The 51,524-nt window shown below is 30.2% G+C and overlaps 2 protein-coding genes across 2 annotated transcripts in view; one reads left to right on the top strand and one right to left on the bottom strand.

Annotated features, from left to right (window-relative positions):
* LOC111639927 (rho guanine nucleotide exchange factor 10-like protein) overlaps positions 1 to 14,820 on the top strand; it is a 102,041-nt gene extending 87,221 nt beyond the window's left edge. Inside the window, 8 exon segments of the mRNA XM_023385885.1 lie at positions 4,391 to 4,482; positions 4,608 to 4,720; positions 4,855 to 5,206; positions 5,878 to 6,023; positions 6,115 to 6,289; positions 9,851 to 10,207; positions 10,287 to 10,539; positions 12,275 to 14,820. Of these exon segments, the coding sequence (XP_023241653.1) occupies positions 4,391 to 4,482; positions 4,608 to 4,720; positions 4,855 to 5,206; positions 5,878 to 6,023; positions 6,115 to 6,289; positions 9,851 to 10,207; positions 10,287 to 10,539; positions 12,275 to 12,698 (1,912 nt within the window). The 3' untranslated portion in view covers positions 12,699 to 14,820.
* An 8,424-nt stretch (positions 14,821 to 23,244) lies between these two features.
* LOC111639926 (phosphatidylinositol 4,5-bisphosphate 3-kinase catalytic subunit alpha isoform-like) lies at positions 23,245 to 51,417 on the bottom strand. Its single transcript, XM_023385884.1, has 19 exons — positions 51,267 to 51,417; positions 37,540 to 37,784; positions 36,040 to 36,252; positions 35,759 to 35,968; positions 35,442 to 35,689; positions 30,267 to 30,494; positions 30,006 to 30,194; positions 29,660 to 29,929; positions 29,390 to 29,578; positions 29,152 to 29,316; positions 28,977 to 29,080; positions 28,714 to 28,882; positions 28,535 to 28,641; positions 27,609 to 27,730; positions 27,455 to 27,533; positions 27,219 to 27,389; positions 27,036 to 27,153; positions 24,643 to 24,794; positions 23,245 to 24,577 (listed from the first exon to the last, which is right to left on the bottom strand). Exons 2-19 carry the CDS (start codon positions 37,670 to 37,672, stop codon positions 24,316 to 24,318), a joined length of 3,129 nt encoding a protein of 1,042 aa, XP_023241652.1. The 5' UTR covers positions 37,673 to 37,784; positions 51,267 to 51,417; the 3' UTR covers positions 23,245 to 24,315.
* Between the last annotated feature and the right edge of the window lie 107 nt (positions 51,418 to 51,524).

Genomic DNA, 51,524 nt, shown 5'->3' with positions numbered 1-51,524 from the left:
TTGTGTCAAAATTTCAAAGCAATCGGTTAAGAACTGTCGGAGATTTAAAATTTTGAACAAACGAACATTTACATTTTTATTTATATAGATTATTCTAATTTTTTAGATTAGAGTTATGTGAATTAAATAAATTGATGAAAATAGTAAAGTAAAATTGATAATGTACATCATTATCATAGTAAAAATGCTTTCTTAATGTGTAGTGCCAATCTTAAACAAAATATTTACTGCTGTTAAAAAATAGTTTATTTAAAAAATTAAAAATTATTCTGGTATCTTTTGGTGTCTTTCATATTTCTTGTCACAAAATGTATTGCAGTTGAAATTGTACTGCTGAATGACATTACAAAAGAAGCGTACCAGGACTGTTTCAACAAGTGGAAACACTGTTGGGATAAGTGTGTGCATTGGGAAGGAGAGTACTTTGAAGGAGACCCAGACTTGTAACTTCTACATAAAATACATTTTGTTTTATGACATCAGTTCGTGTATTTTTTGAACAGACCTTGTATATACAGTAGAACGTTGTTTATCTGAAAGCCAATCAACCGAAATGTCAGTTAACCAAAAGCATTCCAGTTGGACTGTGTTGTGCTGAATTGAACGTTTTTGATACTAGATCATCTTCTAAAGTATATATTTTTTGTTTTTTTTTTTATTTTTCAATATATTTATTTTGTTTGTAAGAAATAAAGAAATAATTTTTAATGATACAATAGCCACGATTATTATTTTAAAAAGTATATGTTAGGTTTAACATTGATGAAAATTCAATGTGAAGCAACACACAACTGAGAACAATTTCAACACGGGATAGGTTAATTAATATATTTTTTCGTACATAATCGGTTATCTGAAAAATAAGTTATCCGAACAACCTCAGTCCCCAATTGATTCAGATAAACGACGCTCTACTGTACTGTATTACAGTAATTTTATTGGGATTTGAACAAAGTTTTTGCATATTTTTATTAACAGCTGTTTTTACTTAACATAAATATCTGATGTAATTATAAGTTGTAAAATTTAACACATTATTCCTGATGTGAGATTGTATTCTTTGTCTTGAAGCTTATTTTAAACTTTTTTACATCACATTTCATTTGAATAAAATCAAGTTGAAATGTTTGCATTCAGGTAAAATAGCACATCAAGCATATTATGCATGCTTTTTAAGTTTCATAAAGATGTCATGCTATACAAACAATAAAAAATACTCGTACTGTGTATGGGGAAGATGCTTCTAAACTCCGAATGTGTCAAATGTGGTTTTGAAAGTTTCGTTCAAGAAATTTTAAATTAAAGGATACAAAATGTATGGGCCTCAAAAGCTGTTGAAGAGAAATTGCAGGAAGAAATTGTTAAAGATTGANTAAAACTGCTGTATTAATTATGCAGTATTATAAGTTTGAGAGAAAAATCTAATACTCTTAATAATCTAATGTTGATAAAAAATTTTTGAAATATTTTAACTTTCTATCTCTTGCAATTTACACTTTTAATTTGAGGGAAGATGTTAATGAACTGATGGGAAAAAATGATAACAAAGAACCAAAAATGATAAATAACTTAATATTAATTCAAATGGTATTATTTATCATTTTTCATTTTAATAATATCGATCACATAACAAAACAATTCCTGATTTCTGAAACTTTTTCCCAGTTTATTAATATTTTATAAAGTTTGGAAAATTTATTAAAGGACAAATTTAATAAATTTATACTTTTCTATGTGGATTATACTGAATTCTTTTAATAATAATTAACGGTTTTTTNGGCCACAATCTTTTTAATTTATTCAAGATAAAGTCAGCTGAAAGGAAAGTTGTTTTTGCTAAACAAATTCTTCTCATAATTTGAGGGATAAAAAGAATTTCATTTCCAGGTACATTGAAAGACAAAATTTTCAGAACAGAACTAAACAATGCATTAAATGACGATCAAAGTGGGTTTGTTTTCAGAACAAATAATAATTATTTAGTAAGATCATGGGAATGTATAAGTAATAAATAATTAAGCAAACCTATAACAGCCTGTTACTGGCTTACATCTAAAAGTATTTTTTATATTGTAACTGTTTTAACAGTTATTTTGATTGCCATCTTACAAATAAATTTATTGATTGTTACATAGTAGAATTGTGCTACTGAGACATTTTTATAAATAAATTCTGCTTACATGTGTTATGGAAAACCATTCGTTAGCATTGCATAACAATTTTGAATATTTCAGTCCATATTTGAAGAAATTGAAATTTCTAGATTCAATAAAACAGTTTGAGATCAAATTATTATTTATATTTATATGAAATGATATGATATTTGGTTGATAAAATATTTACTTTAGAAAGTGGAATTATTAGAAAGTGATAAGTGATGTCAAAAAAATCTTAATTGTGGAATTTTAATACTAATTTATGTTTTTCTTCTGTTTTAGTTGCTGTAAAATGGAAATATATTGTTTTATTTTACATTTCTATCTCTACAGAAAATAATCATGTTTTGATCATCACAGATGTGTAGATATGAACTATATTTCAACATTATTATGATATTTACCAGATATCCTGTTTCAAATTTTTAATATAGTCAGTAAAATAATTAGCACAGAATTCAGTTACACCACAAGAGTGAAAAAATTGATTATCTCTAATTTTAGGCTTCAACAAAAAACAGGAAGACCAAGGTCTTGGGATCTTTCTGCAATGGCTGTTTCTGAAGATTCCGATTCTTCGGCGGCATATGATTCTACATCTACGGCAACATCTACCGCTACGACAGCAGAAATTGGTGCTTCGTCTCCAGATTCTCGCAGGCTTTCCGAAGATAGTTCGTCCCCAAGCCATCCATCAACGGTCACATTAATTCCAGAGAAATCACAGGTTCATGCCCAGAAAGGTGGGAAGAAGTTGGATCTACAACAGTTACTGCAGCTGTTTTACAAATAAAGTACCATTGTGAACAAGTTTTTGTTGCTTTAGCAAATGGTTCTGTTGTGATATTTAGGAAAGATTCTGGTAAAAAAATTTATTATACATTATGCTGTAATACGGTATTTTATATCTAGAGTTATATTATGATGATTTTAATTTGAAATTTTTGATATTTTTTTAATATGCTCAATTCTCAGTTGACAAAATAGCATTAATATAAATATGGCATTCAATGAAAATGGAAGAATGGAATCCTGAAATATTTGTTTAAAAATAACTAATTTTTTAAAATGCTTTTTTATTTGTAATAATAAGAGAATTTTTTGTTGTTACTTCTTATGGGTATTGCCTACATGTGATATATTAACATTGTTCTCTCCAGAATTTTTTTTGCTGCATGGTCAAAAAATGCTGGACAATCTAATTCCCCTCATATAAATAACTATATTCTGCCTTGACAACAGCTTTGAAACCCATGGTTCTGTTAAATTTTTGTTATTTTGGCTACTTTCTTGTTTTTACAAATTAAGTAAATTACTCTGATTTGACTTTTATTTTATGTTGCTTATTTAGGTATTGTTATTAACTTTTAATAAAACAAAAAATTTTCACTTGACTGTGTGAATACATTTCCTTAAACCTATTTACCTACTGTAGATGTGTTAAAATACTTTTAGGTCAGTTAACNTGTGTTTTTCCACTTATGAATAAAACAAACTGAATTGAGTATAATTTTGTTGGATGAAGGCAGGCAGCTGTAAGGTTTTATTTTATTTTAAAATTAGTTACTCATTTACTAACAGAAACCCTTTAAGATGCAGTCTTTTTATTTAAAAGCATTCTAGAATATGTTTCATTATAAATCATAATATTCAATTTTTTATGAGTAAGGTCAATTAAGTGGACCGAAAATGTTAGAAATTTAAATAAAAAGAGGCCATCTTAAAGGGTTTCTATTGGTATTTGATTTAAGTGCAGGTAGAGAAGGGTTTCTCATTTTTATTTTAGAGAACATTTTTATGGATGAATGAAAAAATTAAAGTCAAAATAAAAATATTTGTTGTTAACAAAAAATTTGTTGTAGTGGGTGGTGATTGTTTGGTTGAGTACCAAGGTACCACTGTATTTTTTGATTAACACAATTTTGATATACATGGTTTACATTGAGCAATTTATTAATCACATTAATCGAGGGATCTATAGTAGGTAACCTGTATATAGTCAAAACCTGTCTACTGTGGAAGTGTTGTTCAGTTCCTTGGGGTTCCATTATAGATAGGTTTGACTATATTCTAAATATCTATTGATTTTACAAATTGAATAAAAAAATTTTAAGATATAAACTTTCAATAAAATATTTAACAACAGTTATTTCACATATTTAAAAATTTTTTTAAATAAATCAGCTTATTTGATATTAATAATTTTATTTTCTAAAACTTTGATTCTTAAATAGGTCACCTAAAGAGACACTTTATTTTCAAATGGCCACTCCAGCTATTAAAAGAGATTGGATTACTGATTTACGTTTAGCTAAACTTGCTCTTGGTAAATTAAAATTTTAAAAATCATTTTAATAAATTTTTTAAACGAGTAAAATGTAAAATATTAAATTATTTCTTAGAAATAAATATTATAATTACTTACATATTTATATTATGCTTTGTTTTTAGATCCAAATAATACTCCAGCTTGGCACGTTCCAGATCAAGAAAAAAGACCAAGTAGTAAAATGCCATTATTTGTCAAATCTTCATCCGTTTGTACTGCTAACTGTGCAACTGAAGTAAGATTTTAAATATTTTTTTTTAAATTGATGATAATATTTAATAAAATAAAACTTTGATTATTTTTTTTTATACTTTTCAGTCATAATAAGTACCTTTTTATTAATTCATTAATTTTAATAAAAAATTTTAGGTGAAATGTGGATGCTATAGCACAGTATGCACAGGTTCATTAACAGGTCAACAATACTTATGGTTGTGTAGTAGTGATGGTGTAAATAGTCATCTTGTGGTTATGGCTGTTCATCAAAAACTACTTAAACAAGTTGCTGCATATGATCTGAATGAAACTCGAATTCTTACAATGGAAGCTGTTCAAGGTTGCTCACCAGAGAGTGGAAATGATCAGCTTAATGTTGCCTGTGATTTTTCGGATACTGTTTGGTTAGGGACTGATAGTCGCAAGTGAGTATTTTTTGTATATTGGGAGCAACACATCTATAAATTATATATATTATTGTATGCAATACTCATTACATTAAGAAGTCCTTTGTAAAACTATGTTCTTTATGTCCATTTCCCATTCAAACAACAGAACTTACCACTGTAAGTGTATAGCAAACAGCTGCTTATCAAAAAAAGTGAGAACATGCTACATTAGATCCAAAGGTACAGGCATTTAGTTGAATGGCTTTGCATTGTATTGTTTCTTAAGTTTTTACATTATATTTATTTTTATTATATATACACTTAGGCTTAACATTGACGAAAATTCAACGCAAAGCGACACGCAACAGAGAGAAATTTCAACATGGGATAAATTAATATATTTTTTCATACATGATTCATTATCCGAAAAATAAGTTATCCGAACCACCCCAGTCCCCAATTGATTCGGATAAACGACGCTCTACTGTATAGGTTAAAAATTGGGATTAAAATGTGATATTTTTTACAACTTTTGTATTTGTGTACTTCTCTTCAATTTTATCCATCAGGCAGCCAGAAAAATCACTGGAATGACCTGCCCAGCAAAAAGGGCCTAGAGAGAGAGAGAGCACTATATTAAAAAATATATCTATGTTTACCTTAAATAAACAAAATATACTAAAAAATTTTTATAAAATAAATTTTTGTTAATTATTATCCCAAAACATTTGTTCAGTACATGGATATTTTTATTGTGTGATTTTTTTCCCCCTCTTTTTTACATTAGATGGTTGTTGGCAATTATTGAATCCTATAATAGTAACACTAGATGTTGAACAATCAGTCACTTGTATTCTTCCTCTTGGTCTAAACATGTATTGTGCCTGTGGAAATAAAGTTTGGATAGTTGATGCTCTTACTGCTGAAATACAGGTAGATAAATTTTCAATATTAAACTATTTTATAATGAATCTTCCTTAAAGTTTTCCAAATTATGATGATTAAATCAGTATTGTTTTTGCAGAAACATTACACAATTCAATCAGAAAATGAAGGCCATGTGCATATGTTAGCACATTCAGGTACTGGATTATGGATAACAATGAAAAATTCAGCCACTGTTAGACTTTATCATACTGAAACCTTTCATCATTTACAAGATATTAATGTTGCTTCAAATATTGAGCGGTTATTGTCAGGTAGTTATTAGTTATATCAAATAATATGTAAAATCTAGTAAAATTGATTTAATTTATTATTAATTTTATTTTATATAAAAACATTGAATTAACTTTACAAATTTATGTAATTATAAGTCTTTTAAAACTGTCTAATTTGTTCCAAGTTTTCATTTTGTTTTTAGTAAATCAGGAATTATTAAGCATTGTTATGAAATTATTTTTATAAATATAGTATTTATTTATTTAATGTATTGAAGTAATTTAATTCTTTATTAGAATTAATATTTTTAAAAGTACTTAAATTTTATATATATATAATTTAAATATGTTATTACATTTATTTATACTTTGTTACATTTTATTAAAATATATATATTTTTTAATAAATGTAATTTGGTTCTACAGTAGAGTGTTGTTTATCCAAATCAATTGGGGACTGAGGTTGTTTGGATAACTTATTTTTCTGATAACCGATTATGTACGAAAAAATATACTGTAAGGTCTCTTTTTATGCGGATTATTTTTATGCGATTTTGAAGTTGTGCGGTTTGTATTTCATCCCAAAATTTCTTGAACAAACACATATAGGCTTGTTTAGGAAGCCTGCGTATAGAGTCTCCAAAAATCGTGGAACGCTCAAAGCTCACTCCATTTGTTCCACTGACATATAACGTTTATGGATGTAAAGGACAGCTAGATCTACCTTAATCGCTTTAGTTCCTAGCAATTTTTGATATAAATGTAATTAAACATAAAAAATATTTAAAACTGAAAAAAAAACGAAAGAAATGCGTTAATTTTGAAGAAAAAGCTTCAAAGTTTANTGCCTCTAAGAAATTTCACTTTTATTTAAATTAGCCAAAGGTACCTGTAACTGGTTGTGTGTGCCAACTCTTCAAGTATAATCCGTTTCATGAAATTGGTTGTGGAACAAAATTCCATGTAATAATAGCAATGTTTCTATTAATTTTAATAAAAAGTTGATGGAACATATCAAATTCAAAACCATCCTTTTTAATCCAAATACTTGCTGACTTAACAAATGTGAGCAGAAATTTAAATTACAACTTTTCAATGTATATATGCTCTTTATAAGCAATTGTGCTATTGTATAAATAATCCAGTTGTTCAAAAAAATATAAATGAATAATGAGACTATTAATAAAAATTTCCAAACAATAAAATGCAAAATAATAATAAACATTACTGTTTTTAAAATAATGTTTTTTTATATAACTGAATAATTTTCTATCTATATTGTTTTCCTGTGTTAACCATTTCCAGAATTCTTCTATGCTTGTTTTATCTTACGGTCATTATTTGCAATATAGAGAAACTTATTCACAGTAATAAAAATTAATCTGTACAATGAAAAATGGACATAAATTTCAATTGCCTATCAAAGTACAGTACTTGTTCATTTAACTGGAGAATAGAATGTGTAGTCTATTGTGATTTGCCAAGCTGATGCATAATGCATGTCTTGTTACTACCAAAGTTTTGCTATGTAAATTTATTCTTTAAAATTACAGTATAGTGTTGTTTATCCAAATCAATTGGGGACTGAGGTTGTTTGGATAACTTATTTTTCGGATAACCGATTATGTACGAAAAAATATACTGTAAGGTCTCTTTTTATGCGGATTATTTTTATGCGATTTTGAAGTTGTGCGGTTTGTATTTCATCCCAAAATTTCTTTGACAAACATACATATAGGCTTGTTTAGGAAGCCCGCGTATAGACAGTCTCCAAAAATTGTGGAACGCTCAAAGCTCACTCCATTTGCTTCACTGACATATAACGTTTATGGATGTAAAGGACAGCTAGTTCCTAATCGCTTTAGTTCCTAGCAATTTTTGATATAAATGTAAACATAAAAAAATACTTAAAACTGAAAAAAACAAAAGAAATGCGTTAATTTTGAAGAAAAAGCTTCAAAGTTTAACTTCCTTTGTCTCTCCCTTCTGTGAAATTTTAACACTGATGAGTCATTGTTTACACATCTGGATGACCTTGAACACAGCTGGAGTTGGATTTCCCGGGCATTCTCATAGACGTCGTGGGAGGACAAGGGTTTAAAGTAGGGTGAACACTAGCTGGCTGTATATTTTTAAAAATTTTGGAGACTTAAAAAACATTCCAAAAATTCAAAAAAAAATTAAGGACTGTGTTTTATGTAACGCTATGTAACCTGCCCGAGTTAACTTGGTCGAGGAACTAAAAGGGATTTAATTATCTCTTCACATCCAGATGTCAGTGATTTCTTTTTAGAGTGAGCTTTTGCACTTCGGGGATTCCCCTTGTACATGATACCATCGACAAGTCGCTATTACATCATTCTGAGTTTCTCATTGAAAGGTATAAACTGTAATTGTTTTGAAATTAAATTTTATTTTAGCGGTATTTTGTTCATTTTTATTATAAGTAGCGAGTTTAAATTTTGCTGATTTCAAGTTGCAGTAATAAGCAGCACATTTTGATTTCTGGATTGAAACGTTTTTATGCGGTTTTAAGTTAATTTTAACTTGTTGTTTTGGTTTTATGCAATTTTAGAAAATTACGGAACGTATCCCTACTTTTTCAAGGCAAGTAAAGTCTTTTTTTATGCGAATTTTTTATATGTGCTTTTCTGTAGAATGTATCCACCGCATAAAACGAGACCTTACAGTATTAACCTAACCTGTGTTGAAATTTTTCTCCGTTGCATGTCGCTTCACGTTGAATTTTCGTCGATGTTAAGCCTAACGTAAACTTTTTAAAATAATAATCGTGGCTATTGTATCATTAAAAATTATNAACAGCCTGTTACTGGCTTACATCTAAAAGTATTTTTTATATTGTAACTGTTTTAACAGTTATTTTGATTGCCATCTTACAAATAAATTTATTGATTGTTACATAGTAGAATTGTGCTACTGAGACATTTTTATAAATAAATTCTGCTTACATGTGTTATGGAAAACCATTCGTTAGCATTGCATAACAATTTTGAATATTTCAGTCCATATTTGAAGAAATTGAAATTTCTAGATTCAATAAAACAGTTTGAGATCAAATTATTATTTATATTTATATGAAATGATATGATATTTGGTTGATAAAATATTTACTTTAGAAAGTGGAATTATTAGAAAGTGATAAGTGATGTCAAAAAAATCTTAATTGTGGAATTTTAATACTAATTTATGTTTTTCTTCTGTTTTAGTTGCTGTAAAATGGAAATATATTGTTTTATTTTACATTTCTATCTCTACAGAAAATAATCATGTTTTGATCATCACAGATGTGTAGATATGAACTATATTTCAACATTATTATGATATTTACCAGATATCCTGTTTCAAATTTTTAATATAGTCAGTAAAATAATTAGCACAGAATTCAGTTACACCACAAGAGTGAAAAAATTGATTATCTCTAATTTTAGGCTTCAACAAAAAACAGGAAGACCAAGGTCTTGGGATCTTTCTGCAATGGCTGTTTCTGAAGATTCCGATTCTTCGGCGGCATATGATTCTACATCTACGGCAACATCTACCGCTACGATATACTGAAATGTAAAATTGATTTTCTCCTAGGAAAACTACCAGATAAATCTGGTGCAATTCATGTTACATCTTTGTTTGCAAGTCGTGGATTACTTTGGGTAGGTACTAATGTTGGCGTAGTTTTGACAGTACCATTACCTCGTCTGGAAGGAGTTCCCATTATTAGTGGGAGAACCAATGTTGCTTTTCATGCTCATCAAGGACCAGTGACTTTATTATTGAGCTTGCAAGTGAGACCATCACTACCTGTAGTTTTGCCTTCTCCTCTCCCTATTTCTAGTAAAACAGTCCAAGTTCATGAAACAGCAGAAAATCCTAAAACACGTGTACAGAAACAAAAATCTGATTCAATGCTCCCATCACCAGCATTTGGAAAAAAATCACATGGTAAATTTAACTTTATTATTAGAAACAAATATAAAAATTTCATTAAAGATGTTAAATAATAACTTTTTTCTAACCTTAGGATTTCCACATCGTAACAGTTTTAGTGATGTGCATTTATCTGGAGCAAAAACATTACCTCGAAGCATGACATTTTGTCCTCATTCTCATCATTCACACAATGTCATTGATGATGGTAATGATGTCTATGATCTGTATGCAGATTTAATGAATATACAAGATTATGAAAAAGATAGTCAGGAGAAAGTGTACGAGCGATTAAATCATAGTGATCCAGAGCTTATGAATTTCCATTTGACAACGCTAGATAGAAGGTAGGATATTGTTGTGTGGTGATAAGAAAAATTGTTGATTTTGTATTTTTTTTTTTTTTTTTAATTGAAAATAATTTGAGATAAGTGTAAAATCATTCATGTATAATATATAAACAAATTATTATTTGATTAATATATAGTAGAGCATTGATTATCCGACTCAATTGGGGACTCAGGTTGGTCGGATAACCGAAAAGAATGAAAAAAAATACATTATTAGTATAGTATATTAGGATATCCCATGTAATTAGTATATTAGTATATTACTATTAACGAACTTCACATTGAATTTTCATCGATGTTTAGCCTAACAATTTTTTTTTTAATAATTGTCGCTATTGTATCGTTAAAAATTATTTTAAAATTATTTTATTGCTAACCACTCGTAATTAGAAAATTAAGTCTCGTTTAAATACTGGCCTCCCTTCAATGGTCGAGCCAGTGTTGCCAGCTAAAACACGCAAAAAATTTTTAAAAATAATATTAAAGTAGCTAAGACATAGCCAAATATTGTAGTGCCACATCACTAGTGGACATTTGAAATTTGCTGACTAGAACGGTCAGTTAACCGATGTGATGGTTAATCGGGGGTTGGATAATCAATGCTCTACTGTATATTCGACAATGTGCTATAAGAAAAGAAAGATTGAAAAGAGAAAAATAATACAGCTCATTGAAACATCCTGTATATCTAACTGTTTTGGACATAAATATACCATCAAATTGTTGTTAGTATAATTTCTAATGTTACTTATAACACTTACTGTATATAATATTTATTGGTGTGCAATCATTATTAGTAGTGTTGTAAGAAATTTGGTTCATTAGACATTTACTCTGTAAACACGAGATTGGCCACAATCTTTTTAATTTATTCAAGATAAAGTCAGCTGAAAGGAAAGTTGTTTTTGCTAAACAAATTCTTCTCATAATTTGAGGGATAAAAAGAATTTCATTTCCAGGTACATTGAAAGACAAAATTTTCAGAACAGAACTAAACAATGCATTAAATGACGATCAAAGTGGGTTTGTTTTCAGAACAAATAATAATTATTTAGTAAGATCATGGGAATGTATAAGTAATAAATAATTAAGCAAACCTATAACAGCCTGTTACTGGCTTACATCTAAAAGTATTTTTTATATTGTAACTGTTTTAACAGTTATTTTGATTGCCATCTTACAAATAAATTTATTGATTGTTACATAGTAGAATTGTGCTACTGAGACATTTTTATAAATAAATTCTGCTTACATGTGTTATGGAAAACCATTCGTTAGCATTGCATAACAATTTTGAATATTTCAGTCCATATTTGAAGAAATTGAAATTTCTAGATTCAATAAAACAGTTTGAGATCAAATTATTATTTATATTTATATGAAATGATATGATATTTGGTTGATAAAATATTTACTTTAGAAAGTGGAATTATTAGAAAGTGATAAGTGATGTCAAAAAAATCTTAATTGTGGAATTTTAATACTAATTTATGTTTTTCTTCTGTTTTAGTTGCTGTAAAATGGAAATATATTGTTTTATTTTACATTTCTATCTCTACAGAAAATAATCATGTTTTGATCATCACAGATGTGTAGATATGAACTATATTTCAACATTATTATGATATTTACCAGATATCCTGTTTCAAATTTTTAATATAGTCAGTAAAATAATTAGCACAGAATTCAGTTACACCACAAGAGTGAAAAAATTGATTATCTCTAATTTTAGGCTTCAACAAAAAACAGGAAGACCAAGGTCTTGGGATCTTTCTGCAATGGCTGTTTCTGAAGATTCCGATTCTTCGGCGGCATATGATTCTACATCTACGGCAACATCTACCGCTACGACAGCAGAAATTGGTGCTTCGTCTCCAGATTCTCGCAGGCTTTCCGAAGATAGTTCGTCCCCAAGCCATCCATCAACGGTCACATTAATTCCAGAGAAATCACAAACACAGACTGATATTCAAAAGACAAAGACTCTGAATAGAACTGTTCGTAAGTTATCTCACAAATCAGCACATGACACATCACAGAAAACTGTCCTCATGCTGACCGGAGGTTGTGGCTACACAAATTGGAGGAAATCGTTAGAAAGAGAGCCCAGATTAATGAGTGATGCTCATATAATTTTATGGGAAATGAAATTGTGAAGTAGTCTATAACATTGTAAATGTTAATTAGTTATAGGCAATTCAAATTTATTTTCACTGTATTTAGTTAAAAGAAATTTGTTATTGTTTTAAGTAATGTGACAGTTTAGAAAGTAAATATATATTATATATACATATATTAAAGTTATAATTTTGTGAACAGCTGCAAATATAAGAAGTTGCTCTTTTATAGTAAATGTTTGTATATTGTCCAGAATTTTTTACATTTCTGTAATTAGCTTGCAATGTAGTCTCAGAATACAAGTCATCATCTGCCACATAACCTCTGGTATTGTGAAAAATCTTACCGTCCTCTCTATAGATCTGATAATTAAATCAAATTTTGTTGAGAATAGAGTTTCAGGGTTTGTTATTCTCAGGGCCCGTAAATTATGGTATAGCAATCAATAGGGCGTTAGAAGTTGAGATGTGGGAGTAATCTCTTTAATGTGTGTCAGAAATGTTTAAAATTTAATACTCAGTTGGTGCACAAAATAATTTTCAAAATTAAAAACAGTGCAGTGGTTTTTTGTTTTTAATTCTCTTAAAAGATGTTTAGATGTTCTGTAATTTTTATAGGAAGGTAGGAGCAAATATTGTGCATACATTATACAATTTTTTTTTTTTTTGTAGAATCATCTAGGGGCCAGTTAATAGTGAATTGTCATAAAATGTAAATTTGATTCTTTTCTTTTTTTTTCTTCTATTTTTTAAAGGTACAAAACCTTCATTGATCACAAAATGTATTTCTTATTTCCAAATCCTATGCATTTAAATTATATTATATTGAATTTTTAATAAATTATTTTATTTTTGTTGAAACTTTATATCAAGTCTACATTTTTTTTTATATGTTTTATAGCTGATTTATATTGTGTTTATTCAGTTTTTATATTATTGTACCTGAAAATATCTGTTTCCCTAAGGAATTGTTGGTGCTCCTGTAAATTTTAACTAAGATAAAATCAGGATTACATGCAGAAGTTTAAATTTCTCATTAAAATTAATAATTTGCTACATTTAAACATTAGAGAGAGAGAGAGTTAGAAAGGATAGGATGGATTTAAAAATATACTTAAGTATAAAAATTCTAAATTAGTGACGAAATTAGTCACTTTAATCAAAACTTCTATATATATATATATAAAATAAATAAATTATATATATATTATATATTATAAAAAATAATAATAATGCTCAAGTTGTAATATTCATCATCTGTACTGTATTTTGTTAGAAATCTTCAAACATTTTGGCTTTCTAACCCATAATTTTAAAAAGTTTTTTGTAATTAAATTATTTTTTAATCAAAAACAAAGTGGCAAATTTCAATTGGCAGTGAAGATGGTGTGCACAGGTTTTGTACACAAAAAAAGAAATTTTTTCGAAGTTTAATATACTAAACATTAATCTAAACACTTTGCCAAGTGACAGTTTTTGACTGCCAATTTTTAGCACGATTTATTGACAATTTTTGACAATCATTTAAAAATAGAAAACAAAGCATCTTCAAATATACAGGAAAAGAAAAATGCCATTTTGTAAATAGAGATTTTTCTTCCTTGTGTGATATTTTAACCTGCCATCTTTATAAATATTTTCTATATTCTAGTTTCCAAACTCTCCTAAACTAGATTAATTGGTAATAAAAAAGAAAATCCAAAGATAGTTTTGTACACCTTGTGCGAGCTAATAATTAAATTTCCATATTGAGCGTGTGGCTTTCACCCATGTGTTTGGGGGTTTTAATTTATTGTAACCTACGTATTGCGGTGCCTTAGATACCGTCTACATGCCAATAAATTGTAATTAAGTGGGTCCGTCGAAAGCTACGGAGATTCTTTCCGATCTCATCTTTTATCTAGATTGTCTGTTCTTAGTGATAAATAGTTAAAAGTTCCTCCGTATAAAAATTCAAATACGCTCGAATTACAAATGGAAATAAACTCTATCTCTTGTTACACGCCTCTCAATCTTTATACAGTATTGTTGAAAATTAAATTGTCGATTTATTGATTTGCAGCTAATTGTATTTTCTGTACAGTGTGTTAATAAATTTTGCTCTGTAGAAATTTTGCCCAATTGTCTGTAATTAAAGTATCAATAAAATATTTGAGTAATAGTTAAGTTATAATAATTTTTATAATTAATAATATTTAAAATAGTTGGCTTAGATTAGATTTAAATATATTAAAAGGTTATTGTTGTTTTAACCGTATCCATAGTTTATAAGCTTGTTATAATAATTAACTAAACTATAATTTCCATTTACAGTGTTATCAAAGCATAAACAGTAATAATGTGATTATTACTTCCAAGGGAAATCTTTCAACCTGTATTTGTTTCTGAGAAAAATTAAAATGATCATTTTTGTGTCAGGTGCTTCCAAGTCCAAAAATGGACTTGAACACAATGACAAAGCAGCATACGTTTACACACACTTAACATCCCAGCTGTCAGGACTGTAATGCTCATGATTTCTCTTTCGTTTACATAGTTTAATTTTTTCTATATTTTGAAAAAATTTTTCTGTTTTCTAAGCTTTTGATGTATATTTTAATGATTTTTTTTAATGATAAAATCTGCTACTGGTTAAATCAGTAAGCCTACTATTAACTAACATTTATCTCAAAACTTTTACCAAAAATTGCCACAATCTGTTAAATATACCAAAACATACAAAAAAAATATATGTTAGATTTTTCTTATAGAATCTATGAATTATATTTGAACATTTTCTTATTACCACTCTGCCAATGAGGAAACTGGTTATCGGGATGATTTAATTGTATGTTTAAGTTTCTGTTGCAAATTCTGAGACCAATTTTTGGCACTTGGGGAGATCATAAAAACAAGCCTCATTTTTGTTCCACTCAAACAAATGCATCCAATAATTCTTGAAACATCACTTATTTTATGTATGGATTGGAAGGATTCCCTTGTTAGTCTTATTTTGTATATTATGAATGAACCATCAGCTTGTGATAAGATTCCATTTTGGTACCAAATTGCAAGTCAAAATGTAGATAACAATAATAAAGCAATATACTCTACATTGAGTGGCCAAATTATTACATATACCCCTCACTCTAAGTTGGATGGGTCCATTAGTAATGTATGACATAACAGCAATGAGTATCATATAAAAGGTATGTTTGGTATCAAGAGAACTATTTCAGTACGATTAGCCCAAACATGAGTATTTAAATGTCTTTGATTGAGGCACAATCATGAGGGCAAGAGCTGATTCCAGTATTTGGAAACGGCTAATGTCCTCAGCTTTCTCATGCAACAGACATTCGGAGAATGGCAGTCAAGCCAAAAAAATTTGGGCAATAAATGCAACTGTGAATAAAAGACATAATGGTCAATTGGCATGAATTGTCTGCAGCAAAAAGCATAATCAAATATACAATGTGCCAGACCTTGTCCCAGATTAGTTTTAACAGCAGGAGACCAATAAGGGTGTCTTTGCTATCACAGAAAAATAGAAAAGTATGTTTTATCTGGGCCCAGAAGCATCACAATTGGATACTTGATGAGTAGAAAAGGACTGCTTGATCTGATGAATCTGTTCTTTCTCCATAGTGCCAACGACAAGATCAGAAAATAACATTGGCAGCTCAAATCCACAGATCCATCTTGCCAAGTGACAACCCTACAATCCAGTGGCAATAGAAAAATTCCATGTGTATGTTGGCATCTATTTCATTTAATATCTCAGGATGAGGTAATGATTAAGAAACTAAATTTGGCATGGTAGCTTGTGTATAAGGGATATTAATGCTTATTAAATTTGGTGGTTAAAAGCTAAGGAGACAAGAGAGTAGGGGTTGGACTTAGTGAAGACAGTAAAATCTACATTGCTTATTAGCATTTGTAATTTCTAATAAAACTCATCACTATCCTCAAAATTAAGCTTCTTGCCATTTTATAACAACTAATAATATGAGATTTTGTTATAAAAAGCTTTTCAACAGATGGAACCACATGCAATTTATTATGATTAATAATACGAGATTTAATTTAAAAATTATTAACAGCTGGGAAAGTTACACAACTCTTTGCTGGATTTTTTTAAAGCAATGTTTATGAAACGTGCACAGATGATATGAAATGGCAGAAATTGAGGTATGTATATTATGTATAGCTTAATTTTTCTATGCAAACAATTTTTACCTTACAATCTCATCAATAAACAAATACAAAGTTGCACATAGATGTGTTTCTTGTTATGAAAAGAAATTCAGACCATTATAAACCACACATTGTTTATAGTGTAATAAAGCTTTTTTCTTGAATACTATAGCTGAATTCATCAGAGAATGTAGTGAAAACAATATTTTATAATTTCATATTGTGTCAGTAAGAAATAAGTTTCATTTTTTATTTATAATACATATTCCTTTTAGAATATTTTTAAAAATGTTTTTAAATTTAATAAAAACTCTATTTGGGCCTTTTCCTAATCTGGACTTATTACACTCATAGTACAAAAGGGAAACTACTCAGTTGTTTCAGTTTTTTCTTTTTATTACTCCCAAATGCATTTCTAACATTTTCCATTCTCTTCGTTGGGTATGAAGGTAAAATTTTTTGGCATGAAATTTAAAAGCTTAATATCTGTAAAACAATTTTTATAATACTAGAAAATACGATATTTATATAACAACAATCATATAAACATTCCAATAAATATATATTGTTAATATTTGTTATATAGTTTATATTGTACTTTTAAATTTAAAAAAATGGCTACTGTGCAGTTTTTCAGTTTATAAATGCCATTTCCACACACTTCGTATAAAGAGCATTCAAAAAAGATAGAATAACACGCCCAAGTTTTGCCCATCTTTTTTGAAGTGCCCTGTACTTTATTTCTTTTAAACAAAATGCCTTTGCTTTAAAAATACACTCAACCCAATGTTCTGGCATATAATGTATGATGCATAGACCGAGAGTTAAGGTGTAGGTAAAACAGTTCACTTGAAGAAAGGCAAGCGTAATGGTTGATCACATGAACGTAATAATGTATAAACACAATTTGTTTTGATTGGCAGTTCTCTTAATTGCATTTTATACTTGCATATGACCCACACCCCTTGACTTGCCCATTAAACATAAGTAACCTCTGCATAATTGAACACCTACCTAGAATAGAAAGGAAGTGAACAACTTTCCTGCATCATATAAACATTTTATTATGCACTCATTTATCTGGACATGGCTGATCCCGGTTGCAGACACACTAGGCAGTTACCTAAGGGCCAAAAGTTTCCCTTATGCTGTGGCCGTGGCATCCCTCGGTTAAATATTTATCAATTATTTTAATTAGATATATTTGTACAGCCAGAGCTGTCATGGGTTAAATTTCTTCACAAATTCAAAAAGACAAAGTTATAGAAGACACTTTTGTAAGTTTAATAGACAATACATAAAATTTAAGAAACTTCTTTGATAAAAAATGGCCATGACAAATAAATTGAGGTGTTCAATTAACAGTAGGAACTGTTTAAATGTATATCAAAACACCTTGAAATTTTCAAGGTGTTTTAGTATGCAAGGTGTTTCCAGGTCAAATTGAAATCATTTGCATAAAGCCCGAGCAGTCTTGAGAATGCAAAGTAATACTCACATTTTAACACTGATTGGCCACAATGCAGGTTTAGGAATGAAGACATATTTGTATTTGGTCTGTGATGGGGCAAAGTGGCCATTTTTCTTTGGCTTTTGTATTTTATTAAAAATTACAAGTTGCCATTTTCAAATAATGGATTTGGTAGAAGTAATTGATTTGTTAGACAGAATGGTAGCATACAGAGTTTATTCACCATCAAAATACTATAATTTTCAAACATCATCACTAAACCCAATGTATTAAAAAGCTACACACCAACCAGTGTCAAATATTATCAGGCTAGTGTGAGGAGGATGTGTTTATATCATTTCACATTGTAGCTATACTTTCGTTCAATAACTGTCAACTGTTACACCTGGGAGTTAAACATCTGTTAAGTTCTCAGGCCTAATAACGACGCTTTCTCATCACCTTTCGACCTAGTATCGCAATTTTAACAGTTCAACATTAGACAAGAACAACAAAGTGAGCAGTCGTCACTCGTATTTTGTCCTAAGTGTCTCCATATTCGGATATCTGTGAATATATCATTTTATTCTACGTGTTATATCCTACTACAATATCATTGAAACCCATTAACATCGTTGAACACCTTTGCGGATACTTTACGTTCTATTCTTCTTACGGATCCTTCCTCTACCGGATACAAGAACTGACATCCCAAACTTTCTTTCCTTCACCCAGAACGCTCGAGAATCTCAATCAAGACAGCAAAAACAAAAGGTATTTATCGATATGCACAACTTATGTAAACTCTCTCTCTCTCTTATCGGAAAACCCTAAATGGAATATCCTAATATCTAATCCCTATCGTAGAAATGTATCTAACAGCAGCCCAAATATATAGCTTATCGTTAACCATTAAACAGTTGTTACGTTTAAAGGTCTCTGAGTAAGTCACTTCTGGTGCACTGTCTCTCCTTCTATCGCGACTCTGATCGCTCTGTTACGCGACCGCCCGCGTGACCTAAATAACGTGGCTTCCGTGTCCGCCGAGACGCGGTGGTGTCATCCTGACAGGGCACCAAAGAGGTGCCGACCCTTCGGTCACACTAGAAATGGCTATAATAATAATAATTTATAAGATAATTAGCACCTAACTCCAGTGCCAATCTCTTGATAAATTTAATAATTATAATTTTAATTAAATAATTTAGAACTACTGGAAGAAAAGAATTGGCCCAGAATGGGACTCAAACCCACAACGTGCAGAAGCGTTGCCAATTACACTATCCAGACTTCCGGTCTGATCTCCTCCTCCAATATATACAAGGTGCAGCATAATGGAGTCCCACATTTACAAGGTGAATTTTTAAAAAATGGTACAAGAATATGGAAAAAACTTTTTGTTTATTCAAAGATTTACTTATTTATTTATTCATGACTAGCTGCAAGGACCTGCTTCGCTGGGTTTTTATTTGTTCGTACATTTGTATGTAATATAGTTTTTGTTTTTTATATATAAAAGACTGGTTTTCTAAGTAATTAGAATCTAGCTGCAAGGACCCGCTTCGCTGGGTTTTTATTTGTGGGCAAAAAGTAACGATAGTGAAGATTAAGATAATTACATTATAGCCAATCTTACCCGTTTTCACAAAATGCAAGAATTAGGTCCCCCGTTTCCAGACTAATTAGGGAATTTTTACGTCCAGTCAAATGAACTATTTTCAATTTGATCAATTTTCTGGAACGTTTACAATCGTTCTATAATCGAACCAATTGGAATTTAAATTCAAATTTGAAGTAGAAAATCTTCCACTTTCAAGCCCATATCTCCCACACCCTTATAGCTATCGAGACGCAACCACCATAGTGCACGAACGGAGACTTGGGGCTGCTACTACTACATACAAACATCATTCATGTGCAATGTGTAGTTTTGGCTGAAAAGTGAAATATAGGGACACACACGTCCATTTATATATATATATGTATACTGTATAGATATAAGGTTTTTTTGGGTTAGGTTTTAAAAATGTCATCATCCAATGGGAGGTGGTTAGTCCCACTAAGTAGTGTGAATGATAAGATTTTCAGTAGTCAACACGCCATGGTCGGGTGAACAACAGAGCTTAATTGTGGAAGCTTTTTTCAAAAACACAGAGTCTGTGACTGTGATGCAGAGGACATTTTCGCATGCCAATTTGATTTAAATCCAAACGAAAGTGTTCCTGATCAGAAAATGATTTTGAAATGGGTCCAAAATTTAAGGGAAACAGGATCTGCAAATCCTTAAAAACCAGTTGGGAGTCTCAAATCCGTGGACACCTGAAAACATCGCCACACTCGGCGTCAATAGAGCGGTCTCCAACACATTCTGCTTGGAAACATGCCTCTGCACTCCAGAAATCAGCTTGAATGGTAAGGCGAATTTTGCATTGTGACCTTTAGTTACACCCTTACAAGATTGTGATTTCTCAAGAATTGAGTCTGGTAGATTGTGGAAGACGTAGAGATTGTTGTAATGTGATCTTTACAGTTGTGCCTCCTAGCAGTATTGTGTGGAGTAGCGACGAAGTGTATTTTCATCTGTCTAGCACAGTGAACAAGCAGAATTTTCGTTATTGGGCTGCTGGAAACCCCAAGAACTCCACAATGACCTCTTCACAGCCCAAAAGTCACCATTTGGTGTTTTGTCCTGTGTAGGCATCGTGGAGCCTGCTTTTGAAGAGGATGGCATCATTGTTACTATGACTTCCAACTGATACTGCAACATGCTGGAGAATTTTTTGCATCCAAAAAGAAAGAATATGATACAAGTGACTTTTGGTTTCACACTATTTTGATAGAGATGTTCCCCGGTCAACTAATCTCTTTATGAGAAGCCATTGAATGGCTCTCTTGCTCCCAATTTGATCCCCTGTGATGTTTTCTTATGGGGTATCTCAAGGCAGAGGTTTTTAATGTTGCCCTTGAACCCTACAAGGAAGTCATTCATGAGGAAATTGCCAAAATTCCTCCAGATATGCTGGTGAGTGTTGAAGAAAACTTCAAGGAACAGCTCCAAATGTGCATTGCTCATGAAGGCCAACATTTGGACAACTTTTTTAAAACCTAACCAAAAAAACCTTATTACATATACTTTGAATAAATAAAGTTTTTTTCCATATTCTTGTACTTTCTTTTAAAAATTTACTTCGTAAATGTGGGACTCCATTATGCCTCACCCTGTATAAGGTTACGTTATAACCATCGACGATTATTACAGTGACATTTCTAGCCTGATAATATTCAGCATTGGTTGCTGTGTAACTGCAATTTTCCTTATCTTAGAAACTGTTTCAAATTTTCTAAGGAAGGATTTCAATACATTTTTGGGTTGTATTCTCCCTTGTATACAGGATACCGAAAGTTGAATAAATTGGCTAATTCTCTCGTAAGTGGTATGTGCTATGGTATTTTGGCTATTGAAGATCTGAGTGGCATTTGTACGTCAATAAATTATATTAACATTTAAGGTTTTTTTCCTTAAATGATTTGAGTTAAAAATCATTGTAACAAAATCATTAATTTGACAGGAAAATGATTAAATGAATTATTGGGAATACCCAGTTTTATGATTTTATTTGTCTTTGTTAAATTGATAAATGTTGTCTTTTTTTTTTTATTGAAGTGTTCAAGATGCATTCATGTTACTTGTATATATAATTTGTATTATTAAACGAAGTGTTTGTGCTCCAAACATGGTCCTTTATTTTTAAAAATATTCTAAAGATAAACTCCCAATATGAAAATACAGCCAAACTAAGTAACAACAAATTTTATGGTGGTGGTGGTGGTATTGACCATTACAACAGATACAAATGAGCCATCTGTGATATGTAGCATTATGAACACCTAAACCTTAGAGTAATCTGTTTGATGAAAATTTAATAATTCACTTGAATTGTGAGTAAAGAGGTGACGTAATCACATTTACTGGTCTTCCTTTATCCCGATATTGGAGAGGCACAACTACCAGCGGCATAACATTAAACGTTTACCTCGTAGTCTGTGCAAAGTAAACATGGTCTTTCATTTAGTCTCAGTTTCAATTATACCAGTTTAAAGAAACAAATACAGCTAGGTCTATCTTGCAACTCTTTATTCAGTTTTGCATGTCTGTGAAAACACTTGTGACTAAAAAACACGAGTTATCCACAGTTCAAATCAAGATTTTAGTTTGCCCTTGCTTCATGTATAAAAAATAAGAATATTTTAAGCATTTACACAGATAGTAAGGATGAATGGCAAATTTGTTGCAGTGCTTGCAATCCTCCCTGTCAGAGCATATTGCAGCATTTATCCAGGTAAGACAAGGTACTTAAGGTTCCTTTAAATTGTCCTTTTGATATAATATTGTAACTACTTATTATCTTTGAAATGAAACGTTATTACTATATGACAATGTCTCCTCCTTAGTCCTAACCATAAATTACATACTGAAAATTGAATATTCAATTCAAGATTTTCAAGAAATCCAGAAGATGACAGTAGTAGTCTTTGACACAAAAGATAGAAGGAATTAAAATCTAAAACAAAGAGTTAAAAATGCTATGCTATGCAGCTGATATTATTCTAGGCTAAATCAAAAAAGTAATGCCTGTTGGTGCATAAATCCAAAAATACAGTGTGATCTTTACGTGGCTTATGTAAGTCAAATGTTTCCAGGTGGTACCACTGTATCCATGGATAACAAATGGAAATAAAATTCATTTAAATTCTTGACATAAAAGGGATTGCATGGCCTTGGAATCCATGCCCTCGTCACTTCCGAGCAGTAGGTGCAGCTGGAAAATGGATAAGCCAATTTGAGAGGACAAGATTCCCGTACCATCGTGGTACAGGAACCTTGTTTTCCTGGAACTTTTTACTTTTACATCAGTTTACTTTTTACTTTTACTTTTGCATCCAACAGTTTACTTTTGCATCCAACAGCATACCAACAGTTTTCTTCTGCTTCTGTAATGTCTGGATGCAAAAGTAAAGTCCAAAGAAAGATATCGGCACCATATTGTTGCAGGACATGGACAAGACAGAATGGTCTGTCATGCTGCATCCCCTACAGTCTGGACCTAGTGCTAATGGAAGTCTAACACAAAGTCTAAGAAAGACTGACCAATTGCCTTTCATCTATGGATGCAGAGATGATTCTACCAAGCTGATTTTGTTGCATTTGTGCCACTGATAATTTCTATAGAAGACACATCAAACATGTGTGAATTGTTCTGTCAATAAAACTGCACAAACACATAATATCTTTGAATAGTTTGTTGAGTTGATATAGACTAAAGATTGAGATTTTTATGTTACTAAGGCATTTGATACTGCCATACATCTATAAAGTCGACATCGAGCTCAACCAGGAAGGGAAAATACAAGACAATTATCAACATTCTTATCTGCTTTACTTTGTGAAAAGAGATGAGGAAAAGGTACAGTGATACTCTCCTTGAGGACGTCAACAGACACAGCATGTCTCCCATTGTATTTTCATTGCATAGTTAATGTCAATAGATATTTTTTATATAAAAAGCAAAAATTACAATGCATTGTCTCCATTAGACAGAAATCTAACTCATAAGAAAATGTTTGATTTGGAATTTAGACTTTAATCAAAGATCACAAATTGCAATTTTGTGTATATGTATAGTTAAAGAAATTGTTCTTCAGTTGTGTGTGCCAGAGGGTAATTTTTTTATCCAATCTGTTCAACTAGTAAAAAAAACCCTAACAAAAAGTGGTTTTGAAGTAAAATGATTAACTTGTATATGTACTGTACAATAATAAAAAATCTAATGCCACAAATTATGGCAATTGTTGATAAATTTAATGATAAATGATCATTTCATGAAACAAACTAAAATTTTTAAATACACCTGCATTTGAAATGCACCTTTTTCTCTTCTCCGTTTCGATCATTACAACTTACTAAACCAGAAGCCGAACACATCCATCTGATGGGCGAGGAGTCTTGCAACTTTATGCCATCTGATCCTTTCAGAGGTGTTTCACACTGTGGAAGAACCAGTCCAGTTTTGTAGTCCAGGCTCCACCATAAGCCTCATAAAACTGGTTCTGGAAATATTGCAGGGCTTCCTTTTCACTCTTGTCGACCTGTAACGTCTTCCTCAGATAGCTTATGTCGTCTATCGACTGCAGTTCTGGAATTCCAGTGGACAACATCATGGTGAACAGCGTGATGAGAAGATTGGCATGACGTCGCAGGGCAAGATAAGCTTTACCGCACAGCTGCTGAAAGCTGAAAGTAAATTGTTTTGATTAATTTAATTAGTAATATACTTTTTTCTTTCTGCCTTTACTTACGAATGAAACTCTTTGCTCTTCTTTGGATTTTCTGCCCCTTTCGCAATCACGTACAGAAAATCTTCCGTCAAGACGAATGGTACCCGTTCCCTGTTAATACCAAACTTTTTCTTGAAATGGCCAAGGAAGTGACCAAAGTCAATATGAAATATCTGCAATACATTAAAACTGTTATTTTAAAACAGAAATTCTGATTCAAATTATTTAACATGAATTACAGTAATTAATTCTTTTCAGTTGCTCATATATGTAAGGATAAGAAGTTAAGATCATTTATTAGTAAAATGTCCAAGAAAGGGGTAGTACCATTACTTGCTTTAACTATTAAACAATAGCAAGAGATCTTTCCATTATGCATGCAGCCAAAAATCTGAAGGTGAATTTCATCATATTACTCTCACCACTGTGTTGTCTTCTTATTCAGCCCGTTAAGAGCATCTTAAGAAGACAACACTATTATTCTTTCTTGTTCTTTCTACCTTGTGGGTCCTTGTAAATGCTCTCATTAGTCACAACCTTTTTGAGATGAGAAAGAGCTCAATAGTTCCAATCAACCATAGAATGAACTGGTGAATTGCTAGTAAGGTCTAAAGCAGTGTGTGTTCCACATGTTAAGGCAGTCAAAAATAAATACATAGCTTAGGTTATACAGTACATAAACCATACCATTTTACACAATTATACTGTGAGTGTAATAATCCAGGCAATGCCTGAACTGGTAACAAGATCTACTTTTGTGGTCAAAAGGTGCATTAGGTGGAAACTCCCTTAGCCACCAGTGGAAATTTTGCACCACAAACACAAATACATGCAACAATACACAACAACTGATGAAGTGGACTCAAGAAATGAATGGCTTCACGATGTGTACCTATTACACCATTACAAAACTCAAAACAGACACGACACTTTCACAAAATAATACCCACATCTCATTGTTAGAGCAAAGGATTGCTGATCAGAAAAGAACAGAAGACACAACAACCAACACACAGAAAATTGGGTACTATCAAATGACTTTCTGAACAGCAGCCACTTGTGAAAATGCTAACACAGCTGCAGAATTTATTAACACCACAGTAAATATACAGCTTTAGATCCTACAGAATAGAAACATAAATGCATAACATTAATGCACTAAAAAAACATAACACCAAACTTAAAGGTTAGGTAAATATTGAAGAAAACTACAACTACCAAGTTACAAAAACAAAATATTACTTAAGTCTGTATCATACAGTATAAGTCTTTGTGGATAATTTTTATACAATTACCCTATATACCAACCTCTCACCAACTTCAATCCAGTTGGTCTGCTGCTGTGACTATTGATCTGCTGATCAATAGTCACACACAAAAATGAAAACATTTGAGGCACTAATCATGCCCTGTATCAAATAAACATAAACATCCAACAACAAATCACTCCAAAGAATACACTTGGAGCCAAACAATCAACAACCTAAACCAGAATTTCTTAGGCATGGCTGCATGTCAAATGCAAAGAACAGTTACAGTATGACAAACATAAAAAGCATATAAAAGCTAAAAAATTTGCATTTCTCACACATGTGTATTGCATACACTATATCTACACAAAATACTGGAGAACACTTATCTACTTACATCAACGTAATGAAATAACAAGAATAAATGCAATCACATTTTTTTGGCACAAAAAGTACTTTATGAAATGCAAGCTTTTGATATATTTAAGTACTGTACTTTTTAGTCCTTTCTTGCACAAGTACCTGCATACATCACACTGCAGAACATGTTTTTTTGTGGTAAACCCAAAACAGACAGTACAAAGGAACAACATTTGAAGCTTCACCTGAATGTCTGTTTGCTTTTCCTAAATCTTAAAGTGAAAATTAGAAGGAACAAAGACAGCTAGACACAGAGCAGATTTTGAAGTTACAAAAAGCTCTTGCACATTAATGAAAAAAAATGTACTTGCTATTAATCACATAGCCTGGATTTTTAGTTTCCACAACCAAAATTCACTGAACTTTGTTTTGGACACTGATGTTTGTGATTAAAATCTGACAACAGAGGCTTTAGAACAATGAGTTGGGATTTTACAAATGGTTAAGAAAAGTTAAGGCTACATAGCTCCCATTCTGTGGAATCTGGGCAAGCAACCCCAGAAATTTTTCACAAGTGGTCTGTTCTGGATAAAGCCTAATTCACAATGGGCATGGTAAAAAGAAACACTATTCAATATATTTCTTATTTTTGTCTAGCTAGTTAATTTTATTGAAATTTTTATTGCAATGTAAGGTTTATACTTAATATCAAATATTTGAAAAACCAATTGATGTACTATACAATACAAGAAAATAAAACTTCAAATAAAAACACTGAATACAAATTACAATCACTAAACTTACTTGGCCTTCTTCGTTGACCATTATGTTATCTGGATTCCTATCTCCAATTCCTAAAATGAAAGTTGCCACACAATATCCTGCACACGAAAGTGTAAAAGTTTCAATGGCTTGTTCGTACCTAAGAAAAATAAACTCGTTTTCAGTACGAAACATTCTTCCAGAGTAAATCCAAATAAAACTTACCTGTTTCCTTTATTCTTTTCTTTCACCCATTTATGTAGCTGGGTGGAATCTACTTGAAATGCTGCCATTCGACCTCCTTTTCTCTGTATGTTCATCACTGTCTTTGCATTTCGTACCACTTCGATCATTCCCACATGCTTGCCAGTCGCCAAGCAAGCATAAGGCATCATTCTAGAAAAACTATCTTATGTAGAAAGAGTTTTGTACACACACACACTATATATATAAATGTTTACCTTAAATCCAAGCCTTCATTCTGCCAAATACTATCCATAATCTGAATCACTTGCAACGTTAACATATCCTGCCTCAAATCTAAAAATATAGATTTTAAAAATAAACTTAAAAATATAAATGTTCGCATAGAATAGACCAACGTGTAACCCTTACCGTCGCCATTTTTAAAAATGATGGCATTAAATTTAAAAAGGCATTCGGCCATCGGATCGGGATTGTGCCACACCAACCACAAAGGACGCTTAGCAGAATCTAATATTTTACAATCTTCAACTCTGAAAATAATTTGTATAATTTAAAAATGTATTCATGACTTCATTTGAAATACAGAATTATCATTTATTTCTTTTTTTTTTTTTTTGTCAATAAGATACATATAATATGATAAGATACATAATAATCATATTTTGTTATGCTTCTTCTAATGAGCAAATAATTTAATGTGTTTGTAAACAATCTTTTATTTACTTACTTACAAATTAAATAATGATGAACTGCTGTTAATGCAAGTAAAACAGTATTTACTTAGCTGATAAATGCAATATTTGAATAAATCAAAAGAATAAATGTCAAATATATAGTTTATTTAAGTGTTTGAAGTAAGTACACTCAAACTATCAAATTTAGTTGAAATTTTTAATCAACTGAACATATTATTTTTCTAGAAATCAAGATTAAAATGTGTAAGTAGTTTCAAGTCTTATCTACAGAATTCATTTTCATAAATTAGAGATAAAAAGAAACTTGATAATATTTAAAGACTCAGTTTGTTAATTTAATAAAAATATTTGTAATAAACTTTAAACGTGTCCTCATTAAATGGGTGAAGACTTTAGCAGCAAGTTGAATCTATCTATAAGATTAAGCTTAAATATTTTTACACATCATAAAATCAATCCTTATTAAATTAAAATCAATCATTATTTTTCCAAACACACTCTAAAATTTATTATTTTAGAGTGTGTTTGGAAAAATAAATTGATAGAAAAATCTTGTTCAATGTTCTGTAAGATATTTTTCAACAATAATCAATTAAGAGTAATGATTTATATTAATATTTAATATGTAAAAATACATACATTAACTTTCCTAAGACATGACTACTATTTAATGGAGAAGGAAAATTCTGTAAGGCTTCTAAATAGTCAGCTTGTCTTACTTGTTCGTAAAGAAATTTTAAACGTTCCTGTAAGAAAAAAATAGTAGTTTGGATTCTCCTGACTGTTCAAAAAATTTTATAAAAATAAATTTAAAAAACCTTTTGAGTTTCATCTTTCCTCTCTTTTAAAATATCAGTTAATTTTGTGAGTTTCTCTAGTGCTTCGACTTGACGAACTACAGATTTTAAATGTGGACCGATGCCGCGGCAATAGGCTTCTAACAGAAGTCCGAACCGTGTTGTAACTGCAGCATCGTGCATTTCTGACCTATTTTGTTATTAACAAATAAAATTTTTTCAAATAATTGCAATGTAATTGTAATAACTTATACAAATATTGCTATACTGTTCGAATGACTTACTTAAGATGCCAAAAGAAAAAATGACCAATCTTTTTATTTAATAAAGCTCTCTTGATAAGAAATTTTGCAAGGCTATTGTCTATATATGATTCATATTTTAATACCTAAAATATAATTCATATTTTAAAAGTTTTGATAAAAAAATTTTTTCAGAAAATTTGACTTTCTAAGGTACCTGAACTAATTGCAAGAGGTACTGTGATAAAAGATCATCGCTTAGCGAAGAGTCCAACCACTTGACTGCAAATTTTCTTACTTCTAAGTCTGCATATTTACAATCTAATAACTCTAAAGATGCTTCTGGAGATACTTGAGGCCATTCTTTCAATAACATGTAAAGCTTTTATAAAAGAAAACCAAGTATATTAAATCTTTTGTCAGTAAAAATAATATATAAAATATTAAATTCTTACCTGCGCAACTTCATCTCTTCCACTCCACTTCACAGCATCTAATAATTTTGGCAGTGAATCGGGAATGGAAAGACAATCTGCTCTCATCTGCCAAATTAATTCCTTCTCTTGTTCAGAAATTTCTGAGAGGGGATCCCGAAGAATTAATTCTTTCAACTGATCTAACTCAGATTTAATCACCACTTTTTGCTACAAATAAAAATAACATTCAAAATAAAATTTTTTTTAATAAAGATAACAGTTCACATTTTCAAATTTTGATTAACTTACTTCGTTATTTTTCGACATTTTTTTAATATAACTTGCATATTCCTCGATTTCTTCAATGGATGGGAATACAACCGTGTTACTAAACCTATCAAATTCTATTTCTAAGCATGGTGAATCTTTATTTGGATTAGATCCAGTCGTTCCGAGTGGATTGAGACGTTCGTCCATTCCTTTGGGCATGGGCCAAAGATACATGCTTACGCGTTCGCTCAATAATCGATTTTTAAAATCAAATAAGTTAATATTTCCCCAAGCAAGAGCACAGTGTTCCTATAACAACAATTAAGCAATTTCTTATAATTATGTGAAAATTTAAATTTGATACCTATTTAAAAAAACTACTTACATCTCTTCGTTTCCTACGCGACACAGAACATATGGAGAGACACAAACGAGCACTACGTGGAATGTCAGGAATATAAACGTCGTACTCCAACCACTCATCCCATTTTGGATTTGAAAAAGAGACTTGTTGCGTATCTCTCGTTGGACAGAGAGGTTCAGTACCATGAAATATACCAGTTCTCACATATATCTGAAAGAAATTTATTAATTTTATAATAAATATGAAGACAAATTTGAGCACGTAAAATGTTTAAATCATTACTTTATCTACATCTCGAACATTAACGTAAGTCGCCCACAGTATTCGAACTCGCAGCATGGCATCGACTCGCCACAGCGACATCGTCTGATGATTGTTCAGGACGGGAGGTGCTCGTCGCAAAAAAGAAGGCATTTGAAACGTGGAATGAGGTAGAGTTTTGTACACGCCTTCTTTAGACATCAGCATTAACTGTGGAATCTCTCCTTTAGCAATACAATTTCTTATGTACTTCATAAAATAAAAAAAAACCATAAGAATATATTAGTCTTAATTATGAACTTTATAAAAATATAATCTTAAAAAAATTGCATTAGAAAACTTTTCAACATCTTTATTTCAATTTGTACATAACAATACATGAAAAATTGTTATTTAAAAATATTAAGAACAAATGAAAAGAATAATTTAACACATTGATTAAACTGGACAATTAATATAATTATTCTAGTTCAATATTTCTAATCTTGATTTTAATTTTGGATTCTTTTCCTTACATTCTGGAAAACTTTATCTAGAAATATGGTCTGCAACTGATAAACCCATTGTTTCAGAAACATATTTTCAGTTCTTATTACTTTCTCTCGTTATGTATACAAGGGAAAGTATGGGAATTGTGTAAAATTGACCCTTTAAGTTTTTTGCAAATCTCTACATTTTGAGACCATCTAAACCCAAAGTAGTAAAAAAAAGGGAAAAAATTTCACATGTGCATGCATTGGTATCTATTTTATTTAATATCTCAGGATGGGGTAATGGTTAAGAAGTAAAATTTGGACAAGATCTTGTGTATAAGGGGAATTGATGCTATTAAATTTTGGTAGTTAAATAAAGGTCAAGATGTGGGAAGATAGAGGAATCATTTCTCTTATCTTGAGAGGGGTTGGACTTAATGTTATTAGTTATTAACATTTAAATATTTTATGAAATTCATAACTATCCTCAAAATTAAGCTTTTTCCCATTCAATAATAATTAAAAATACAAAATTTTATCGTAAAAATTTTTATAACAGATGGCACAACACTATTCATTAATAGTATGATTAATAATGTAAAAGTTATTTTTAAAATGAAACCGCAATAGCCAATAGTTATGCAACTTGTTGCTAGATTTTTTTTATTTTTATTGAAATAAATGTCTACTTTTAAATTCATAACATAATGAAAAACTATAAAATTAACCACAATTAGTTACCAGTTTTATAATCCAACTCATTACTTAATTGGGTGAAATGATATTAATGAAACTTTGCTCTACACCAGAGTTAGTGAATGACCATCTTCTTAATGAGTCATTGTTAAGAGCATATACTATATTGCTCACTTTTAGCCTGTGTATAAGTTATTTTTTTTTATTATTTCTGTGCTTTCAAGTATTTTGTGTATTCTTTCAACATGTCTGAAAAAATCTCTTTTTTCAGACATGATAACATTATTGATATCAACATTAATCAATAACTTTAAAAAAACAAGTATGAAATTATAAGCAGTTATAAAGCTGTGAGCACTGTTAAAGATCTTTGAATCAAATATCCTCTAAGTTGTTCTACTGTTTGTACTATTTTGAAACAAAGAAAAATATTTAAAAGAAATTAAAAATGTGTAATCTTGGAAATTTTTTCAACAGAGGCACCATTGCCGCATCTAGTCGACCTATGGAAAAGAGTGGTCTTTCTTTGAAAAGAAAGAAATTAATGTTAATAAATATAATATTTATATTTTTATTGTTGTTTTTCAACATATTCCTATTTAAAATCCCATATGCAAGAACATAATTATGCATTATGTATTTATTTGTATGAAAAATTAGTTCCTGCTTTACAAGTAAATTCTAGGAACCAATTAACTCATAAAGATGGAAATTACTTGTATTAAAAGATCATTATTATATGAAAAAATATAAATTAGCAACATAATTAAAAAATTCCAATCTGAATAAAAAAAAGTGCGTTAGACTTAAAAAAGAAAAATAAAGTTTTTCATAGTAATATATAAGAGAGGTGCAAGAGGGTGACTTGCACCCCCAGCATAATTTGAAAAAATGTAGAAAAGAGTAGAATGATAAATTCTACTCTTTTCTACATTTTTCAGACATTACATTGCATAAGAATTATTTGAAATAATGTAAGAAAAGAAGGCAATGATCTTAGTTTTATTATACACTTAATACTATCTTATGACTGTTTAGGTGCATGGCCATTGTATATTGATTAACAAGATTTACACAATGTTAATAAGAGAGCCAGCCTTTTAAAATCAGTAGAAAATTATTTTATACCAGTTTAAAAGGTTGGTTGGCACTTACTGTTATATTAAATTCACTTCTTAAACATATGTAGAAGTTTATTTTTCTTGTTAAATACTTGGCAAAGAAAATTATATATTTGATATTTTTCTAAGTCAAATAATTCTTGTCAAAATAATTAATAGTCAAATATCATTGTAATATTTACAATGATATTAAATATATCATAATGTTTCTCATAAATAAGTAAAATGAAATTAACAATAATACAAGAACTTATCAAAATGTAAGTCTACAGTAGAGCATCGATTATCCGACTCAATTGGGGACTCAGGTTGGTCGGATAACCGAAAAGAATGAAAAAAATACATTATTAGTATAGTATATTAATATATCCCATGTAATTAGTATATTAGTATATCACTATTAACCAACTTTGTGTTGAATTTTCATCGATGTTAAGCCTAACAAATTTTTTAAAAAATAATAATCGTTGCTATTGTATCGTTAAATATTATTTTTAAATTGTTTTATTGCTCACGAAACAAACAACCACTCATAATTAGAAAATTAAGTCTCATTTAAATACTGGCCTCCCTTCAATGGTCGAGCTGGTGTTGTCAGCTAAAACATGCAAAAATTTAACAAAAATAATATTAAAGTAGCCAATACATAGCCAAATATTGTAGAGCCACATCACTAGCGGGCATTTGAAATTTGCCAACTAGAACGGTCGTTTAACCGATGTGACAGTTAATCGGGGGTCGGATAACTGATGCTCTACTGTATTTTCATACCATTACTTTATCAAATTTTATCACAAATAGTATAAAACATATCAAATACATAATCAATGAGTTCAAAACTGTGTGACTTGCCAACTTTTAAATTATTTGATGTAATGTAGAATCAGAAATTACAATACAGTAGAGCATCGTTTATCCGAAATGTCAGTTATCCAAAAGAATTCCAGTTGGCAAATTTAAATTTTCGCTAGTGCTGTGGCGCTGCAATCTTTGGCTATATTTTGGGCTACTCCAATATTTTTTTTGTTAATGTGTGTGTTTTAGCTGGCAGCACTGGCACTTTTGTGTGGTGTTTTTCTGAAGACTGTGTCTCTTAGGACAGCTTGCTTAATAACAGTTTCCTATATCCTATAAAGTTAGTGTCATAAATTAAGATAATATTCCTGATAATATAGCTTTAATTGTGATGCCAACAAAAGAAATTTGGTACTTAAATTCATCATTCTCTAATCATAATGAAGGCAGGGAATTATAAAACAAGTGATTGAAAGAAATAACTACAGTAGAGCGTCGTTTATCCAACTCATGCTGTCATGCCTGCATTGTGCATGCTGAATCAAACGTTTTTGATACTAGATCATCTTCTAAAGTAAATATTTTTTGTTTTTATATTTTTCAATAATATAATTTTAATGTTTATATTTATTTTGTTTGTAAAAAATAAAGAAATAATTTTTAATGATACAATATCCACGATTATTATTTTAAAAAGTTTATGTTAGGCTTAACATCAATGAAAATTCAATGGGAAGCGACATGCAACAGAAAAAAATTTCAATATGGGACAGGTTAATATAATTTTTCGTACATAATCAGTTATCCGAACAACTCCAGTCCCCAATTGATTTGGATAAACGACACTCTACTGTAGTTATTTCTTTCAATCACTTGTTTTGTAATTCCCTGCCTTCATTATGATTACAGAATGATGAATTTAAGTACCAAATTTCTTTTGTTGGCATCACAATTAAAGCTATATTATCAGGAATATTATCTTAATTTATGACACTAACTTTATAGGATATAGGAAACTGTTATTAAGTAAGCTGTCCTAAGAATCAGTTATGTTGTCAAAGTGGAGAAGACTACTGTATATTTTAAATTACACTATTGAAGAAATATAAAACATAATTTTCTGTGCTTATTTAAGTAAGTACAGAGAACAATATCTATTAAAATTAACTAATAACATTGGATTTGCAGTTTTAATAAATTATATTTCTGCTTTAGAATTTTAATTTAGGTATCATATTTGATAGCAAATGAAGATAAAACCCAATAGCAAATTTTCAATTAAATAATCAAGTAATGAAGTACATGACTGAAGATATACATATGATTACTAATCTATTTTTGAAATAAAATTGAATTAGCCTTTTTATTTTTGCTACACTAATGTAAATTTGTTTTTTGTATTTTATACTAAGCAAAATATAACCTTGAATAAAATCAATTGGTATTCATAAGAAGAAAAATTAGTCTTCTAATTGTTAAATCATTTTCTCATGAATAAACACGTATAAGATTTTAATGGAGAAATTTTATGAAAAACAAGCTATGTATTTTTCAACATAACTTATTTATAGTATTATAATTTTTAGAGTATAGTCTACAGCTGGGTATAAGCCACAGAAGATCAAAGTAGGTCATTGTCATAAACTGAGTGACAAATAAGTAACACCAACTATTAATTGCTGATAAATACTCAATGTTTATTAAAAACAATAGTTACAATTATCATTGAAAAACATTACTTGCAACAAATGAAATTCATTGACAATCTTAAAGGTCATTAACACTGGGCCATTAAATTAACTTCATAAATTTCAATAATTACTGAGATCATTAATATCAAATATCAATAACAATATTAGCCGGTATTCATTTTTCTAGCTTTGACATTAGAAAATACTGTATCAATAATTATTTAATAACATCAAACACCACTGAAACACTAGTTCAGATGATGCTGCCAACTGCAAGGTAATTTGTAAATGATATGAAATTTCATACATTTAAGCTAAGCTAAACTTTTCCCTTTTCCAATATAAAAAAAAAAAAAATATGCTGTGACTTACACTCCAAAAATTATGGTATTTGAATGCATTACATAAATAATAACTTACCTTATATTGACAAATGGGAAATCTTTCTAATAAATATTGATCAATTCCACACACTTTTAATAAATAACTACACTGATGTTCCCTCGCACTCTGCTGCTGCTGTTCTTTGGTCATTTTTGAACATTTCAAATTTTTCAGAATAGTTTCTTGAGTAATGTTCTCTGGATATGCATCTTTTGGTACCTTCACAGTATATTTTTGTTTTTCTCCAGTAGGAGATAACACCCAAACACATACAATAATTAATCCTTAAAAAAAAATTACATTTAATATAATTTTTTAAGTTTTTAATAAAATTAAAGTAAACATTAAACAACCTTTATCAAACTTTTTCTCTACGTTTGAAGGAAGATTTATTGAGTTGTCTATTTCTGAAGGATATACATAAGATGCTTGTCCTTCTTCGCCCCTGCTATTTCTGATTTCTACAGCCTCTTTGCAGACGTTGAGAATGTTACGCCGAAATTCGATCATTTCAGAATCTTTCACTTCGTCAAATTCATGAACTGGCATACCAATTGCTAGACCTTTAAATATAATTATAAAATAAATAAATGCTTTTCATTCAAAGAATTTTTCTAATGATTTATGTGCACACCTATTTCAGAATTGAGCATTTTTTCCTCCTTATTTCCTTTCGGTTCGGCCAATTTAAGTACCGGCCGAAAGAGTCGAAGATCACATAGTCGCCTGGACTCGTCGTAATACTCATCCCATTCGGCATCTTGGGTAATTGATAGAAAAATATACGACATCGGTTCATTGAGGCGATGATAGAGAGGATAGCGTTTTGCCTCATGCCACAGATCATCTGAAGTTTGTATAATAGTATATCAGAAAAATTCAAAAATAGAATGAAAATATTTAGTTTTCTATACTTTTATATCAATATCAAGAAAAAAAATTTGCATAAAAATACAGAACTGATGCATAGAATTTTAAAATTTTATTTCTGAGAATACTTTGATTTTCCTACATCGTAATGACATACAAATAATCATTATGACATTATGATATGAGAGAGATGAAATGATTTCAGGCAGCAAACAGGTTTAAAATAAAGTTATAAACTTTTAAATGTAGAGAATATGTACAGTAGAGTCTCAAGAGTTTGAGGTTCTGTATAGTTTGAGACACTACCACCTTAAGCCAAAGTACACATACTCAACCAGAATGTATAAAAATTACATATTTGGGTTAGTCAAATAAAGTGCATGATGAGACACCATATGCTGAAAGGTTAACATCGGATTTCAATTTATCACATTGCTAAATGATATGGTTGCAAGATACTACTAGAAAGTCACCACTTGCTCCATATTGTACATATCATCATGTATTTTATGTGCAATATATTATTATCATTAAGTTTTCTGTAATTAAAGGTTTATCATTTGATTCTAAATGCTAGATTAATTAAATCAACTAATTGTTAATGATGATAATGAATAATTCTTGTAATATACATCACAGATTAATAACAGATTTTAATTTTAATTATCTAATAAAATGTTTGAATACGTTAGGAGTTTGCAATGTTGCAACATTGGAAGGTCGAGTTACTGATGTTTGAAACTTGACTTTCAAAATATCTGTACACCATATGTACTAATTTTTAATTTATTCATACCATTGAGTTATATATAGAGGAATCGCTTATCATAAGATTTTGTAACTTTTTTTTTTTAATATAGTAATCTGGCAATAGTGTTTGTTAGGTTATTATTCAGTTTTCCAAGGAAAAGATTTGAATCTGATTTAAAGCATGGATATTTGTATTATAAGTTTTTAATAAGGACTGTAGTTTAGAAAGTATTTACAGCCACAGAAATAAGTGGCAATAAAGGTAATTAAATTGAAAATAAATAAATTTTATCGCCAATCTCTTTTATACATTTCTTTAATCAAATATTTAAATATGTTTTCAATATCAAATTTCAATTTTATTTATAAGATTTCCTTAAATTTAGTAAGAGTTAAATAGAAGAGAAAATATTTGCCATGAAAATTAAGCAAGAACTTCAGACAGTTTGGAAACAAAAATTTTTAAATATGAACTTTTAAGTTAATAATAAACAATACAATAAATCAATCTTACTTTTAATCGATTCCAAAGTTGCATCTCTCACGCAAGACAGTGGAATAATAACACCAGTTGGCAAGAGACAGTCAACAATAATGGTCGCGGGCATCAAATGATGCCCCCACAATTCACCTGAAGATGGCGGCATCTTGCTTAATTAGATAATCCCTAATTGTTCTAAGAAATAGTCTTTGTTATATTTTCACATTTATTTCAATCAATTTCATCCTTGATTCTTTTTGTTGAAAGATATTCCATAACTAGAAGTAAAAAAAATGTATAACAATTAATATAATGTTATATAGTATACAATATTTTAATTTTCTAAATATTTATTTCCAAATATAATGCTTACTCTATCAAAATGCATATAAAAATTATCACTAGGTCTAAAACTAAGCAAAATTATACTAAAAACAATTGTTTAAGAACTATTTTTGTTTTGAGTTCTATTGTAGTATAGTACTCAAAACAAAAATAGTTCTTAAACAAGTTCATTAATCCAGCCTTCAGCAAATCAAAATTATTTGAATGCTTTGTTGTAAGTGTTGAATTTATTAAATAATGCATTCATTAAATTAATATTTCTGCAAGTTTTTCAGTCAATTTTACATAGCAAGTTTTGCACTATCATCTTTAGACTGATTAAAGAATGTGCATAAACAAATTGGAAGTATACAGCAGTCTGTGATGGTACAAAATGTATAGCAACATTTACAATGTTAAAAATCACACATAACTTTGAGAATATATAAAAATATCTGGTAATCTGGCTTTTTCAATAATGAGAGACTCTGGTCCTATAGATGCCAGATTAACAAACTCATACTATATTTCTGACTTGATGATGAAACAAATCATAAATCACCAGTCAGATTCTTACTTGTGAGTGGCTACATATTCTTTTCTTATATTGTATGCCATTTGTTTCAAGAAGCTTGTCTACTACAGATTAAACAGTTTTTTGAGCTAGCTAACTTCTCATCTTTGGATCCAAAGCCAAAACTTCGAATTAATTCAAAACTGCCATGACTGTTTAAGTGACTAATTGTTTATACTAAAAACAATTGATATGAACAATTTTGAGTCCCTTGAAGATGATTTGAGGTTGATCTAAATCTTAATGTGGGAGTTGCTATTTGCTAATACAGTATTTGCAAATTCCAGAAAATACTAAAATTATAATTTTTAAAGACAAAAACCCACTAATAGTATTTTAGAGATCAATTTTATACTGTATAAATATTAATTATNCAGGTTGGTCGGATAACCGAAAAGAATGAAAAAAATACATTATTAGTATAGTATATTAATATATCCCATGTAATTAGTATATTAGTATATCACTATTAACCAACTTTGTGTTGAATTTTCATCGATGTTAAGCCTAACAAATTTTTTAAAAAATAATAATCGTTGCTATTGTATCGTTAAATATTATTTTTAAATTGTTTTATTGCTCACGAAACAAACAACCACTCATAATTAGAAAATTAAGTCTCATTTAAATACTGGCCTCCCTTCAATGGTCGAGCTGGTGTTGTCAGCTAAAACATGCAAAAATTTAACAAAAATAATATTAAAGTAGCCAATACATAGCCAAATATTGTAGAGCCACATCACTAGCGGGCATTTGAAATTTGCCAACTAGAACGGTCGTTTAACCGATGTGACAGTTAATCGGGGGTCGGATAACTGATGCTCTACTGTATTTTCATACCATTACTTTATCAAATTTTATCACAAATAGTATAAAACATATCAAATACATAATCAATGAGTTCAAAACTGTGTGACTTGCCAACTTTTAAATTATTTGATGTAATGTAGAATCAGAAATTACAATACAGTAGAGCATCGTTTATCCGAAATGTCAGTTATCCAAAAGAATTCCAGTTGGCAAATTTAAATTTTCGCTAGTGCTGTGGCGCTGCAATCTTTGGCTATATTTTGGGCTACTCCAATATTTTTTTTGTTAATGTGTGTGTTTTAGCTGGCAGCACTGNAGTCACTGTCTTGTGTTAAATTTAACCATTAGAAAATTCTGTAAAAAACATCAATCCAAAGCAGGACTTGAATCTGCATCCCCTGCTTAATGTGCAGATGAGTTATCAGAGTGGACTCAACAATAGTGATTCACTAAAATGAGTGGAAATGTCAAAAAATTATATCTAATGTAATAGTAGGGTTTTTCTGCACAAAAGCTCAAATACTATATTATGCAGGATTTGCCACAATTCTTTAACTGTGTTAGAGTGAAACTGTGTTATAGAAGTTCTGTATTAAAAGCTTAGTATTAAAAGCTTAGTATGGAGCCTAGGGATAGAGCAAGCTCCTTTTGTCTTTTTTGAACAAATAAAATATGTAGAATATTCTTTATTAATAAATAGCAGTCTTAAATATAGGGACAGAAACCATTGGACCATAGGGAAATTCACAGTTATCCCCTTTCAATAAACCTATTAAATTACAAATTTTGAAGTTTTTTTAATATCCAACTTATATAATATCATTTATAAGTCTGTTTTAAAATGCAACTCTCCTACAAGCAAACAATAATAATATACAAGTGTGTTTACATTTTTCTAAACTTCCAGAAATATGAATAATTTGTAATTCTTTAAAATTACTATTATTGAAGTTTATAAATAATAAAACCAATTTTATAAGGTGGAGAGTAAATACTGGAAATTGCAAATAGAATCTTAAATGGATTTTCTTTTTTTAAAAATGCAATTAATGTAAGTTGCATTCATTATATTTTCACTTTTTCAAACAACATGAACTTATTCTTATATCCGCATTAACAACTTGTAAGACATCATTTAATGCCAATGTAAACAAAGTTGCCCCATTTACATCTGCAATTTTAAATTTATATGGATGCCTTTACAGTTCATTGAAATTGCCAACTATCACATGACCCTGTATCATATTAAATAATTTTTTTCAATGTCATTCTAAGCATGAAATATTTTTATAATTCTCATTTAAATCATACAATTTAATTTTGTAAGACATTGAAATTTATAAGAAACATCTTTTAATTAAACATGCAGTTTCATCACTTCTCATTCAAAAAAATTCTAAATTTATATTATTACTTCTAAATTGTAGCTTTCAAACTATTTTTAAATTAATTTAATTCTTTCATCCACTTAACCAAATACAAACAGTTTTATCAATATAATTAATGAAGTAGTGATAAGATAAATTTTATAAAAAAAATGCTATTAGTAAATTAGATCATTTCACAAAATAATCAATTAATTACACAATTTATTATAAATGTAATTTATTTTTTTAAAACTTAAAATATGTCTAAATTTACTTATAACTGTAATTTTAACAAACAATTTATAAGCACTTAAAAATAATTACTTTGATTTACTGACTTAATGAAAAAAAAATAAAATAAAATAAAAAAAAATATACATATTGTCATTGTTGCAAATGGCAACAAACAATATTTAAATGAACAAAATCAACAAAGTTTATTGAAGTTTAGTTAAAGAAACAAATTAAAATATATTTAGGATTAAAATATGAAGAAAACGTACTGTATTTTCATGTGTATAACTCTTGAGTTGTGTGTATTTAAAAGATAAGTTGAATAGGGGTGAAGGTTATATGCCAATTGTAAATTGAAATTATGAATTCCCAACTGTGGAGCAATGGCTGCTTCACAGTTGGGAATTCATAATCTCAGAAGCAAGGCATACAGTAGCATGAATTATGCAAAGGTTTTATTTTTGTTTGGTACAATTTTATGCAGGTTATACCATTATGGGTTAGTTATATGCAGCTATAGATATACACACAAACACATGGTGATTGTTTTTATAATAATGTTGATTCTCTAAAAGCACATTGAACAGAATATTTTTACAAGCACTTTCATCTGAACACAGTTTTTGAAAGATCAGCATGGCCTTCTCCCAGTTAAGATCTAACTGACAAAAATCTGCTTTGGAGCAATATAAATGCACACATACACCTATTTCTTATTTGTTTAGCTATTACTTATTTATCACTATGTTTTGACAGATAATCTTCACTGCTTGTGTATCATAAAACACTCCTATATATTACATCCTATATATATATATAGTAGTATTTTATAATACAAAAATAGTGAAGGTAAAATGCCAAGACAAAGTGATAACAAACAATATAAACATTGAAATATAATAACACAAATATGAATTTCAAAAATGTTACATTAAATAAAATTAAATTATTGCTTGATTTTTGATAATCTATTATAATTAAACAAATACTGCCCATAAATTAAATCATCACATTAAGAACTAAACTCTTTCAATAATGTTTGTCAGACTGAAGAATCAAGTTTTAGAGTAAAAGCACTGAAAATAAGCAAGACATAATTTTGATTTCAAATGATGTGTTCATGTAGAAAATTTTGATTTAAACTAATAATTTCAACTGGCCATCATCTTCATCTTGAAAGTACTGAATAGAAATCATGCATCAACAGCTTGTCCATTAGGCACCTAGATGGCTATTTTTGGGGATAGGAAGAATGTAATGTTGAAAGATGCTATGGTCACCTTCTTTAAACATCATATTAATTTAGGTTATTTTAGGTTAAAACTGAGGAACAACAGATTTATATAGTGCTTATAACAGCAAACAACACATCTTTGAAATTAGAAAATTGATATAGTTAATTGAAACAACCTTATACCAATCAGATATGAATGAACTTACATTGCATTAACATTTACTATCAAATATTATAAACCTTATATTTATGAGTATCTTTTACATTTACAGTACATAAATATTAGTATTTTTTCTTTCTACTATTATTTTCAAAAAATAAAATAGAATATAAGAGTAAATTGAAATATTTTATTATACTATTATTGAATGAAATTTATAAGATATCTTGAAATAAATAACTAATCAGTCTAGACAATTGCCTCTGCTAATAAAATGACTTACAAAAAATACTACTACTTATAACAAATAAAAACCAAGAAAATACTAATTTTTAAGAACAGCAGTGAGAAAATATGCTAAAAAAAACAGTAAAACTTTATTTTCAAAATGTGACAGTTGATAAATTGAGTTTATCACATTTTCAAAAGTGTATTAAAACTTAAAAAGCTTTATATTATTTGAGAATTTAAATAAGTACAGACTTTTGCAGTTTAAATTCATAAAGCTGTTTCTGAGAAGCATATAAATTCTTAATATAAATATTAAGTCCAAATACTGAAATTGTTTACTGAACAAGTAAATACTCTGAAACATGTACTGTTTGTACCTAAACAACCAAACATATTGTTTTCATTTTGTTTCTCCTTTTAACAGTTGCAATGCACAACAGAACCATAAACTAAAAAGAGAAAGAAGCAGTATTTTGATATTTATTTGTTTAGGAACATGCAGAGTATGTTATGGATGGATTCTTTTTATTAATTAACAATTTTGGTATTGGGCATAGCATAAATATTTTAATCAAATTCGAAGGTGGATGTCACACCAATCTTTCTACTTAAATAAGAAAAGAAACTATCACAAAAAAAACGTTAAATACGTATAACTAATGTTTTATTCACTGTTAGCGCTTTCAATGTATTATAAGGCATCGTCCTCGAGCAGTTACAAATTCAAATAAACCTTTCAAACAAGCTTTTTCAAATTAGAAGCTAACAGCATTAACCCTTTAGAATGAAACTACATTTAGAATAAACAAACATAAAGAATTTAAATTAAAGTGCACATGGTAACTACACACATGTGCCATAATGTGTAGATTAGGCGCTGAGAGTGGAGCTAAAAATGATGTTTTAGTCTTTTATATAAGCTGACCCACATTACAGGCAACTCAAGTGTGGGAGGGTTGCATGAATTTAATAATGTGAGTAGGTCTTCCCAAGCATACACCAGGCTCCTTTGATCACAATATCTGAGCATCAGAGTGTGTTGGTGTTGTAACACTATCTTTGACAACTCAGTGTCACACCTGCCTACCATGATGGAATGTTGGTATTCAGAAATGCAACAAGATAACATTCTAGTTATTGCCCTTACTTAATGGGTGGGTATGCCAGATGTTGTGTTTTCTAATGGGATAGAGTAGGGGTGGCCAACCTTTTGCATACAATGTGCCAATTTTCTGACAGACGAGTTCAGAAGCGCCATATAAATCGAACACTTTTTATACAGTCTTACGTTCAATGTTAGGGGTTGATAAATAGAGATAAGAATAAATCTGCTTCGCTTAGGGGAGAAAAGGGAATAACTTAATCATGCAGTTGAATTAATTTATTTATTACAGTTTATTGAAGCAACAATTTACAATAGTCAGCAATTATCGAGAGGGTACGAGAGGGTGATTGCTTGATGATGGTGCTATAGCTGCCAGAGTCTTGTTTGGTGAAGATTACTCTGCACCACAATTATTGGCACTGAGAACGAGATCAGCTTGGAATAACTTTAATCACAATAAATGTTTTCAACCATTTACATGCCTGTAAACTGATCGGAAATAGAGATCACAAGACTCACAATACATGCATACACTGTAATTTACTATGTGGAGAACACTCATTTTATCTGCAAAATAGACTGTAACGAATTGTGCAACAAATGAACTTGCCAAGACAGACTATAAAAAATTTATTTTTCTATATAATATTTTTAATCGCAAAACAGCCATATCTGGCAATTTTGCTCAGATCTAACTGAAGCGCCACTTGTAATTGTCCAATGCGCCAAGTTTTGGCCATCCCTGGGATAGAGTATACGCCCAACTTCTCTAGTATGAAAGTAGCATACTTGTCATTGCATAGAAGTCTTCTGAGACTTGGCCATGGGGTAACTGGTAATAGTAAGACTGAGACTCCACTACTGTAAAAACGGTGTAAAATCCCTCGCAGTAAAAGCTTTTAATCATGTGACCCTGATATTTTACACCTGCTCAGGCTTTTATGCTGTTTTTATGGTAGTGGAGTCTCGGCCTAACTTGTGTTGTCTGAAAATATGGCAAATCCAGGCAGTGATGCGGCCACATAATGGTAGCAATGGACGGTCTACTGTGCAGTTCTTTGAGATGTGTAAGGTGGTGGCGGGAAAGAGACCTTTCAACCTTGTTCAAGACATGTTTATATTTGGAATTGCTATATCCTGCCACAGTCACTGCTGAGTGAATGGCAGCAGCTCAATGTTGGTAGCAGTTTGCGTGGAGGGCAATAAAAAGGCCCTTCTAATTAAAGGAGCTATAAATGCATTAATGTACTGATGTTGTTAGTAAGCTGTGGCAGGAATTAAATGGGGTATGTTATCAAATTTATGGAACACAGAGAATATTAAACCTCCCTGGGACTTGGAAATGCTTAAGTCTAAAAATGCAATTTTTTCCCCATTTTTTTTTTTCCAAGTAAAGCCGATAGAAGAGTAAACATTTGCAAGGGAATTTTTCAGTACAAGGAAATTCTCCTCCATGTCTTGCCACAGCAAGAGAATGTCATCTACATATCTCAGATATATTAGTGGGTATGCTAACGTGAGGGAGGAAACTAAACTTTCACTCAACATGCCTTATGACTAATTCCGCTAGTATAGCAGACAGTGGTGAGTCCATTGCGACTTCTTGTTTTTGTAGGTATTGAAACAAAGGTAATTATGTTCGGTAATAGAGTAAGGCTTCCTGGATCTCTAATACTTGTTATCCAGAAAAAGCACTCCTTGATAAGTAGAGTGTTGGCAAACATAACTGCCTCAAATTGAGGTACAGAGGGATAGAGAGCAACAACATTCATTTTATAGAAATTGTACCTATTAGGAGACAATACGCCTAGTGCAGTAAATAGAGTTACTTTGGCTGTGATGGAGGAAGGTGTGATAAGGGAGAAGGGGTCCACTTAAGAGCTTGGCAAGCACCTTTTCAAGACAGTAAGTAGGGTGGGACCTTTTGTTAACCAGCAACCTCAATGGCCAGCCCTCTTTGAGTTTTGACCTCAAAGAGTTCTTATTTAAGCATAAATATTGAAAGTTCTATAACTTTGGAGAAAGAAGATGCATTGAGCAAATAGTCAATGACAAAAAAAGTCCACATTTACACAAAGAATACAGCTAAAATATGACCATTAAGGTAAAATATGACCATTAAGGTAAATAATTGAGGATTTCTTTGATTTTTTAAAAGACTGGTCTGTTGGCTTTAGAAAGACATTTAGTAACAGAAAAAAACTAACTGGTATTTTCAACACTGTATTAATGTCATCTTCAGGTATGGCAGATTGAACACAGATGAAAGATTTGAAAAGTTGACATATTCAAAAATAATTTGGAATAAAACACCATATTTAAACGACAGGCTTAACGTGCAATTTTTTTAAACTTTTCATTATGAACTCTTTTTGAATAAGTTAAAACTTTTAAATCTGTGATAAGATTCAAGCTTTGAATGAGGGGTTCCGCATCTCTATACAAGCAAAAAAGTCAAAGGAGCCATGCCTGCATATGACCTTTTCCAAGATATTTGCCTTCAAAGGTCAGTTTTTAATATGTATCAGTATACTGCCTATTCTCCACACTCTTCATTGTCAAGGCTTGCTACCGCTTGCCTTGACCAACACTCCACATGTAGTCGTGCACTTCAGTGCGAGCAATAGAAGCACCGAAGCACCCAGATGAAGGCAAGCCTCCCTAAAACTATATAACATCAAATACTACACAGTTAAGTGGGCTACTCAAAGCCAGCTTAGTCACATGAGCTAAATAGTAAAATGCAATAGTCTTAGTCGAGTGACGTGACTTGCAATCTCATGCAACCTGATTTCAAGGGGCTGTATCTTGCAAAGGGTTCCATAGGAGCAAAAAAGTCAAAGGAACAATACCACCTTTGAGGTATGGTTCCTTTGACTTTTTTGCTCCTATGGGTATGCTCTACAGCTCTGTTGAGATCCCAATCATCTCATTCAGAGAATTGTACCTGTATGTTGGAAGCCCGTCAATGTAACATACGTACAAAGTTTTAAAAAAAAATATAAAAGTTGAGTATTGTGCTATAATCAAATATTTCAAATAGAAGGATATGACTAACTGAAATTAAAGCAACATGAATAAGATGAATCTATTCCACCATTTTCATGGTAAAAATGGAAGCAATTCAATTTAAACATGGAAGAGAGTTTGGAAAACAATTCTTGCAGTGGACAACCATCAGCAGATATGAATGGAGAAAGCATTGACAAAATCCACTTACAATATTACTGTATTAAAGTAAACAACTGCACAGACTATGGAAAGCTCAACTGAAAAGATTATCATATCCTAGCTCAACAATTGAGTAAGTTATGTCAGTCTCCACAAGGTAATGGCCATATTTCTTGGAATCAAATACACTCAATGTCAAATTTCAAAAAGGTATTTATGAAGAATCAATCTGATTTTCTGGTGAGATTTGTAACTACTAATGATATACAGATCCATCACTATAAACCAGAAACAAAAGAACAATCAAAACAATAAAAACATGTTGACTCTTCATATCTAGCAAAAACAAAAGCAGTTTCATCAGACTGATATCTTGGAATTTCAAAAGTCTAATGACTTGAGTCATAGCATCATCTTTTGAGATTCCAATATGATCAATCAATTATCTATCAAAGGGCCAAACTAAAAATACAGAATAATATGCTAACCATCTACAAAACTGAAAAGAAAAAATTTGTAAGAAAAAAATCATGATTGGCCAATAAAAAATGCTTTATCAATACACAATGTACAGTATCAATTCACATAAATACAGTTACAATGACCAAACTTCACAATCTTCATTTTGAATTCTTGCCATATTCACCCAAGATATTCCATGAAAAGACCTCAACACTGGTCTGAACTAAACTAAATATCTTGAAAGAAAAGTCAGTAAAGAAATCGTTTCTTCCTGATCAAATATCTAAATTATATTACTGGTAAGCAGGAGAATAATATCATATACAGGTAACCCCCATATAACACGGGAGTTACGTTCCAAAAAATTGCCATGTTATGTGAATCCGTGTTATACGAAACAAAGAACTAGTGTGAAAAGGGGGGGTTAGGTTCCAAAAATTAAAAAACATGCTGTTAAATCCTTATTTAAATCGGATTTATTATTCATTTTTTTATAGGTAAAATACTTATTTATTATTTAAGTAAATATTTTACCAGAGGAATATTCATCCTATATGATGATCTCAGCATGAGCATTATCAACTGGTAACAGTTTTTGGGTGCGTTCATTAATAGCAGTTGCTCTGCAACAGGAGTGCACTGCTGTTTGTAGGCATTTAGGAACGACGGTGAAAGAAAGACGGTGGCATCCGCACTATCGATAGTATTGTGATGGAGGAATCTATAATTTTAAAATGAGCTTTTAGAGGCAAAAGAAGAGTACCAATTGTAAAATTTAACCATTAAATGGATTATTTGTTCAAAGAGCATTCAAAGTAGCCACGAAAACAATAAGAATGTTTGCACGGAGTTATGCAGAAGTATAAAAGAATGCACCCTTTATTACATTTCATGTTGTACGAGGGTTTTACCTAATTCCTGAACTATGCTAGAGTGAACCCGTGCTATAGAAGTGCCGTGTTATATGGGAGTTACCTGTACTAGAAAGAATATTAACATGTATTATAAATGATTTTAATGTTAAAAAACAGATGTAATACAAAACCTGACAGTGTCTTAATAATTAATGATTTAATGATATTGAAGTATAAGTAAAAAATTTAATTCTAAAATCATTTTTTGCTTAAAAATAAATTCAGAGAATTTTATTTAAAAAAACAGATAACAAAAACCAGACATCTTACAAGTATTTATAAATGCAATAAACAAACTATAATAAATAAATCAAAAGTATATATCAAAAAAGTTATAAAACTAAAATTAAAGTTTTCTATTGTTTTTTTCTAAATACACAGCTTTATTATCTGTTTTCTTTTTGATTAAATAATACACTTATTATTTGATTCTGTGGTGTAATTTGATAGTTTATGTAAACAAACATTAATCTTCAATGTGATATCAAATAACCTTGTACAAACAGATAATGAACAGTTGTAATCATTTTCACTTATTTTAATTCAAAAAATAATTTCCTCATTAAAATTCAAAAATGCATATATATATATATATATAAATTTTGTAGCTAGCATTAATTTTGTCATCAGCTTTTTTTTTTATCAAATTATAATTATTGAACTTAAAATCATTAAACTAAAATTCCTTAAATACAGTGGTGCCTCGTATAAAATTCCTTCCTTAAATACAGTGGTGCCTCGTGTACTTAATCCGTTCCAGGTGAACGTCCGTTAAGTGAAAAGTCCGTTATACGAAACGCATTTTCCCATAGAAATACATATTAAAACATATAATTCGTTCCGCAGCACAAAATAACCATACTGTACCATAAAAAAATGAAAATGGAGCAGTCACCAATTATGCCAGGTAGTCAGATGTTGTGAGGAGGAGGTGTAGGATCACTTTATTCACACATTCATACAGATACAGACTTTTTACACATTGTAGCAGGTCTCTTTTTATTGTTTTTTTAATCGGAGTCAGATTCAGGAGAGGCTACCGGAGCTTGCAGGGTCAACTCCTCTTGTTCCATCCTTTGTTTTTTGGCAGCTGGCTTCTTGAAAAACATGTCCAAGGTGGTCTGTTTCTCTCTCTTCTTCAACACCTGTCGGAAATGACGGGCAAGGGTGTCATTGTAGAGATCATTGATCCTGTTGGCCTCAGCTCTGTTTGGATAATGAGTGTTGGTAAACTCCTGAACCTCTCCCCATTTGACAAGGAAGTTTTTGTCAACTTTCACTCCTTCTGATGATTTCTTGCTTTGTTTCAATTGAAATCACCTTTCTGTTTTTTTAGAAGCCATGATTTGCACAACACTTGAATAAATGTAAATACCCTGCACTGAGGTGATGTACGTAATAAACAAGGGAGCAAGCCGAATCCCAACAGGAGCTCTGTACTTCAGATATACTAATAATATATTCTAATAATATTAATATATTATAAAAATAGCAGATTGTCATTGGCAATGGCAAAAGAGTGGAAACATCATTCGCACTTGTTCGCAGAAAGTCCATTATTTGCCTAACGTAACTGCCGAATAGAAAGTCTGTTGTTCGCAGCCAGTCTGTTGCTCAAGTCACGTAACGGCCAAATAGAAAGTCCGTTGTTCACAGCCAGTCCATTGCTCAAGTCACGTAACGGCCAAATAGAAAGTCCGTTGTTCGCAACGTCCGTCATTCGAGGCATACGTTATATGAGGCACCACTGTATTTGAGGAAAATATTCAGGGAAACTTTCAATAGAAAATGTGTGAAAAAATAAAAGCAATGCCAAATTATCTTATTATTATTTTAACATTTAAATTACAATTAGAATAAGTGCATTAAAATCTAAAAGTAAAATATAATCATAATTGTAAAAAAATTTATTATTATTATTACTGTATCCCTCATGTTATAATTTAATTAAATAATTACATAATTTTTCTCTCCATTTTTAGCTGCACCACATGTGCACTATTTAATCATACCCATCATAAGTTTGGCCAGACCCACAACTGGATGTGTCACTCATTAATGGAATGGTCAAACAATGAAAAACAAAGTCTGACAAATCCAAGACAGACCATGCCTAAAACTACCTGGGTTCACTCACCTAGATATTAATCTTGGCCATCCTGCCATCAATAACATAAATCAAATTATTACTTCTACCGGCTAGATTGGTGGGATCCCAAACTACAATCCTTGGACCAAATCCAGTTTGCAACACATCAATCAAGCCCACAAACACATTTTGTACATCACTTATAAATGATAGAAAATAGGCTTATTTTGTACATATGAAATATACAAAATACTTGCAACCTGCCCACCTACAACTTACGTACAACTTGGCCCACCAACGAAAAGTTAAGACCTGATTTGTAGCTGTTATCCTACCGACACGACAGCTACAATTCAAATATAACTCAGTTTTTCGTATAAATTATGATCAATGTAGGTCAGGATATCATCCTCTATTTATCATACATGTAGACTGACCACAATACAAACTGTTAACCAAAAACAGTTACATAAATCCTAACATTCTGGTACATCACGGTAACCATTTACTTCAATATGGTTGATTTAATAACATAAAAACCTGTAACAGCATAACATAATTTACAATATTAACTTGTTAACTTTACATATTTCTATATTATAATTTAAAAATATATATTAAAAACAAACATTGTTAAATACATTGAATTTTATTGAAATATTTACCTTAAATAACAGTTTATATATAAATAATTATAAAAAAATAAGTGATTTAGATAATAAACTTATTCATTTTAACCAATTAAAAATATTCTATGAAAGGATTTAAAGGGAAATCACAACCAACATTACTCATAATTTCAAAATAAACAAGATGAATAATAAGAAATTTTGATGAAATCATGCATTAAGGGCTTCATTTATCATATTTTAAGGTTTAAATACATAAAAATTAGCATATAATTCAAAAATAGTAATCAATTCAAGTATATATTGAAACTTACGAGTAGAAGTTACTTTTAGTCAACTATGTGTATACTTATATATACATGAACTACCTAAAAGTAACTTTCACCAGTTCAATATAGAAATGTAATAGACATATTATTGTTCACAATAAGAAAAATAAAAATAGTTGTTGCTTACCTTCTTTTTCATACTTTCTCGGTTTTGTTTGGGTTACAAACACATCTTAAAGTATAGATTTTACATCATATTGCAAATTTTTCTTACAATAAAAACTAAAGAAAATTTCAATACTTGTTTACAATCACCATGACAGCCTAATTGACACAAACACGCATGCACCAATAAGGTCAATGATCGAAATTTTAATAAATTAATTTAACTTTCGTACATTTAAATTATTTTAATTTATTATTATCTCTTATTTATTAAAAGATA

Source organism: Centruroides sculpturatus, unplaced genomic scaffold (assembly GCF_000671375.1).
Source record: "Centruroides sculpturatus isolate CEXI.00-Female unplaced genomic scaffold, Cexi_2.0 scaffold1304, whole genome shotgun sequence".
Lineage (NCBI taxonomy): Eukaryota > Metazoa > Arthropoda > Arachnida > Scorpiones > Buthidae > Centruroides > Centruroides sculpturatus.
This window is presented reverse-complemented; position numbering and strand designations above follow the sequence as displayed.

What these genes read in the sequence shown, in the direction of transcription:
- LOC111639926 (XM_023385884.1), bottom strand. Translation starts at nt 37,672, where the DNA reads ATGCCGCCATCTTCAGGTGAATTGTGGGGGCATCATTTGATGCCCGCG. An exon ending in GAAGAGATGAAGTTGCGCAG is followed by an intron (nt 29,317 to 29,389) that starts GTAAGAATTTAA and finishes CTTTTATAAAAG; the next exon opens with CTTTACATGTTATTGAAAGA. An exon ending in TGGTCAACGAAGAAGGCCAA is followed by an intron (nt 24,795 to 27,035) that starts GTAAGTTTAGTG and finishes AATGTATTGCAG; the next exon opens with ATATTTCATATTGACTTTGG.